Genomic DNA, 72,089 nt, shown 5'->3' with positions numbered 1-72,089 from the left:
CAGATTACTACAGATCGGGAGATATTTCCCTATTAATAATTGACTTTCGAATAATCTCTAAAAATTTAAATGTCTCTATCCTCCAAACCCTTGGCCATACATTGACGTGACTATGACATGAAGTTGACATTTGCGTTCCCTCAAAGTTACATAAGGTTTGTCTCTCAGATGCCTACAGATCGGGAGATATTTGCCTTTTAAAAATTGACTTTCGAATAATCTGTAAAAATTTAAATGTCTCTATCCTCCAAACCCTTGGACATACATTGACGAGACTTTGACATGAAGTTGACATATACGTTCCCTCAAAGTGACATAAGGTTTGTCTCTCAGATTCCTACAGATCGGGTGATGTTTGCCTTTTAAAAATTGACTTTCGAATAATCTCGTAAAATTAAAATGTCTCTATCCTCCAAACCCTTGGACATACATTGACGTGTCTATGACATGAAGTTGACATGTACGTTCCCTCAAAGTGACATAAGTTTTGTTTCTCAGATTCCTACAGATCGGGAGATATTTCCCTTTAATAATTGACTTTCGAATAATCTCGAAAAATTAAAATGACTCTCTATCCAAACCCTTGGACATACATTGACGTGACTCTGACAGGAAGTTGACATATACGTTCCCTCAAAGTGACTTAAGGTTTGTCTCTCAGATGCCTACAGATCGGGAGATATTTGCCTTTACAAAAATTGACTTTCGAATAATCTCTAAAAATTTAAATGTCTATATCCTCCAAACCCTTGGACATACATTGACGTGACTATGACATGAAGTTGACATATACGTTCCCTCATAGTGACATAAGTTTTGTCTCTCAGATTCCTACAGATCGGGAGATATTTCCCTTTAATAATTGACTTTCGAATAATCTCGAAAAATTAAAATGTCTCTATCCAAACCCTTGGACATACATTGACGTGACTCTGACATGAAGTTGACATATGCGTTCCCTCAAAGTGACATAAGGTTTGTGTCTGATATTACTACAGATCGGGAGATATTTGCCTTTTCACAAATTGACTTTCGAATAATCTCGAAAAATTTAAATGTCTGTATCCTCCAAACCCTAGGACATACATAGACGTAACTCTCACAGGAAGTTGACATATACGTTCCCTCAAAGTGACATAAGGTTTGTCTCTCAGATTCCTACAGATCGGGAGATATTTGAATCTTAAAAATAGACTTTCGAATAATCTCTAAAAATTTAAATGTCTCTATCCTCCAAACCCTTGGACATACATTGACGTGACTATGACATGAAGTTGACATATACATTCCCTCAAAGTGGCATAAGTTTTGTCTCTCAGATTCCTACAGATCGGGAGATATTTGCCTTTTAAAAATTGACTTTCGAATAATCTATAAAAATTTAAATGTCTCTACCCTCCAAACCCTTGGACATACATTGACGTGACTCTGACAGGAATTTGACATATACGTTCCCTCAAAGTGATATAAGTTTTGTCTTTCAGATTCCTACAGATCGGGAGATATTTGCCTTTAAAGTTGACTTTCGAATAATCTCTAAAAATTTAAATGTCTCTATCCTCCAAACCCTTGGACATACATTGACGTGACTCTGACAGGAAGTTGACATATGCGTTCCCTCAAAGTGACATAAGGTTTGTCTCTGATATTACTACAGATCGGGAGATATTTGCCTTTTCACAAATTGACTTTCGTATAATCTCGAAAAATTTAAATTTCTGTATCCTCCAAACCCTAGGACATACATTGACGTGACTTCGACAGCACGTTTACATATACGTTCCCTCAAAGTGACATAAGTTTATGTCTCTCAGATTCCTACAGATCGGGAGATATTTGAATCTTAAAAATTGACTTTCGAATAATCTCTAAAAATTTAAATGTCTCTATCCTCCAAACCCTTGGACACACATTGACGTGACTACGACATGAAGTTGACATATACTTTCCCTCAAAGTGGCATAAGTTTTTTCTCAGATTCCTACAGATCGGGAGATATTTGAATTTTAAAAATTGACTTTCGAATAATCTCGAAAAATTCAAATGTCTCTATCCACCAAACCTTTTGACATACATTGACATTACTCTGACAGGAAGTTGACATATACGTTCCCTCAAAGTGACATAAGGTTTGTCTCTCAGTTGCCTACAGATCGGGAGATATTTGCCTTTTAAAAATTGACTTTCGAATAATCTAAAAAAATTTAAATGTCTCTATCCTCCAAACCCTTGGACATACATTGACGTGACTCTGACAGGAAGTTGACATATACGTTCCCTCAAAGTGACATAAGTTTTGTCTCTCAGATACCTACAGATCGCGAGATATTTGCCTTTTAAAAATTGACTTTAGAATAATCTCGAAAAATTTAAATGTCTCTATCCTCCAAACCCTTGAGCATTCATTGACGTGTCTATGACATGAAGTTGACATATACGTTCCCTCAAAGTGACATAAGGTTTGTCTCTCAGATTCCTACAGATCGGGAGATATTTGCCTTTTAATATTGACTTTCGAATAATCTCTAAAAATTTAAATGTCTCTTTCCTCCAAACCCTTGGACATACATTGACGTGACTCTGGCAGGAAGTTGACATATACGGTCCCTTAAAGTAACATAAGTTTTGTATCTCAGATTCTTACACATCGTGAGATATTTGCCCTTTAAAAATTGACTTTCGAATAATCTCTAAAAATTTAAATGTCTCTATCCTCCAAACCCTTGGACATACATTGACGTGACTCTGACAGGAAGTTTACATATACGTTCCCTCAAAGTGACATAAGTTTTGTCTCTCAGATTCCTACAGATCGGGAGATATTTGCATTTTAATAATTTACTTTCGAATAATCTATATAAATTTAAATGTCTCTATCCTCCAAACCCTTGGACATACATTGACGTAACTCTGACAGGAAGTTGACATATACGTTCCCTCAAAGTGACATAATGTTTGTCTCTCAGATTCCTACAGATCGGGAGATATTTGAATCTTAAAAATTGACTTTCGAATAATCTCTAAATATTTGAATGTCTCTATCCTCAAAACCCTTGGACATACATTGACGTAACTCTGACAGGAAGTTGACGTATACGTTCCCTCAAAGTGACATAAGTTTTGTCTCTCAGATTCCTACAGATCGGGAGATATTTGAATCTTATAATAGACTTTCGAATAATCTCTAAAAATTTAAATGTCTCTATCCTCCAAACCCTTGGACATACATTGACGTGACTATGACATGAAGTTGACATATACATTCCCTCAAAGTGGCATAAGTTTTGTCTCTCAGATTCCTACAGATCGGGAGATATTTGCCTTTTAATAATTGACTTTCGAATAATCTATAAAAATTTAAATGTCTCTATCCTCCAAACCCTTGGCCATACATTGACGTGACTATGACAGGAATTTGACATATACGTTCCCTCAAAGTGATATAAGTTTTGTCTCTCGGATTCCTACAGATCGGGAGATATTTGTCTTTTAAAAATTGACTTTCGAATAATCTCTAAAAATTTAAATGTCTCTATCCTCCAAACCCTTGGACATACATTGACGTGACTCTGGCAGGAAGTTGACATATACGGTCCCTCAAAGTGACATAAGTTTTGTATCTCAGACTCTTACATATCGTGAGATATTTGCCCTTTAAAAATTGACTTTCGAATAATCTCTAAAAATTTAAATGTCTCTATCCTCCAACCCCTTGGACATACATTGACGTGACTTTGACAGGAAGTTAACATATACGTTCCCTCATAGTGACATAAGTTTTGTCTCTCAGATTCATAGAGATCGGGAGATATTTGCCTTTAAAAAATTGACTTTCGAATAATCTCCAGGAATTTAAATGTCTCTATCCTCCAAACCCTTGGAGATACATTGACGTGACTCTGACATGAAGTTGACATATGCGTTCCCTCAAAGTGACATAAGGGTTGTCTCACAGATTCCTACAGATCGATAGATATTTGTCTTTTAAAAATTGACTTTCGAATAATCTCTAATAATTTAAATGTCTCTATCCTCCAAACCCTTGGACATACATTGACGTGACTCTGGCAGGAAGTTGACATATACGGGCCCTCAAAGTGACATAAGTTTTGTATCTCAGATTCTTACATATCGTGAGATATTTGCCCTTTAAAAATTGACTTTCGAATAATCTCTAAAAATTTAAATGTCTCTATCCTCCAACCCCTTGGACATACATTGACGTGACTTTGACAGGAAGTTGACATATACGTTCCCTCAAAGTGACATAAGTTTTGTCTCTCAGATTCATACAGATCGGGAGATATTTGCCTTTAAAAAATTGACTTTCGAATAATCTCGAGAAATTTAAATGTCTCTATCCTCCAAACCCTTGGAGATACATTGACGTGACTCTGACATAAAGTTGACATATGCGTTCCCTCAAAGTGACATAAGGGTTGTTTCACAGATTCCTACAGATCGGGAGATATTTGCCTTTTAAAAATTGACTTTCGAATAATGTCAAAAAATTCAAATGTCTCTATCATCCAAACCCTTGGCCCTACATTGACGAGTCTCTGCCAGGAAGTTGATTTATGCGTTCCCTCAAAGTGACATACGTTTTGTATCTCAGATTCCTACAGATCGGGAGATATTTGCCTTTTCAAGAATTGACTTTCGAATAATCTCGAAAAATTAAAATGTCTGTATCCTCAAAACCCTTGGACATACATTGACGTGACTCTGACAGGAAGTTGACATATGCGTTCCCTCAAAGTGACATAAGGTTTGTCTCTGATATTCCTACAGATCGGGAGATATTTGAATCTAAAAATTGACTTTCGAACAATCTCTAAAAATTTAAATGTCTCTATCCTCCAATCCCTTGGACATACATTGACGTGACTACGACATGAAGTTGACATATACATTCCCTCAAAGTGGCATAAGTTTTGTCTCTCAGATTCCTACAGATCGGGAGATATTTGCCTTTTAATAATTGACTTTCGAATAACCTATAAAAATTTAAATGTCTCTATCCTCCAAACCCTTGGCCATACATTGACGTGACTATGACAGGAATTTGACATATACGTTCCCTCAAAGTGATATATGTTTTGTCTCTCAGATTCCTACAGATCGGGAGATATTTGTCTTTTAAAAATTGACTTTCGAATAATCTCTAAAAATTTATATGTCTCTATCCTCCAAACCCTTGGACATACATTGACGTGACTCTGGCAGGAAGTTGACATATACGGTCCCTCAAAGTGACATAAGTTTTGTATCTCAGATTCTTACATATCGTGAGATATTTGCCCTTTAAAAATTGACTTTCGAATAATCTCTAAAAATTTAAATGTCTTTATCCTCCAACCCCTTGGACATACATTGACGTGACTTTGACATGAAGTTGACATATGCGTTCCCTCAAAGTGACATAAGGGTTGTCTCACAGATTCCTACAGATCGGGAGATATTTGCCTTTTAAAAATTGACTTTCGAATAATGTCAAAAAATTCAAATGTCTCTATCATCCAAACCCTTGGACCTACATTGACGTGTCTCTGCCAGGAAGTTGATTTATGCGTTCCCTCAAAGTGACATACGTTTTGTATCTCAGATTCCTACAGATCGGGAGATAATTGCCTTTTAAAAATTGACTTTCGATTAATCTCTAAAAATTTAAATGTCTGTATCCTCAAACCCCTTGGACATACATTGACGTGACTCTGACAGGACGTTGACATTTGCGTTCCCTCAAAGTTACATGAGGTTTGTCTCTCAGATGCCTACAGATCGGGAGATATTTGCCTTTTAAAAATTGACTTCTGAATAATATCTAAAAATTCAAATGTCTCTATCCTGCAAACCTTTGGACATACATTGACGAGACTTTGACATGAAGTTGACATATACGTTCCCTCAAAGTGACTTAAGGTTTGTCTCTCAGATTCCTACAGATCGGGAGATATTTCCCTTTTAAAAATTGACTTTCGAATAATCTCGTAAAATTAAAATGTCTCTATCCTCCAAACCCTTGGACATACATTGACGTGACTCTGACATGAAGTTGACATATACGTTCCCTCAAAGTGACATAAGTTTTGTCTCTCAGATTCCTACAGATCGGGAGATATTTGCCCTTTAATAATTGACTTTCTTACGAGGGTCGCTCATTAAGTAATGCCCCACATTTTTTTCCTCAGAACATATTTATTCAAGATGGCTCAAATTTAGTGACAATATAAATCAATGTTTCCTTTACACATACTATTTTTCCACATAGTCCCCATCAACTTGTACGGTTTTACGCCAGCGTGGAACAAGTGCATGCATGCCTTGCCGGTACCAGCTCTTGTCCTGTGCACGTAGCCATGTCCTCACTGCTTGAATAACGCTCTCGTCATCTTCAAATCTTGTTCCGCGGATAGCATCTTTAAGTGGCCCAAAGAGATGGAGTCGGAGGGTGGATGGGGCAGCACCGTTCAACCAAATTTGGTGATTTCTTCCCGGGTTCTCAGACTTGTGTGAGGGCGTGCATTGTCGTGCAGGAGCAAAATTTCTGCTGGATGCTTGTGAGGCCGAACTCGTCAGAAACGCTTCTTGAGGGTTTTCAGGGTCCTGATGTACGCGTCTGAATTGATGGTCGCACCTCTTGGCATCACATCCACAAGAATGACCCCATCACTGTCCCAAAAGACAGTCATCATGACTTTTCCGGCGGAGGGAGTTGTCTTGAATTTCTTCTTTCTCGGTGATTGAGGATGATGCCACTCCATTGACTGCCTTTTTGTCTCTGGCTCAAAGTGGTGTATCCAGGTTTCGTCACCTGTAATGATCCGGGACAGAAAGACCTCTCCCTCAGCATCAAAACGCTCCAACAATTCAGAAGAAATCGTTTTCCTTTGAATCCTGTGGTCTGCTGTGAGACTTCGTGGAACCCATCTTGCGCACACCTTCGAATATGCGAGAGCCTGGATAATTGCAATCACACTTCCATTGCTGACTGAAAGCTGTTGGGCCAATTGTCGAGTTGTGATGCGCCGATCCTCACGAATAATGGCATCCGCGCGGTTCAACATGTCTGGAGTGGTGGCTGTGGCAGGACGCCCAGAGCGCGGCAGATCACGGAGCTCGGTTTCTTCACTTCCTGAAGCTTTAACTCTCTTAGCCCAGCGACCAACGGTGCTCCTATCGACTGCACAGCTTCCATACACAGCACACAAACGTTTATGAATGTTCACCACCGTTTCTTTTTCAGCAACAAGGAATTCAATTACAGCTCGTTGCTTGTAACGAGTGTCGTTCACAGACGCCATTTTAACAGTTCACTACAGCTCCGCTATCGGTTGGAATCATTTGAAACTCCGTACACGAACGCGGGAAACATCAAATCTCAAGCATGTAAAAGTACACTTTTCTATCTTCATTATTGGCTGAGAAAAAAAATGTGGGGCATTACTTAATGAGCGACCCTCGTATAATGTCGAAAAATTCAAATGTCTCTATCCTCCAAACCCTTGGACCTACATTGACGTGACTCTGACATGAAGTTGACATATGCGTTCCCTTAAAGTGACATAAGGGTTGTCTCACAGGTTCCAACAGATCGGGAGATATTTGGCTTTTAATAATTGACTTTCGAATAATGTCGAAAAATTCAAATGTCTCTATCATCCAAACCCTTGGACCTACATTGACGTGACTCTTCCAGGAAGTTAATTTATGCGTTCCCTCAAAGTGACATACGTTTTGTATCTCAGATTCCTACAGATCGGGAGATATTTGCATTTTCAAGAATTGACTTTCGAATAATTTCGAAAAATTAAAATGTCTGTATCCTCAAAACCCTTGGACATACATTGACGTGACTCTGCCAGGAAGTTGATTTATGCGTTCCCCCAAAGTGACATACGTTTTGTATCTCAGATTCCTACAGATCGGGAGATAATTGCCTTTTAAAAATTGACTTTCGATTAATCTCTAAAAATTTAAATATCTGTATCCTCAAAACCCTTGGACATACATTGACGTGACTCTGACAGGACGTTGACATTTGCGTTCCCTCAAAGTTACATAAGGTTTGTCTCTCAGATGCCTACAGATCGGGAGATATTTGCCTCTTAAAAATTGACTTTCGATTAATCTCTAAAAATTCAAATGTCTCTATCCTGCAAAACTTTGGACATACATTGACGAGACTTTGACATGAAGTTGACATATACGTTCCCTCAAAGTGACATAAGGTTTGTCTCTCAGATTCCTACAGATCAGGAGATATTTGCCTTTTAAAAATTGACTTTCGAATAATCTCGTAAAATTCAAATGTCTCTATCATCCAAACCCTTGGACCTACATTGACGTGTCTCTGCCAGGAGGTTGATTTATGCGTTCCCTCAAAGTGACATACGTTTTGTATCTCAGATTCCTACAGATCGGGAGATAATTGCCTTTAAAAATTGACTTTCGATTAATCTCTAAAAATTTAAATGTCTGTATCCTCAAACCCCTTGGACATACATTGACGTGACTCTGACAGGACGTTGACATTTGCGTTCCCTCAGAGTTACATGAGGTTTGTCTCTCAGATGCCTACAGATCGGGAGATATTTGCCTTTTAAAAATTGACTTCTGAATAATCTCTAAAAATTCAAATGTCTCTATCCTGCAAACCTTTGGACATACATTGACGAGACTTTGACATGAAGTTGACATATACGTTCCCTCAAAGTGACTTAAGGTTTGTCTCTCAGATTCCTACAGATCGGGAGATATTTCCCTTTTAAAAATTGACTTTCGAATAATCTCGTAGAATTAAAATGTCTCTATCCTCCAAACCCTTGGACATACATTGACGTGACTCTGACATGAAGTTGACATATACGTTCCCTCAAAGTGACATATGTTTTGTCTCTCAGATTCCTACAGATCGGGAGATATTTGCCCTTTAATAATTGACTTTCTTATAATGTCGAAAAATTCAAATGTCTCTATCCTCCAAACCCTTGGACCTACATTGAAGTGACTCTGACATGAAGTTGACATATGCGTTCCCTTAAAGTGACATAAGGGTTGTCTCACAGATTCCTACAGATCGGGAGATATTTGGCTTTTAATAATTGACTTTCGAATAATGTCGAAAAATTCAAATGTCTCTATCATCCAAACCCTTGGACCTATATTGACGTGACTCTTCCAGGAAGTTAATTTATGCGTTCCCTCAAAGTGACATACGTTTTGTATCTCAGATTCCTACAGATCGGGAGATATTTGCATTTCCAAGAATTGACTTTCGAATAATCTCGAAAAATTAAAATGTCTGTATCCTCAAAACCCTTGGACATACATTGACGTGACTCTGCCAGGAAGTTGATTTATGCTTTCCCCCAAAGTGACATACGTTTTGTATCTCAGATTCCTACAGATCGGGAGATAATTGCCTTTTAAAAATTGACTTTCGATTAAACTCTAAAAATTTAAATGTCTCTATCCTCCAAACCCTTGGACCTACATTGACGTGACTCTGACATGAAGTTGACATATGCGTTCCCTCAAAGTGACATAAGGGTTGTCTCACAGATTCCTACAGATCGGGAGATATTTGCCTTTTAATAATTGACTTTCGAATAATCTATAAAAATTTAAATGTCTCTATCCTCCAAACCCTTGGCCATACATTGACGTGACTATGACAGGAATTTGACATATACGTTCCCTCAAAGTGATATAAGTTTTGTCTCTCAGATTCCTACAGATCGGGAGATATTTGTCTTTTAAAAATTGACTTTCGAATAATCTCTAAAAATTTAAATGTCTCTATCATCCAAACCCTTGGACATACATTGACGTGACTCTTTCAGGAAGTTGACATATTCGGGCCCTCAAAGTGACATAAGTTTTGTATCTCAGATTCTTACATATCGTGAGATATTTGCCCTTTAAAAATTGACTTTCGAATAATCACTAAAAATTTAAATGTCTCTATCCTCCAACCCCTTGGACATACATTGACGTGACTTTGACAGGAAGTTGACATATACGTTCCCTCAAAGTGACATAAGTTTTGTCTCTCAGATTCATACAGATCGGGAGATATTTGCCTTTAAATAATTGACTTTCGAATAATCTCGAGAAATTTAAATGTCTCTATCTTCCAAACCCTTGGAGATACATTGACGTGACTCTGACATGAAGTTGACATATGCGTTCCCTCAAAGTGACATAAGGGTTGTCTCACAGATTCCTACAGATCGGGAGATATTTGCCTTTTAAAAATTGACTTTCGAATAATGTCAAAAAATTCAAATGTCTCTATCATCCAAACCCTTGGACCTACATTGACGTGTCTCTGCCAGGAAGTTGATTTATGCGTTCCCTCAAAGTGACATACGTTTTGTATCTCAGATTCCTACAGATCGGGAGATATTTGCCTTTTCAAGAATTGACTTTCGAATAATCTCGAAAAATTAAAATGTCTGTATCCTCAAAACCCTTGGACATACATTGACGTGACTCTGACAGGAAGCTGACATATGCGTTCCCTCAAAGTGACATAAGGTTTGTCTCTGATATTCCTACAGATCGGGAGATATTTGCCTTTTCACAAATTGACTTTCGAATAATCTTGAAAAATTTAAATTTCTGTATCCTCCAAACCCTAGGACATACATTGACGTGACTCTGACAGGACGTTTACATTTACGTTCCCTCAAAGTGACATAAGTTTTGTCTCTCAGATTCCTACAGATCGGGAGATATTTGAATCTTAAAAATTGACTTTCGAACAATCTCTAAAAATTTAAATGTCTCTATCCTCCAAACCCTTGGACATACATTGACGTGACTACGACATGAAGTTGACATATACATTCCCTCAAAGTGGCATAAGTTTTGTCTCTCAGATTCCTACAGATCGGGAGATATTTGCCTTTTAATAATTGACTTTCGAATAATCTATAAAAATTTAAATGTCTCTATCCTCCAAACCCTTGGCCATACATTGACGTGACTATGACAGGAATTTGACATATACGTTCCCTCAAAGTGACATAAGTTTTGTCTCTCAGATTCCTACAGATCGGGAGATATTTGAATCTTAAAAATTGACTTTCGAACAATCTCTAAAAATTTAAATGTCTCTATCCTCCAAAACCTTGGACATACATTGACGTGACTACGACATGAAGTTGACATATACATTCCCTCAAAGTGGCATAAGTTTTGTCTCTCAGATTCCTACAGATCGGGAGATATTTGCCTTTTAATAATTGACTTTCGAATAATCTATAAAAATTTAAATGTCTCTATCCTCCAAACCCTTGGCCATACATTGACGTGACTATGACAGGAATTTGACATATACGTTCCCTCAAAGTGACATAAGTTTTGTCTCTCAGATTCATACAGATCGGGAGTTATTTGCCTTTAAAAAATTGACTTTCTTATAATGTCGAAAAATTCAAATGTCTCTATCCTCCAAACCCTTGGACCTACATTGACGTGACTCTGACATGAAGTTGACATATGCGTTCCCTTAAAGTGACATAAGGGTTGTCTCACAGATTCCTACAGATCGGGAGATATTTGCCTTTTAATAATTGACTTTCGAATAATGTCGAAAAATTCAAATGTCTCTATCATCCAAACCCTTGTACCTACATTGATGTGACTCTGCCAGGAAGTTGATTTATGCGTTCCCTCAAAGTGACATACGTTTTGTATCTCAGATTCCTACAGATCGGGAGATATTTGCAATTTTCAAGAATTGACTTTCGAATAATCTCGAAAAATTAAAATGTCTGTATCCTCAAAACCCTTGGACATACATTGACGTGACTCTGACAGGACGTTGACATTTGCGTTCCCTCAAAGTTACATAAGGTTTGTCTCTCAGATGCCTACAGATCGGGAGATATTTGCCTTTTCAAGAATTGACTTTCGAATAATCTCGAAAAATTAAAATGTCTGTATCCTCAAAACCCTTGGACATACATTGACTTGACTCTGACAGGAAGTTGACATATGCGTTCCCTCAAAGTGACATAAGGTTTGTCTCTGATATTCCTACAGATCGGGAGATATTTGCCTTTTCACAAATTGACTTTCGAATAATCTCGAAAAATTTAAATGTCTGTATCCTCCAAACCCTAGGACATACATTGACGTGACTCTGACAGGACGTTTACATATACGTTCCCTCAAAGTGACATTAGTTTTGTTTCTCAGATTCCTACAGATCGGGAGATATTTGAATCTTAAAAATTGACTTTCGAACAATCTCTAAAAATTTAAATGTCTCAATCCTCCAAACACTTGGACATACATTGACGTGACTACGATATGAAGTTGACATATACATTCCCTCAAAGCGGCATAAGTTTTGTCTCTCAGATTCCTACAGATCGGGAGATATTTGCCTTTTAATAATTGACTTTCGAATAATCTATAGAAATTTAAATGTCTCTATCCTCCAAACCTTTGGACATACATTGACGTGACTCTGATAGGAAGTTCACATATACGTTCCCTCAAAGTGACATAAGTTTTGTCTCTCAGATTCCTACAGATCGGGGGATATTTGCCTTTAAAAAATTGACTTTCGAATAATCTCGAGAAATTTAAATGTCTCTATCCTCCAAACCCTTGGAGATACATTGAAGTGACTCTGACATGAAGTTGACATATGCGTTCCCTCACAGTGACATAAGGGATGTCTCACAGATTCCTACAGATCGGGAGATATTTGCCTTTTAAAAATTGACTTTCGAATAATGTCGAAAAATTCAAATGTCTCTATCATCCAAACCCTTGGACCTTCATTGACGTGACTCTGCCAGGAAGTTGATTTATGCGTTCCCTCAAAGTGACATACGTTTTGTATCTCAGATTCCTACAGATCGGGAGATAATTGCCTTTTAAAAATTGACTTTCGATTAATCTCTAAAAATTTAAATGTCTGTATCCTCAAAACCCTGGGACATACTTTGACGTAACTCTGACAGGACGTTAACATTTGCGTTCCCTCAAAGTTACATGAGGTTTGTCTCTCAGATGCCTACAGATCGGGAGATATTTTCCTTTTAAAAATTGACTTTCGAATAATCTCTAAAAATTCAAATGTCTCTATCCTGCAAACTTTTGGACATACATTTACGAGACTTTGACATGAAGTTGATATATACGTTTCCTCAAAGTGACATAAGGTTTGTCTCTCAGATTCCTACAGATCGGGAGATATTTCCCTTTTAAAAATTGACTTTCGAATAATCTCGTAAAATTAAAATGTCTCTATCCTCCAAACCCTAGGACATACATTGACGTGTCTATGACAAGAAGTTGACATGTACGATCCCTCAAAGTAACATAAGGTTTGTCTTTCAGATTCCTACAGATCGGGAAATATTTGTATTTTAAAAATTGACTTTCCTATAATGTCGAAAAATTCAAATGTCTCTATCCTCCAAACCCTTGGACCTACATTGACGTGACTCTGACATGAAGTTGACATATGCGTTCCCTTAAAGTGACATAAGGGTTGTCTCACAGATTCCTACAGATCGGGAGATATTTGCCTTTTAAAAATTGACTTTCGAATAATGTCGAAAAATTCAAATGTCTCTATCATCCAAACCCTTGGACCTACATTGACGTGACTCTGCCAGGAAGTTGATTTATGCGTTCCCTCAAAGTGACATACGTTTTGTATCTCAGATTCCTACAGATCGGGAGATATTTGCATTTTCAAGAATTGACTTTCGAATAATCTCGAAAAATTAAAATGTCTGTATCCTCAAAACCCTTGGACATACATTGACGTGACTCTGACAGGACGTTGACATTTGCGTTCCCTCAAAGTTACATAAGGTTTGTCTCTCAGATGCCTACAGATCGGGAGATATTTGCCTTTTCAAGAATTGACTTTCGAATAATCTCGAAAAATTAAAATGTCTGTATCCTCAAAACCCTTGGACATACATTGACGTGACTCCGACAGGAAGTTGACATATGCGTTCCCTCAAAGTGACATAAGGTTTGTCTCTGATATTCCTACAGATCGGGAGATATTTGCCTTTTCACAAATTGACTTTCGAATAATCTCGAAAAATTTAAATGTCTGTATCCTCCAAACCCTAGGACATACATTGACGTGACTCTGACAGGACGTTTACATATACGTTCCCTCAAAGTGACATAAGTTTTGTCTCTCAGATTCCTACAGATCGGGAGATATTTGAATCTTAAAAATTGACTTTCGAACAATCTCTAAAAATTTAAATGTCTCTATCCTCCAAACCCTTGGACATACATTGACGTGACTACGACATGAAGTTGACATATACATTCCCTCAAAGTGGCATAAGTTTTGTCTCTCAGATTCCTACAGATCGGGAGATATTTGCCTTTTAATAATTGACTTTCGAATAATCTATAAAAATTTAAATGTCTCTATCCTCCAAACCCTTGGACATACATTGACGTGACTCTGACAGGAAGTTGACATACACGTTCCCTCAAAGTGACATAAGTTTTGTCTCTCAGATTCCTACAGATCGGGAGATATTTGCCTTCAAAAAATTGACTTTCGAATAATCTCGAGAATTTTAAATGTCTCTATCCTCCAAACCCTTGAAGATATATTGACGTGACTCTGAAATGAAGTTGACATATGCGTTCCCTCAAAGTGACATAAGGGTTGCCTCACAGATTCCTACAGATCGGGAGATATTTGCCTTTTAAAAATTGACTTTCGAATAATGTCGAAAAATTCAAATGTCTCTATCCTCCAAACCCTTGGACCTACATTGACGTGTCTATGAGAAGAAGTTGACATGTACGATCCCTCAAAGTGACATAAGGTTTGTCTTTCAGATTCCTACAGATCGGGAAATATTTGCATTTTAAAAATTGACTTTCCTATAATGTCGAAAAATTCAAATGTCTCTATCCTCCAAACCCTTGGACCTACATTGACGTGACTCTGACATGAAGTTGACATATGCGTTCCCTTAAAGTGACATAAGGGTTGTCTCACAGATTCCTACAGATCGGGAGATATTTGCCTTTTAAAAATTGACTTTCGAATAATGTCGAAAAATTCAAATGTCTCTATCATCCAAACCCTTGGACCTACATTGACGTGACTCTGCCAGGAGGTTGATTTATGCGTTCCCTCAAAGTGACATACGTTTTGTATCTCAGATTCATACCGATCGGGAGATATTTGCCTTTTCAAAAATTACTTTCGAATAATCTCGAAAAATTAAAATGCCTATATCCTCCAAACCCTTGGACATACATTGACGTGACTCTGACATGAAGTTGACATATACGTTCCCTCAAAGTGACATAAGTGTTGTCTCTCAGATTCCTACAGATCGGAGGATATTTGCCTTTTCAGAAATTGACTTTCGAATAATCTCGCAAAATTAAAATGCCTCTGTCCTCCAAACCCTTGGACATACATTGACGTGACTCTGATATGAAGTTGACATGTACGTTCCCTCAAAGTGACATAAGTGTTGTCTCTCAGATTCCTACGGAACGGGAGATATTTGCCTTTTCAGAAATTGGGTTTCGAATAATCTCGAAAAATTAAAATATCTCTATTCTCCGAACCCTTGGACATACATTGACGTGACTCTGACATGAAGTTGACATATACGTTTCCTCAAAATGACATAAGTTATGTTTCTCAGATTCCTACAGATCGGGAGTTATTTGAATTTTCAAAAATTGACTTTCGAATAATCTCGAAAAATTAAAATGTCTCTATCCTCCAAACCCTTTGACATACATTGACGTGACTCAGACATGAAGTTGACATATACGTTCCCTCAAAGTGACATAAGTTTTGTCTCACAGATTCCTACAGATCGGGAGATATTCGCCTTTTCAAAAATTGACTTTCGAATAATCTCGAAAAATTAAAATGTCTCTATCCTCCAAACCCTTGGACATACATTGACGTGACTCTGACATGAAGTTACATATACGTCCCTCAAAGTGACATAAGTTTTGTCTCTCAGATTCCTACAGATCGGGAGATATTTGCCTTTTCAAAAATTGACTTTCAAATAATCAAGAATAATTAAAATGTTTCTATCCTCCAAACCCTTGGACATACGTTGACGTGACTCTGACATGAAGTTGACATATACGTTCCCTCAAAGTGACATAAGTGTTGTCTCTCAGATTCCTACGGATCGGAGGATATTTGCCTTTTCAGAAATTGACTTTCGAATAATCTCGAAAAGTTAAAATGTCTCTATCCTCCAAACCCTTGGACATACATTGACGTGACTCTGACATGAAGTTACATATACGTTCCCTCAAAGTGACATAAGTTTTGTCTCTCAGATTCTTACAGATCGGGAGATACTTGCCTTTTCAAAAATTGACTTTCGAATAATCAAGAATAATTAAAATGTTGCAATCCTCCAAACCCTTGGACATACGTTGACGTGACTCTGACATGAAGTTGACAAATGCGTTCCCTCAAAGTGACATAAGTGTTGTCTCTCAGATTCCTATAGATCGGGAGATATTTGCCATTTGAGAAATTGACTTTCGAATAATCTCGAAAAATTAAAATGTCTCTATCCACCAAACCCTTGGACATACCTTGACGTGACTCTGACATGAAGTTGACATATACGTTTCCTCAAAATGACATAAGTTATGTTTCTCAGATTCCTACAGTTCGGGAGATATTTGCCTTTTCAAAAATTTACTTTCGAATAATCTAGAAGAATTAAAATGTCTCTATCCTCCAAACCCTTCGACATACATTGACGTGATTCTGACATGAAGTTGACATATACGTTCCCTTAAAGTGACATAAGTTTTGTTTCTCAGATTCCTACGGATCGGGAGATATTTGCCTTTTCAGTAAATGTCTTTCGAATAATCTGGATAAATTTAAATGTCTCTATCCTCCAAACCCTTGGTCATACATTGACGAGACTCTGACATGATGTTGACATATACGTTCCCTCAAAGTGACATAAGGTTTGTCTCTCAGATTCCTACAGATCGGGAGTTATTTGCCTTTTCACAAATTTACTTTCGAATAATCTAGAAGAAATTAAATGTCTCTATCCTCCAAACCCTTGGACATACATTGACGTGACTCTGACATGAAGTTGACATATACGTTCCCTCAAAGTGACATAAGTTTTGTCTCTCACATTCCTACAAATCGGGAGATATTTGCCTTTTCAGAAATTGACTTTCGAATAATCTCGAAAAATTCAAATGTTTCTATCCTCCAAACCCTTGGACATACATTGACGTGACTCTGACATGAAGTTGACATATACGTTCCCTCAAAGTGACATAAGTTTTGTCTCTCAGATTGCTACAGATCGGGAGATATTTGCCTTTTCAGAAATTGACTTTCGAATAATCTCGAAAAATTAAAATGTCTCTATCCTCCAAACCCTTGGACATACATTGCCGTGACTCTGACATGAAGTTGACATATATGTTCCCTCAAAATAACATAAATTTTGTCTCTCAGATTCCTACAGATCGGGAGATATTTGCCTTTACAAAAATTGACTTTCGAATAATCTCGAAAAATTTAAATGTCTCTATCCTCCAAACCCTTTGACATACATTGACGTGACTCTGACATTAAGTTGACATATACGTTCCCTCAAAGTGACATAAGTTTTGTCACCCAGATTTCTATAGATCGGGAGATATTTGCCTTTTCATAAATTGACTTTCGAATTATCTCGCAAAATTAAAATTCCTCTATCCTCTAAACCCTTGGACATACCTTGACGTGACTCTGACATGAAGTTGACATACACGTTCCCTCAAAATGACATAAGTTTTGTCTCTTTGATTCATACCGATCGGGAGATATTTGCCTTTTCAGAAATTTACTTTCGAATAATCTAGAAGAATTAAAATGTCTCTATCCTCCAAACCGTTGGACATACATTGACGAGACTCTGACATGAAGTTGACATATACGTTTCCTCAAAATGACATAAGTTATGTTTCTCAGATTCCTACAGTTCGGGAGATATTTGCCTTTACAAAAATTGACTTTCGAATAATCTCGAAAAATTTAAATGTCTCTATCCTCCAAACCCTTGGACATACATTGACGTGACTCTGACAGGAAGTTGACATATACGTTCCCTCAAAGTGACATAAGTTTTGTTTCTCAGATTCCTACAGATCGGGAGATATTTGCCTTTAAAAAATTGACTTTCGAATAATCTCGAGAAATTTAAATGTCTCTATCCTCCAAACCCTTGGAGATATATTGACGTGACTCTGAAATGAAGTTGACATATGCGTTCCCTCAAAGTGACATAAGGGTTGTCTCACAGATTCCTACAGATCGGGAGATATTTGCCTTTTAAAAATTGACTTTCGAATAATGTCGAAGAATTCAAATGTCTCTATCCTCCAAACCCTTGGACCTACATTGACGTGTCTATGACAAGAAGTTGACATGTACGATCCCTCAAAGTGACATAAGGTTTGTCTTTCAGATTCCTACAGATCGGGAAATATTTGCATTTTAAAAATTGACTTTCCTATAATGTCGAAAAATTCAAATGTCTCTATCCTCCAAACCCTTGGACCTACATTGACGTGACTCTGACATGAAGTTGACATATACGTTCCCTCAAAGTGACATAAGTTTTGTCTCTCAGATTGCTACAGATCGGGAGATATTTGCCTTTTCAGAAATTGACTTTCGAATAATCTCGAAAAATTAAAATGTCTCTATCCTCCAAACCCTTGGACATACATTGACGTGACTCTGACATGAAGTTGACATATATGTTCCCTCAAAATAACATAAATTTTGTCTCTCAGATTCCTACAGATCGGGAGATATTTGCCTTTACAAAAATTGACTTTCGAATAATCTCGAAAAATTTAAATGTCTCTATCCTCCAAACCCTTTGACATACATTGACGTGACTCTGACATTAAGTTGACATATACGTTCCCTCAAAGTGACATAAGTTTTGTCACCCAGATTTCTACAGATCGGGAGATATTTGCCTTTTCAAAAATTGACTTTCGAATTATCTCGCAAAATTAAAATTCCTCTATCCTCTAAACCCTTGGACATACCTTGACGTGACTCTGACATGAAGTTGACATATACGTTCCCTCAAAATGACATAAGTTTTGTCTCTTTGATTCATACCGATCGGGAGATATTTGCCTTTTCAGAAATTTACTTTCGAATAATCTAGAAGAATTAAAATGTCTCTATCCTCCAAACCCTTGGACATACATTGACGAGACTCTGACATGAAGTTGACATATACGTTTCCTCAAAATGACATAAGTTATGTTTCTCAGATTCCTACAGTTCGGGAGATATTTGCCTTTTCATAAATTGACTTTCGAATAATCTAGAAGAATTAAAATGTCTCTATCCTCCAAACCCTTGGACATACATTGACGTGACTCTGACATGAAGTTGACATATACGTTCCCTCAAAGTGACATAAGTTTTGTCTCTCAGATTCCTACGGATCGGGAGATATTTTCCTTTTCAAAAATTGACTTTTGAATAATCTCGAAAAATTTAAATGTCTTTTTCCTCCAAACCCTTGGACATACATTGACGTGACTCTGACATGAAGTTGACATATACGTTCCCTCAAAGTGACATAAGTTTTGTCTCTCAGATTCCAACAGATCGGGAGATATTTGCCTTTTCAAAAATTGACTTTCGAATAATCTAGAAGAATTAAAATGTCTCTATCCTCCAAACCCTTGGACATACATTGGCGTGACTCTGACATGAAGTTGACATATACGTTCCTCAAAGTGACATAAGTTTTGTCTCTCAGATACCTACGGATCGGGAGATATTTTCCTTTTCAGAAATTGACTTTTGAATAATCTCGAAAAATTTAAATGTCTTTATCCTCCAAACCCTTGGACATACATTGAAGTAACTTCGACGTGAATTTGACATGTACGTTCCCTCAGGGTGACATAAGGTTTGTCTCTCAGATTCCTACAGATCGGGAGATATTAGCCTTTTAAGAATTGTCTTTCGAATAATCTCGTAAAATTTATGTCTCTATCCTCCAAACCCTTGGACATACATTGACGTGACTCTGACATGAAGTTGACATATGCGTTCCTTCAAAGTGACATAAGTTTTGTCTCTCAGATTCCTACAGATCGGGAGATATTTGCCTTTTCAAAAATTGACTTTCGAATAATCTCGAAAAATTAAAATGTCTCTATCCTCCAAACCCTTGGACATACTTTAGCGTGGGTCGGTATACAACTTTGATTGTCAACCCTTGATTTCTTGCGGGGATTGTAAGAGACCACAAAGTCTTCCAACAATAATGAATTTAATCAACTAAAACTTCTTTACAGCACAAAATAATCTCGTCTACAACACACTTCTCCTCCAAGCGATTCACACTTCAGCTCTCTTCGCAGTATTTCTTCCACAATCTCACCTACTACACTACCCTACAAGATTTTGGATGCCTCTGATCTCCAAGATGACTTCTATCTCTATCTTATTGACTGGTCTTCAGATAATGTGTTAAACGTGGGATTAGGAACTTGCGTATATCTTTTTTGTGCAAGCACAAATCAGGCTGGAAGGCTGTGTGATTTATCTGGAGATGACACCTCTGTAACTTCAGTTGCATGGAATGAACACATGAGTATTGACCAGACTGTTTTTACTGAGATAGTTGAAAAATATTTCTGTTAAATTTGAATTTGGTTGTAAGATTTGAGGTTTTCACAGCGGTGAGTATGAAGATTTCCGTTTTCTGGGTTGTTGCGCTGTGTAGTATTCATTTGCCCTGTTAATGGAGGCAGCTCGTCCTCAGAAACGTTGGTAAACTATCGACCATACTACATGGCGCATCAACCCAGAAGACAGAAATCTTGAATTTGGTTTTTGCTGTGTTTGTTGTTAAACTTGAAGTATGTGTTGTGCATAAATACATTATTAATTGTATAGGAAAATTATCACGCAGTGCATAAAGTTGAAGCAGGCTTTGGTCACCCGTCACCAGAATACTATGTGACATGATTGTTGGTTTACAGTTGACACATTTGTTTATTGGAGAGCAGGTCCTGATATTAGGTGGCCAATATTTCATAAGCTTTGCATAGCTTCTTCCCCATTAACACTCTACTACTGTGCTTTTTTATACCATATTATTGGAGTTTGTTTTCAACTGTAGCTGACATATGACTTGTAGAATTTGTGTTTGAAGTTATAGCAAAAGAAGGTCCCTTTCTTATAGAGCGACACCAGATCAGGAAGGGCTATTATGTGTCGGACTTGACTTTTCATTGCCTGTCATAAAGTAACTTTCCTCAGGCTTGTCTCATGCCCTGTAAGTCTGTGGACTTGTGTTCTGAATTCTGAAAGTTGCCAAGTTCCCCATTTTGGCATCTTGTTGTTGCTGCAATTCTGCTTCTACTCATCTTCCTTGTACCCATCTCAAATCAGTGTCAACTGCTAGCCCCATTTCTGTGGGTGCTTTCTGGTTTTCATTTTATGTTTTGTGTCCATGACAAAGGAAACACCTTGTTATTTCTGAAGTTCACTGTTGTGTGCATTAGAAGAAATCTGAAGAATTTGGATTTCTTGTTGCAAACTTCCTGGAGGAAGGTGGAGAATAATTGTGTCCTCCACCTGCCAAGTGAGGGAGACCAAGCCCAAAATTTTAGTGGTTTGTCTGTTAGAGATTGTTGTCCTGAGGTAGCCATATTTATTTCAAGATACATGCATTTGTCTGTATAACTTTGGCTTGTGGGTGAGAGCCATGTCAGTTGTTTAGTATTAACAATAATTTTTGGAAACATTGCAGTACACACATTCAAGGTGGGTATGAGATGGGGCTAGTTATGAGGGCGTTATTTACTCTCAAAGCCGATTGTCAATCGGCTTTTATACAAATACAACAATGTCTATGCAACAATGCTAAACGCAACAATGCTAAACGCAACAATGTCAATAATAATACAACAATGCATGAATACAACAATGTCTATAAACTAACAACAATGCCAACCCCAACACATCACACTACCCCCTCCTTAAAGCTGCTCGTCCCGAGCAGCACCCAAATACGGCGCCAACCTGTCCAGGTGGACTACCATCATCCGGGTCCGGGTATGCCGCTGAATCCGATAAACCACGTCGTTGATTCTGGTTACCACCCTGTAGGGGCCCTCCCAAGATGTTTGTAGCTTGGGAGACTTCCCTTTTGTCCGGGTAGGATGATACAACCACACGCGATCTCCCTCCTGGAAGCCAGCCGAGTTTGCCAGGCGATCATAGCGTGCCTTCATCCGGTCGCTGGCCATCTTCAGATGCTGGCGGGCATGGTTATGCGCGTCATGAAGTCGTTCCTCGAGATCCGCCGCATAATCGGTTGTCGACTTCTCCCTATCTGGTGGAGACCCGAACATAAGGTCGCACGGCAGGCGTAGCTCCCTCCCAAACACTAGGCTGGCCGGTGTTACCCCCGTAGTCTCGTGGGTCGAGGCTCGGTACGCCAGGAGGAAGAGAGGCAGTCTGGTGTCCCAGTCCCGCTGATGTGATGAGACGACCTTCTGTAGATGTTCTTCGGCCGTTTTCACATAGCGCTCTACCATGCCGTCCGACTGTGGGTGCAGAGGAGTGGTGCGAGTCTTGGCCACCCCCAGACGCTGCAACACTTCTTGGAGCAGTCGGGATTCAAAGTTCCGGCCCTGGTCGCTGTGCAGCTCCCTCGGAACTCCGAAGCGGCAGAAGAAATTGCTTATGAGTACATCTGCCACTGTTGATGCCTCCTGATTGGGTATGGCATAGACCTCTGGCCATTTCGTAAAATAATCCATTGCGATCAGGAGATAGCGGTTTCCTGCGTCGCTCCTCGGGAAGGGTCCCGCGATGTCTATGGCGATCCTCTCAAATGGAGCGCCCACGTTGTATTGGCGCATGAGGCCGCGACTTCTGGTCCTGGGGCCCCGGCTGGCGGCACATGTGTCACATTGCCGACACCATTGCTCCACGTCGCTCCTAGAGTGTAGCCAGTAGTAACGCCGCCTGACTTTGTCCAGGGTTTTGTTAATTCCCAGGTGTCCCCCAGAAGACCCTCCATGAACCTCGGCCAGAACCACCTTTATCTTATTTCGTGGCAGGACCAATTGAGCCGTCTTCGCTTTACCATCCGCCGACTCCCAGTCTAGGACATTTCTCACTGCAGTCCTCGTCCCATTTCTCACTGCAGTCCTCGTCCCATTTCTCACTGCAGTCCTCGTAATATTTCTCACTGCAGTCCTCGTAACATTTCTCACTGCAGTCCTCGTAACATTTCTCACTGCAGTCCTCGTCCCAGACCCCACTGCAGTGAGAACTGGAACGAGGACTGCAGTAAAAAATATTATGAGGACTGCAGTGATAAATATTACGAGGACTGCAGTGAGAAATGTTACGAGAACTGCAGTGAGAAATGTCCTAGATATTTCGCTTCCTTCTGGAACATCCGACACTTTCCGGAGTTCAGCTTAAGTCCGGCTTCCCTGAGCCTCTGGAGCACTTCCCTCAGATTATTCAAGTGCTCTCGGAATGTCCGACCAATGACGATGACATCATCCAGGTAGACCAAGCAGGATTTGTGCGTCAGGCCCCGCAGGACGGACTCCATCAGCCGCTCGAACGTTGCCGGAGCGTTGCAAAGGCCGAATGGCATTACCGTGAATTGCCACAGCCCCTGTCCAGTAGAGAATGCAGTCTTCTCTTTATCCTCGGGATGCAGGGCCACCTGCAAGTAGCCACTCTTTAGGTCTAATGTCGAGAACCATTTGGCCCCTGCCAGTGTGTCTAGGGTGTCGTCGATCCTGGGCAGTGGGAAGCAATCCTTCTTGGTGACGTTATTCAGCTTCCTGTAGTCAACGCAGAACCGCAGTTCCCCGTTCTTCTTTCGCACAAGCACGACGGGTGACGACCAAGGGCTGTCTGATGCCTCGATCATACCTTGTTCCCCCATGTCCCTTAGCATACCGTCCACCTCTTCTTGTTTTGCTAACGGAAGCCTCCGAGGAGGCTGACGGATCGGACGAGCATCGCCTGTGCTGATGCGGTAGAGCACTCTGTCCGTCCGCCCATAACCATTGTTTTCTGTTACGAAGACATCCTGAAAGTCGAGGACCAATGACTTCAACTCCCTGGCTTCCATTGTCGTTAGGTTCAGGATAGAATCGGCGACCATGCCCTGCAGTGGCTTGCACAGCTCTCTATTCTGCGACGGAGGTTCTGTATTGCCAGCCGGGCCCGCCCACGTGACCGGTTCACACAGGCCCAGGGTTGTGCCTTCCGCCAGCACTTGGTCGCCGTCCCCGACATTCACAATTCTCACAGGCACGCTGCGCTGGGTGCGGACTAGCGCCCTGGCTACGTATAGTCCTTCTCGTGGTAAAGGGTCCACACCAGGTTCTATTATTCCGCTCGCCGTTCCCACGGGGTCGTTCATCCGTGCCATCACCACCCTCTCGCACCGCGCCGGTATTATCTCCTCGCTGGCTAATGTCAGGCGTGTGGATCGGGGTCTGCTCCGAGGGCCCAACAGAGATATCTCTTCTTGGCCCAGTCGCAACACTTGGCGTCCTAGGTCCACCGTCGCATCGTAAGCTCGCAGGACGTCCAGCCCCAGGATGATCTCGTCCGTGACGTCGGCTACAAAAATCCATGTGCGGATGACACTTTGCCCCAGCGTTAGCTCAACTAACACCTCTTTCAAAACGGGGATGGTTTCACCGGACGCTGTCTGCAGCACGTACGGTCTGCTCGGCTCCCTCTCTGATTCTCCCGCTCGACGTCGGGCCTGGCGATGGTCACTGCAGCTCCGGTGTCGATGGTCACATTACAGCGTCTTCCCCGAATCCAGCCTTCGGTGATCAGACCGTCGTCACTCCTCTTGGTGACCACGCTCAGTGTAAAGCGAGGGGAAGGGGGTGGTGGGGCCGACGGTTCCCTCCATACGCCGGCCATTACTCGTTTCCCGAGACCTGGTTGGTCCTTGCGGAGACCTGCGGACACCATCTCATCAGGTGGCCGGGGGCGCCGCACTGCCAGCACACCGGTCGCTCCCATCCAGAACGTCTATCCTGGGGCGATCGCTCCTCCGTCGGGTCCTTTGACTGTATTTGACGCACCGTTAGTGTTGATCCTGCGGCTGCCTTTGCTGCCTGTAGCTTCAGGGCCTGTCCGAGTGCTTCATTGAGGGATCGGCCCCCGCCCATTAGTAGGTGTTGCTTAATCTCTCGGTCTCCCAGGCCGTCGATGAAAGCGTGAGCGGCCTCCCTCTGCAAGAAATCTGCGGGAAGCCCTACGAACGCTCGATGGGCCTGCTTATCTATTACCGCTGCGAATTCCTGCAGAGTTTCGCCCCTCCCCTGCGTCCTTGATTTCAACTGAGATCGGTAGACCGCCGCCAGCTGATGGTCCCCGTAACGGCCCTCTAATGCGTTGAGGATGTCGTCGTAGGCCGCCCCAACAGGAAGGCCATGCAGGATGTCAGCAGCCTGCCCCTGAAGTACGGCAAGGAGATGCGTTACCTTCTCCCCAGACGTCCAGCCATTGTGGTTGGCCACAGCCTCAAACTGCCGATGAAATACTGTCCAAGACGTGGATCCGTCGAACTTAGGCGGTTTCACACGGTCCGTGCCACCCACGAACGTTCCGGCCCCTCCGTGCCTTGTTCGGGCCTCCACCGCCTGCAGCCGTGTCTCGAACTCGCGACGCGTGGCCTCTAACTTTTGTCCGAGATCGTCGGTGATCCTTTCCTCTAATTCCACCTGACTGCAGCTCAGGGCGCTTATTTCTTCCGAAAAATGTGCGCCTAGATTTTCTTGTAGCTGTTCCTGGCTGACATCCATCTTGTCTTCAAGATTTTCCTGAAGCTGTTGCTGGATGCATGTAAACTGGTCTCGTAGCTGTTTCTGGCTGTCCTGAAGCTGTCTCCGGCATTCATCCAGCTTGTCTTCAAGATTGTCCTGAAGCTGTTGATGGATGCATGTGAACTGGTCTCGTAGCTGTTTCTGGCTGTCCTGAAGCTGTTTCTGGCTGGCATCCATCTTGTCTTCAAGATTGTCCTGCAGATGTTGCTGGTCGTTGCTCAGACTCTGCAATCTTTCCAGTATTTCTTGCAGTACACAATCCATGGTTGACAATCCCACTTCTGACACCAATGTAGCGTGGGTCGCTATACAACCTTGATTGTCAACCCTTGATTTCTTGCGGGGATTGTAAGAGACCACAAAGTCTTCCAACAATAATGAATTTAATCAACTAAAACGTCTTTACAGCACAAAATAATCTCGTCTACAACACACTTCTCCTACAAGCGGTTCAAACTTCAGCTCTCTTCGCAGTATTTCTTACACAATCTCACCTACTACACTACTCTCAAAGCCGATTGTCAATCGGCTTTTACACAAATACAACAATGCTAAACGCAACAATTCTAAACGCAATAATGTTAAACGCAACAATGCTAAACGCAACAATGTCAATAAGAATACAACAATGCACGAATACAACAATGTCTATAAACTAACAACAATGCCAACCCCAACACATCACAATACATTGAAGTGACTCTGACATGAAGTTGACATATACGTTCCCTCAAAGTGACATAAGTTTTGTCTCTCAGATTCCTTCGGATCGGGAGATATTTGCCTTTTCAGAAATTGACTTTCGAATAATCTTGAAAAATTAAAATGTCTCTATCCTCCAAACCCTTGGACATACATTGACGTGACTCTGACATGAAGTTGACATATACGTTCCCTCAAAAGGACATAAGTTTTGTCTCTCAGATTCCTACAGATCGGGAGATATTTGACTTTTCAAAAATTGATTTTCGAATAATCTCGAAAAATTTAAATGTCTCCATCCTCCAAACGCTTTGACATACATTGACGTGACTCTGACATGAAGTTGACATATACGTTCCCTCAAAGTGACATAATTTTTGTCTCTCAGATTCCAACAGATCGGGAGATATTTGCCTTTACATAAAAGGACTTTCGAATAATCTAGAAGAATTAAAATGTCTCTATCCTCCAAACCTTTGGAAATACATTGACGTGACTCTGACATGAAGTTGACATATACGTTTCCTCAAAATGACATAAGTTTTATCTCTCAGATTCCTACAGATCGGGAGATATTTGTCTTTTCACAAATTGACTTTCTAATAATCTCGAAAAATTTAAATGTCTCTATCCTTCAAACCCTTGGACATACATAGACGTGACTCTGACATGAAGTTGACATATACGTTCCCTCAAAGTGACATATGTGTTGTCTCTCAGATTCCTACAGATCGGGAGATATTTGCCTTTTCAAAAATAAACTTTCGAATAATCTCGAAAAATTAAAATGTCTCTATCCTCCAAACCCTTTTACATACATTGACATGACTCTGACATGAAGTTGACATATACGTTCCCTCAAAGTGACATAAGTGTAGTCTCTTAGATTCCTACTGATCGGGAGATATTTCCCTTTTCAGAAATTGACTTTGGAATAATCTCGAAAAATTTAAATGTCTCTATCCTCCAAACCCTTGGACATACATTGACGTGACTCTGACATGAAATTGACATATACGTTCCCTCATTGTGACATAAGTTTTGTCTCTTAGATTCCTACGGATCGGGAGATATTTGCCTTTTCAGAAATTAACTTTCGAATAATCTCGAAAAATTAAAATGTCTGTATCTTCCAAACCCTTGGACATACATTGACGAGACTCTTGACATGAAGTTGACATATACATTCACTCAAAGTGACATAAGTTTTGTCTCTCACATTGCTACAGATCGGGAGATATTTGCCTTCTCAAAAATTTACTTTCGAATAATCTCGAAAAATTAAAATGTCTCTATCCTCCAAACCCTTGGATATACATTGACGTGACTCTGACATGAAGTTACATATACTTTCCCCCAAAGTGACATAAGTTTAGTCTCTCAGATTCCTACAGATCGGGAGATATTTGTCTTTTCAAAAATTGACTTTCGAATAATCTCGAATAATTAAAATGTCTCTATCCTCCAAACCCTTGGTCATACGTTTACGTGACTCTGACATAAAGTTGACATATACGTTCCCTCAAAGTGACATAAGTGATATCTCTCAGATTCCTACGGATCGGAAGATATTTGCCTTTTGAGAAATTGACTTTCGAATAATCTCGAAAAATTTAAATGTCTCTATCCTCCAAACCCTTGGACATACCTTGACGTGACTCTGACATGAAGTTGACATATACGTTACCTCAAAGTGACATAAGTGTTGTCTCTCAGATTCATACCGATCGGGAGATATTTGCCTTTTCATAAATTGACTTTCGAATAATCTCGCAAAATTAAAATGCCTCTGTCCTCCAATCCCTTGGACATACATTGACGTGACACTGACATGAAGTTGACATATACGTTCCCTCAAAGTGACATAAGTGTTGTCTTTCAAATTCCTACGGATCGGGAGATATTTGCCATTTCAGAAATTGACTTTCGAATAAACTCGAAAAATTAAAATATCTCTATCGTCCGAACCCTTGGACATACATTGACGAGACTCTGACATGAAGTTGACATATACGTTCCCTCAAAGTGACATAAGGTTTGTCTCTCAGATTTCTACAGATCGGGAGATATTTTCCTTTTCAAAAATTGACTTTCGAATAATCTCGAAAAATTTAAATGTCTCTATCCTCCAAACCCTTGGACATACATTGACGTGACTCTGACATGACGTTGACATATACGTTCCCTCAAAGTGACATAAGTTTTGTCTCTCAGATTGCTACAGATCGGGAGATATTTGCCTTTTCAAAAATTGACTTTCGAATAATCTCAAAAAATTAAAATGCCTCTGTCCTCCAAACACTTGGACATATATTGACGTGACTCTGACATCAAGTTGACATATACGTTCCCTCAAAGTGACATAAGGTTTGTCTCTCAGATTCCTATAGATCGGGAGGTATTTGTCTTTTCAAAAATTGACTTTCGAATAATCTCGAAAAATTTAAATGTCTCTATCCTCCAAACCCTTGGACATACATTGACTAGACTCTGACATGAAGTTGACATATACGTTCCCTCAAAGTGACATAAGTTTTGTCTCTCAGATTCCTACAGATCGGCAGATATTTGCCTTCTCAAAAATTTACTGTCGAATAATCTAGAAGAATTTAAATGTCTCTATCCTTCAAACCCTTGGACATACATTGACGTGACTCTGACATGAAGTTGACATATACGTTCCCTCAAAGTGACATAAGTTTTGTCTCTCAGATTGCTACAGATCGGGAGATATTTGCCTTTTCAAAAATTGACTTTCGAATAATCTCAAAAAATTAAAATGCCTCTGTCCTCCAAACACTTGGACATATATTGACGTGACTCTGACATCAAGTTGACATATACGTTCCCTCAAAGTGACATAAGGTTTGTCTCTCAGATTCCTATAGATCGGGAGGTATTTGTCTTTTCAAAAATTGACTTTCGAATAATCTCGAAAAATTTAAATGTCTCTATCCTCCAAACCCTTGGACATACATTGACTAGACTCTGACATGAAGTTGACATATACGTTCCCTCAAAGTGACATAAGTTTTGTCTCTCAGATTCCTACAGATCGGCAGATATTTGCCTTCTCAAAAATTTACTGTCGAATAATCTAGAAGAATTTAAATGTCTCTATCCTTCAAACCCTTGGACATACATTGACGTGACTCTGACATGAAGTTGACATATACGTTCCCTCAAAGTGACATAAGTTTTGTCTCTCAGATTCCTACGGATCGGGAGATATTTGCTTTTTCAGAAATTGACTTTCGAATAATCTCGAAAAATTAAAATGTCTCTATCCTCCAAACCCTTAGACATACATTGACGAGACTCTGACATGAAGTTGACATATACGTTCCCTCAAAGTGACATAAGTTTTGTCTCTCAGATTCCTACGGATCGGGAGATATTTGCTTTTGCAGAAATTGACTTTCGAATAATCTCTAAAAATTTAAATGTCTCTATCCTCCAAACCCTTGGACATACATTGACGTGACTCTGACATGAAGTTAACATATATGTTCCCTCAAAGTGATATACGTTTTGTCTCTCACATTCCTTCGGATCGGGAGATATTTGCCTTTTCAGAAATTGACTTTCGAATAATCTTGATAAATTAAAATGTCTCTATCCTCCAAACCCTTGGACATACATTGACGTGACTCTGACATGAAGTTGACATATACGTTCCCTCAAAAGGACATAAGTTTTGTCTCTCAGATTCCTACAGATCGGGAGATATTTGCCTTTTAAAAATTGATTTTCGAATAATCTCAAAAAATTTATATGTCTCCATCTTCCAAACCCTTTGACACAAATTGACGTGACTCTGACATGAAGTTGACATATACGTTCCCTCAAAGTGACATAAGTTTTGTCTCTCAGATTCCTACAGATCGGGAGATATTTGCCTTTTCAAAAATTGACTTACGAATAATCTCGAGGAATTAAAATGTCTCTATCCTCCAAACCCTTGGACATACTTTTACGTGACTCTGGCATGAAGTTGACATATACGTTCCCTCAAAATGACATAAGTTTTGTCTCTCAGATTCCTATAGATCGGGAGATATTTTGCCTTTTCAAAAATTGACTTTCGAATAATCTCGAAAAATTTATGTCTCTATCCTCCAAACCCTTGGACATACATTGACTTGACTCTGACATGAAGTTGACATATACGTTTTCTCAAAGTGACATAAGTTTTGTCTCTCAGATTCCCACAGATCGGGAGATATTTGCCTTTTCAAAAATTGTCTTTCGAATTATCTCACAAAATTAAAATGCCTCTATCCTCCAAACTCTTGGACATATTTTTACGTGATCTGACATGAAGTTGACATATACGTTTTCTCAAAGTGACATAAGTTTTGTCTCTCAGATTCCTACAGATCGGGAGATATTTGCCTTTTCAATAATTGTCTTTCGAATTATCTCACAAAATTAAAATGCCTCTATCCTCCAAACTCTTGGACATATTTTTACGTGATCTGACATGAAGTTGACATATACGTTCCCTCAAAGTGACATAATTTTTGTCTCTCAGATTCCAACAGATCGGGAGATATTTGTCTTTTCATAAAAGGACTTTCGAATAATCTAGAAAATTAAAATGTCTCTATCCTCCAAACCCTTGGAAGTACATTGACGTGACTCTGACATGAAGTTGACATATACGTTTCCTCAAAATGACATAAGGTTTGTCTCTCAGATTCCTACAGATCGGGAGATGTTTGCCATTTCAAAATTGAATTTCGTATATTCTCGAAAATTTAAAATATCACTATCCTCCAAACCTTTGGACATACAATGACGTGACTCTGACATCAAGTTGACATATAAGTTCCCTCAAAGTGACATAAGGTTTGTCTCTCAGATTCCAATAGATCGGGAGATATTTCCCTTTTTAGAAATTGACTTTCGAAAAATCTCGAAAAATTAAAATGTCTCTATCCTCCAAACCTTTGGACATACATTGACGTGACTCTGACATGAAGTTGGCATATACGTTCCCTTAATGTGACATAAGTTTTGTCTCTTAGATTCCTACGGATCGGGAGATATTTGCCTTTTCAGAAATTGACTTTCGAATAATCTCGAAAGATTTAAATGTCTCTATCCTCCAAACCCTTGGACATACATTGACGAGACTCTTGACATGAAGTTGACATATACGTTCCCTCAAAGTGACATAAGATTTGTCTCTCAGATTCCTACAGATCGGCAGATATTTGCCTTCACAAAAATTTACTGTCGAATAATCTAGAAGAATTAAAATGTCTCTATCCTCCAAACCCTTGGACATACATTGACGTGACTCTGACATGAAGTTGACATATCCGTTCCCTCAAAGTGACATAAGTTTTGTCTCTCAGATTCCTACGGATCGGGAGATATTTACATTTTCACAAATTGACTTTCGAATAACCACGAAAAATTGAAATGTGTCTATCCTCCAAACCCTTGGAAATACATTGACGAGACTCCGACATGAAGTTGACATATACGTTCCCTCAAAGTGACATAAGTTTTGTCTCTCAGATTAGTACAGATCGGGAGATATTTGCCTTTTCAAAAATTTACTGTCGAATAATCTAGAAGAATTAAAATGTCTCTATCCTCCAAACCCTTGGACATACATTGACGTGAATCTGACATGAAGTTGACATATACGTTCCCTCAAAGTGACATAAGTTTTGTCTCTCAGATTCATAGAGATCGGGAGATATTTGCCTTTTCAAAAATTTACTTTCGAATAATCTAGGATAATTTAAATGTCTCTATCCTCCAAACCCTTGGACATACATTGACGGGACTCTGACATGAAGTTAACATATACGTTCCCTCAAAGTGACATACGTTTTGTCTCTCACATTCCTTCGGATCGGGAGATATTTGCCTTTTCAGAAATTGACTTTCGAATAATCTTGAAAAATTAAAATGTCTCTATCCTCCAAACCCTTGGACATACATTGACGTGACTCTGACATGAAGTTGACATATACGTTCCCTCAAAAGGACATAAGTTTTGTCTCTCAGATTCCTACAGATCGGGAGATATTTGACTTTTCAAAAATTGATTTTCGAATAATCTCGAAAAATTTAAATGTCTCCATCCTCCAAACGCTTTGACATACATTGACGTGACTCTGACATGAAGTTGACATATACGTTCCCTCAAAGTGACATAATTTTTGTCTCTCAGATTCCAACAGATCGGGAGATATTTGCCTTTACATAAAAGGACTTTCGAATAATCTAGAAGAATTTAAATGTCTCTATCCTCCAAACCTTTGGAAATACATTGACGTGACTCTGACATGAAGTTGACATATACGTTTCCTCAAAATGACATAAGTTTTATCTCTCAGATTCCTACAGATCGGGAGATATTTCCCATTTCAGAAATTGACTTTCGAATAATCTCGAAAAATTAAAATGTCTCTATCCTCCAAACCCTTGGACATACATTGACGTGACTCTGACATGAAGTTGACATATACGTTCCCTCAAAGTGACATAAGGTTTGTCTCTCAGATTCCTACAGATAGGGAGATATTTGCCTTTTCAAAAATTGACTTTCGAATAATATCGAAGAATTAAAATGTCTCTATCCTCCAAACCCTTGGACATACTTTTACGTGACTCTGACATGAAGTTGACATATTCGTTCCCTCAAAATTACATAAGTTTTGTCTCTCAGATTAAAACAGATCGGGAGATATTTTGCCTTTTCAAAAATTGACTTTCGAATAATCTCGAAAAATTTATGTCTTTATCCTCCAAACCCTTGGACATATATTGACGTGACTCTGACATGAAGTTGACATATACGTTCCCTCAAAGTGACTTAAGTTTTGTCACTCAGATTCCTACAGATCGGGAGGTAATTGCCTTTTCAAGAATTGCCTTTCGAATAATCTCAAAAAATTAAAATGCCTCTGTCCTCCAAACACTTGGACATATATTGACGTGACTCTGACATCAATTTGACATATACGTTCCCTCAAAGTGACATAAGGTTTGTCTATTCAGATTCCTATAGATCGGGAGGTATTTGTCTTTTCAAAAATTGACTTTCGAATAATCTCGAAAAATTAAAATGTCTCTATCCTCCAAACCCTTGGACATACATTGACTAGACTCTGACATGAAGTTGACATATACGTTCCCTCAAAGTGACATAAGTTTTGTCTCTCAGATTCCTACAGATCGGCAGATATTTGCCTTCTCAAAAATTTACTGTCGAATAATCTAGAAGAATTTAAATGTCTCTATCCTTCAAACCCTTGGACATACATTGACGTGACTCTGACATGAAGTTGACATATACGTTCCCTCAAAGTGACATAAGTTTTGTCTCTCAGATTCCTACGGATCGGGAGATATTTGCTTTTTCAGAAATTGACTTTCGAATAATCTCGAAAAATTCAAATGTCTCTATCCTCCAAACCCTTAGACATACATTGACGAGACTCTGACATGAAGTTGACATATACGTTCCCTCAAAGTGACATAAGTTTTGTCTCTCAGATTCCTACGGATCGGGAGATATTTGCTTTTTCAGAAATTGACTTTCGAATAATCTCTAAAAATTTAAATGTCTCTATCCTCCAAACCCTTGGACATACATTGACGTGACTCTGACATGAAGTTAACATATATGTTCCCTCAAAGTGATATACGTTTTGTCTCTCACATTCCTTCGGATCGGGAGATATTTGCCTTTTCAGAAATTGACTTTCGAATAATCTTGAAAAATTAAAATGTCTCTATCCTCCAAACCCTTTACATACATTGACGTGACTCTGACATGAAGTTGACATATACGTTCCCTCAAAAGGACATAAGTTTTGTCTCTCAGATTCCTACAGATCGGCAGATATTTGCCTTTTATAAATTGATTTTCGAATAATCTCAAAAAATTTATATGTCTCCATCTTCCAAACCCTTTGACACAAATTGACGTGACTCTGACATGAAGTTGACATATACGTTCCCTCAAAGTGACATAAGTTTTGTCTCTCAGATTCCTACAGATCGGGAGATATTTGCCTTTTCAAAAATTGACTTTCGAATAATCTCGAGGAATTAAAATGTCTCTATCCTCCAAACCCTTGGACATACTTTTACGTGACTCTGACATGAAGTTGACATATACGTTCCCTCAAAATGACATAAGTTTTGTCTCTCAGATTCCTATAGATCGGGAGATATTTTGCCTTTTCAAAAATTGACTTTCGAATAATCTCGAAAAATTTATGTCTCTATCCTCCAAACCCTTGGACATACATTGACGTGACTCTGACATGAAGTTGACATATACGTTCCCTCAAAGTGACATAAGTTTTGTGTCTCAGATTCCTACAGATCGGGAGATATTTGCCTTTTCAAAAATTGACTTTCGAATTATCTCACAAAATTAAAATGCCTCTATCCTCCAAAATCTTGGACATACTTTTACGTGACTCTGACATGAAGTTGACATATACGTTCCCTAAAAGTGACATAAGTTTTGTCTCTCAGATTCCTACTGATCGGGAGATATTTGCCTTTTCAAAAATTGACTTTCGAATTATCTCACAAAATTAAAATGCCTCTATCCTCCAAACTCTTGGACATACTTTTACGTGACTCTGACATGAAGTTGACATATACGTTCCCTCAAAATGACATAAGTTTTGTCTCTCAGATTCCTATAGATCGGGAGATATTTTGCCATTTCAAAAATTGAATTTCGTATAATCTCGAAAATTTAAAATATCACTATCCTCCAAACCTTTGGACATACATTGACGTGACTCTGACATCAAGTTGACATATACGTTCCCTCAAAGTGACATAAGGTTTGTCTCTCAGATTCCAATAGATCGGGAGATATTTCCCTTTTCAGAAATTGACTTTCGAAAAATCTCGAAAAATTAAAATGTCTCTATCCTCCAAACCTTTGGACATACATTGACGTGACTCTGACATGAAGTTGGCATATACGTTCCCTTAATGTGACATAAGTTTTGTCTCTTAGATTCCTACGGAACGGGAGATATTTGCCTTTTCAGAAATTGACTTTCGAATAATCTCGAAAGATTTAAATGTCTCTATCCTCCAAACCCTTGGACATACATTGACGAGACTCTTGACATGAAGTTGACATATACGTTCCCTCAAAGTGACATAAGTTTTGTCTCTCAGATTCCTACAGATCGGGAGATATTTGCCTTCTCAAAAATTTACTTTCGAATAATCTCGAAAAATTGAAATGTCTCTATCCTCCAAACCCTTGGACATACATTGACCAGACTCTGACATCAAGTTGACATATACGTTCCCTCAAAGTGATATAAGGTTTGTCATCCTTGCGCAGGGGCCATGCTAATCTTCTCTGTATCGTTCCAATTTTAGTATATGTACCGCCGAAGGAGTCTTACATTAGCTACGGAGGCGAGCGGACGTGTTTCTACAGCTCAAGGAACAATGGGTGTCACCTTAGAAAGTTACAGGGCCAGAGTTGGCGCTTTTGCAGCCAGGAAAGCGAGGATTCACGCAGAAGGGAGCCGGAAAGTTGAGTTGGCAGGGCAACAGACGTGGTTCCTGGGTCTGGTAGTAGCGACTCTTCTGGTGATTGGAGGAGTGGAACTAAACCCGGGGCCGCCAACCGAACAGGACAAGATCGACCAGATATTATCCCATGTTAAAAGCCAAGCTTGGGAGACGAAAGCTATCAAGGAGCTTTTGGAGAAGCACAACCAGGAAATAGGTGACTTGAGGAATGGGACGAAGGACTTAGGACCGAAATTGGAGACGCTAAGCGCGTCAATAAATGAAGTGATCAGGGATTACAAGAAGATAACCCGGGTAGTGAAAGAGTGGGAGGAACGGCAGCAGAGGATGGACGATAAAGCTAGGCAGCTGGAAGAAGGGAATCGGAAGAACAATATCCTTATATTCGGGTTGGTGGAGAAAAGAGAGGAGGGCTACTTCGACACGCTGGATACGGTATGCAAGTTCCTCAAGGAAACGATGAAACTAGAGATCCCGAGAGGGAACATCGATTACGTAGGCCGGTTGGGTCGAAGCAGAGGTGAGCGCCCGATATTGGTGAAATTTACCACGTTCGCTTCTAAGCTAGAGGTACTCCGGAACACTAAGCACCTGAGTGGCTCCACATTAAGTGTAGACGAGGATTTTGCTCCAGAAATAAGAAAGTGTAGGAGGGAGCTGATTCCCTATTTACGAGATGCTAAGAGGAGAGGGCACAGAGCTTTTTTGAAGAAGGATAAACTGGTGGTGGACGGGCGGGCCTACGCCCTGGAATACCTTTCAAGGAACATGCAATTGGAAACGCGGGACAGCGGGGTGGACACCCCTGCGGTCAGAAGGTCGGCTAGCGCCGAGGGAAGGACTCCTCGGAAAACGGGTAGCAGTGGATCGGATGCCAATACCCTGCAAAGGAGCACCGTTACACGGGAAAAACCGACCGAAACTATGCACGCTGGGTTGGGCTGCAGGGTGAGGACGGACACCGCGTCGCAAGTTATAAAGTTAACGCCGCAGGGAGGTGCAGCCTCTGCGAGGCGGGCGAGGCCAGCTGACCGCGCGGAGGACAACGGCTTGACAACGGAACCACGGAGTGAGAGGGTCTGCAGGCAATACAACCTGAGGAGCTGGCTCACGAAGCCGAGTGACGTGTCCGGCAGGGAGGGAGGAGGAGGAGGTGGAGGAGCGAGGGTTAGAAGTGGCTCAACATAGGCCCGCGTTAGTGTGGCAGGTTTGTTAAGGGTAGGATTCTGGAATGTGGAGGGGCTTAAGTGTAAAATGGGCACAAAGGATTTCTTAGATTTTCTGAGTGGCCATGATATTGTGGGGATTGCGGAGAGCTGGGCGGGAAGCGAGGTTTTTGAAATTAAAGGGTTTGTCAGCTTTTGGAAAGAAAGAAGAAGAATCGCAAGATTCGGTAGGAATCCGGGGGGACTAGTAATCTATACAAGGGAGGGAATGAGCAGAAAGGTGATTGAGATAAGGACGGGCATGAAGGAGGTAATATGGGTAGGAGTGAGAGGGCACAATGGCGTGCAGGTCCAGATATGTATGGGCTTTGTGTATAATGCGCCGCAAAGCTCAAGGTGGTTTAATCCCAATTTTACAACCGAGTTGGAGGAGGACTTGAAGATGTTGAGGGACCGGTTCGTGGAGACGGAATTTTTAATAGTGGGGGACATGAACAGTCGGGTGGGGACAAAGCAGATAAACCTGCCACACACGTGGGGCTGCTTTAATGAGGTGGACAAGGGCTATGAAGATCTGTTTTGCGGTAGATCGAGTAAAGACCGAATGTGTAATGAGGAAGGAAGGAAGCTCGTCGATTTCTGTGAAAGGAACCTTCTAGAAATGCTGAATGGAAAATACGGCGAGGACACGGAGGGGGAGTTTACTTATGTCAGCCAGCTGGGGAAGAGTGTCATAGACTATGCTCTGTTGTCGGAGGGGTTGGGGGGGGAAGTGGTGGATTTCAGAGTAGGGACGGAAATTCTTAGTAGTCATATGCCATTAACCATAATAATTAGGAGCGAAGAAGAGGGAGAGGTAGTTAAGGACACAGAGGTCGCAGGGCCGAAGCGAAAGATAGTTAGATACAAATGGAAGGAAAGCTGGAAAGATTACTTCATGGAGGCTTTGAGGGATAATAGGAGTGTTTTATGCATGCATGAAATACAGGTCATGGCTCAGGAGGGGGAGGTTAATAAGATGGTAGATATGTTGTACTCCATGGTGAAGAGAGCGGGGATCAAAATGGGGTGGACAGGGGTTAAGCATAGAGGGGGAAGTCATTGGTTCGACGAGGAGTGCAGGGAAAACAAACGACTAGCCAGATGGGCCTTGAGAGAGTTTAAGGCGAGAAACGACGAAGCGAGTAGAGCAAGGTATTGGGAAGCTAGAAAAATGTACGAGGAGATAATGAAGGAAAAGAAGCGGGTTTGGCAAGAGAAGGAGTCTGAAAGAATAAACGATTTGGTAAGGCATAAAGAGATAAAGAAAGTATGGGAGTCCATAAGGGACATAGTGGCGAAAAAAGTTTTTAGGAATGAGGTAAATCCAACTGCGTGGGTGAACCACTTCCATGATCTGTTCGCTAGGGCAGCTGAAGGGCGATTGGTTTACCCAACGCAATTGCTGGGCTCCCAATACATAGAGGAACTGGATAGGGACTTTACGGCAGAAGAAATTAGGCAAAGTATATCAAAAATGAAAAATGGGAAAGCCACTGGCGTCGATGGGATACCAGTCGAGATGTGGAAAATGTTTTGCACCGTGGAAGGAGGAACTGAAACTTTAACAACTTTGTTTAATAAAATTAAGAAGGGGAAAGATTTCCCAGCAGAGTGGGGAGTTGCAGTTATCAGTCCAATTTACAAAGGGAAGGGTAAGAAGAATGAGCCTAATAGTTACAGAGGCATTTCGCTTCTGACGGTGATAAGCAAGATATTTTCTAGCGCCTTGGCTGGTAGGCTGAGAGACTGGCTAGTAGGTAATAAGATCCTGTCAAGGTACCAAGCGGGATTCGTAAAAGGGAAAAGAACCACAGATAATATCTTTATTATCAAAACCGCAATTGACAGGTATCTAAGCGTTAAAAGAGGCCGTATATACTGGTGTTTGGTGGACCTGGAAAAAGCCTTTGACGCGATTGATAGGAAGGCCTTATGGTTTAAAATGAGACGGAAGGGAGTGAGTGGAGGAATGGTTGAATGTATCAAGAGAATGTATGAGGGAACCAAATTTTGTGTGAAGTGTGGAGAAAACGAAGTGACGGACCTGGTTGAACAAAGTAGAGGTGTTAGGCAAGGGTGCAGTCTGAGCCCCTATTTGTTTAACATTTTTATTGATGATGTTATCGACTATATCCAGGAAGGAAACATACACGCGCCTGTGATAGGGGATGAATCAATTCCGGGGTTGTTGTTTGCGGATGATTTAGCATTTGGGTCGTTTACGGTGAACGGCTTGCAGAAGGGAATCAACCAAGTGGCGAAGTACTGCAAGGAATGGAACTTGAAATGCAACTTGGAGAAGACGAAAGTGTTGGTATGCAAGAGGGGAGGGAAATTGAGAAAGGATGAGAGGTGGTTTATGAATGGCAAAATAATAGAAACAGTGAAGGAAATATGCTACCTGGGTGTGACCCTGGAAAGCACAGGAGGGTGGGCTAAACAAAAGGCTAAAGTAGTGGCGAAAGGGAAGCAGGCCTTAGTGGCGATAGATAAGTGCTTAGCCAGAATGCCACATATGAGGATAAATATTTTAGAAAATGTATACGAGATGGTATGTGAATCGAGAATGATGTATGGGGCGGAAATATGGGGATTAGAGGAGGGATGGAAAGAAGTTGATGTAATCCACGGGAGATTTTGTAAGAAGGTCCTAGGGATACCAAGGGTCGGAGCAAATGGGGTAGCCGAAGTGGAACTGGGGAGAGACAGCAGGAGGAGCAAGGTTTTAGGGTTGGTCACAAAATTTTGGTTAAGGATTTTGCAAATGGACAGGGATGATTTAGTAAGGAGATGCTACGACTGGCAGGTACTGAACTTGAAAATTGGGGGATGGGCTAAGGGGGTAAAAGAGGAATTAGATAAATTAGGGTTGGGGTATATTTGGCAGGATCCGCAAGGAAGAAGTGTGGGCAGGACGTGGGAAATTTTAAAGGAAAGGTGCAACGCCATAGAAAGACAGAACGTTTTTGCTAAAATTAGAGAAAAGAGATCTCTGGCGTTGTACGGGGAGATGAAATCAGGGTGGGGTAGACAGGGCTACATTGGTTGCTGTACGAGGGTGGAGAGAGAGGGATGGGCATGGTTCAGAGCGGGTATTTGGAAGCTGAGAGGGATGAGGGGGGGCATGGATGGGAAAATATGCCCTTTATGTGGGGCGACAGAAAGCGAGATTCACATACTATTAAAGTGTACGGAAACCGGGAGGTGGAGGGAACAGCTCCTGAGGAACAAGTGGTTCACCGTTGGCGAAGAGTTGGCCTTCAAGAAAATTTTAAGCACTACGAATGACACGGAGGTCAGGGATGTAGGGAAATTTCTGTACAAAGTAAGATGTAAAAGACAGGTCAAAATTAGGAATTTAGAACTGCCACTGAGATAGAAGGCACGAGAACAATAAGAAAGAGTTATGTAAATAGTATTAGGGATTAAGGAATAGTCATGTAGAGTAGCATTAGTGAATAGTTGTAGTAAGCAGTAGTGCTAATAGTGCTACGTATGTAAGGACTGTGGCCGTGAAAACCTGGTGTTAGGCGGCCACAGATCTCTGTATATAGTCTAAACCAAATATATTATATTATATTATGTAAAAAAAAAAAAAAAAATAAGGTTTGTCTCTCAGATTCCAACAGATCGGCAGATATTTGCCTTCACAAAAATTTACTGTCGAATAATCTAGAAGAATTAAGATGTCTCTATCCTCCAAACCCTTGGACATACATTGACGTGACTCTGACATGAAGTTGACATATCCGTTCCCTCAAAGTGACATAAGTTTTGTCTCTCAGATTCCTACGGATCGGAAGATATTTACATTTTCAAAAATTGACTTTCGAATAATCTCGAAAAATTGAAATGTGTCTATCCTCCAAACCCTTGGAAATACATTGACGAGACTCCGACATAAAGTTGACATATACGTTCCCTCAAAGTGACATAAGTTTTGTCTCTCAGATTAGTACAGATCGGGAGATATTTGCCTTTTCAAAAATTTACTTTCGAATAATCTAGGATAATTTAAATGTCTCTATCCTCCAAACCCTTGGACATACATTGACGTGACTCTGACATGAAGTTAACATATACGTTCCCTCAAAGTGACATACGTTTTGTCTCTCACATTCTTTCGGATCGGGAGATATTTGCCTTTTCAGAAATTGACTTTCGAATAATCTTGAAAAATTTTAAATGTCTCTATCCTCCAAACCCTTGGACATACATTGACGTGACTCTGACATGAAGTTGACATATACGTTCCCTCAAAAGGACATAAGTTTTGTCTCTCAGATTCCTACAGATCGGGAGATATTTGCCTTTTCAAAAATTGATTTTCGAATAATCACGAAAAATTTAAATGTCTCCATCCTCCAAACGCTTTGACATACATTGACGTGACTCTGACATGAAGTTGACATATACGTTCCCTCAAAGTGACATAATTTTTGTCTCTCAGATTCCAACAGATCGGGAGATATTTGCCTTTACATAAAAGGACTTTCGAATAATCTAGAAGAATTAAAATGTCTCTATCCTCCAAACCTTTGGAAATACATTGACGTGACTCTGACATGAAGTTGACATATACGTTTCCTCAAAATGACATAAGTTTTGTCTCTCAGATTCCTACAGATCGGGAGATATTTCCCATTTCAGAAATTGACTTTCGAATAATCTCGAAAAATTGAAATGTCTCTATCCTCCAAACCCTTTGACATACCTTGACGTGACTCTGACATGAAGTTGACATATACGTTTCCTCAAAATGACATAAGGTTTGTCTCTCAGATTCCTACAGATCGGGAGATATTTGCATTTTCAAAAATTGACTTTGAATAATCTCGAAGAATTAAAATGTCTCTATCCTCCAAACCCTTGGACATACTTTTACGTGACTCTGACATGAAGTTGACATATACGTTCCCTCAAAATTACATAAGTTTTGTCTCTCAGATTAAAACAGATCGGGAGATATTTTGCCTTTTCAAAAATTGACTTTCGAATAATCTCGAAAAATTTATGTCCTTATCCTCCAAACCCTTGGACATATATTGACGTGACTCTGACATGAAGTTGACATATACGTTCCCTCAAAGTGACATAAGTTTTGTGTCTCAGATTCCTACAGATCAGGAGATATTTGCCTTTTCAAAAATTGACTTTCGAATTATCTCACAAAATTAAAATGCCTCTATCCTCCAAACCCTTGGACATACTTTTACGTGACTCTGACATGAAGTTGACATATACGTTCCCTCAAAGTGACATAAGTTTTGTCTCTCAGATTCCAACAGATCGGGAGATATTTGCTTTTCAAAAATTGACTTTCGAATAATCTCGAAAAATTTTATTGTCTCTATCCTCCAAACCGTTGGACACACATTGACGTGACTCTGACATGAAGTTGACATATACGTTCCCACAAAGTGACATAAGTTTTGTCTCTCAGATTCCTACAGATCGGGAGATATTTGCCTTTTCATAAATTGACTTTCGAATTATCTCACAAAATTAAAATGCCTCTATCCTCCAAACTCTTGGACATACTTTTACGTGACTCTGACATGAAGTTGACATATACGTTCCCTCAAAGTGACATAATTTTTGTCTCTCAGATTCCAACAGATCGGGAAATATTTGCCTTTTCATAAAAGGACTTTCGAATAATCTAGAAGAATTTAAATGTCTCTATCCTCCAAACCCTTGGAAATACATTTACGTGACTCTGACATGAAGTTGACATATACGTTTCCTCAAAATGACATAAGTTTTGTCTCTCAGATTCCTACAGATCGGGAGATATTTGTCTTTTCAAAAATTGTCTTTCTCATAATCTCGAAAAATTTAAATGTCTCTATCCTCCAAACCCTTGGACATACATTGACGTGACTCTGACATGAAGTTGACATATACGTTCCCTCAAAGTGACATAAGTTTTGTCTCTCAGATTCCTACAGATCGGGAGATATTTGCCTTTTCAAAAATTGACTTTCGAATTTTCGCAGAAATTTAAAATGCCTCTATCCTCCAAACTCTTGGACATACTTTTGCGTGACTCTGACATGAAGTTGACATATACGTTCCCTCAAAGTGACATAATTTTTGTCTCTCAGATTCGAACAGATCGGGAGATATTTGCCTTTTCATAAAAGGACTTTCGAATAATCTAGAAAATTAAAATGTCTCTATCCTCCAAACCCTTGGAAGTACATTGACGTGACTCTGACATGAAGTTGACATATACGTTTCCTCAAAATGACATAAGGTTTGTCTCTCAGATTCCTACAGATCGGGAGATGTTTGCCATTTCAAAAATTGAATTTCGTATAATTTCGAAAATTTAAAATATCACTATCCTCCAAACCTTTGGACATACATTGACGTGACTCTGACATCAAGTTGACATATACGTTCTCTCAAAGTGACATAAGGTTTGTCTCTCAGATTCCAATAGATCGGGAGATATTTCCCTTTTCAGAAATTGACTTTCGAAAAATCTCGAAAAATTAAAATGTCTCTATCCTCCAAACCCTTGGATATACATTGACGTGACTCTGACATGAAGTTGGCATATACGTTCCCTTAATGTGACTAAGTTTTGTCTCTTAGATTCCTACGGATCGGGAGATATTTGCCTTTTCAGAAATTGACTTTCGAATAATCTCGAAAGATTTAAATGTCTCTATCCTCCAAACCCTTGGACATACATTGACGAGACTCTTGACATGAAGTTGACATATACGTTACCTCAAAGTGACATAAGTTTTGTCTCTCAGATTCCTACAGATCGGGAGATATTTGCCTTCTCAAAAATTTACTTTCGAATAATCTCGAAAAATTGAAATGTCTCTATCCTCCAAACCCTTGGATATACATTAACCAGAATCTGACATCAAGTTGACATATACATTCCCTCAAAGTGACATAAGGTTTGTCTCTCAGATTCCTACAGATCGGCAGATATTTGAATTCACAAAAATTTACTGTCGAATAATCTAGAAGAATTAAAATGTCTCTATCCTCCAAACCCTTGGATATACATTGACGTGACTCTGACATGAAGTTGACATATCCGTTCGCTCAAAGTGACATAAGTTTTGTCTCTCAGATTCCTACGGATCGGGAGATATTTACATTTTCAGAAATTGACTTTCGAATAATCTCGAAAAATTGAAATGTGTCTATCCTCGAAACTCTTGGAAATACATTGACGAGACTCCGACATGAAGTTGACATATACGTTCCCTCAAAGTGACATAAGTTTTGTCTCTCAGATTAGTACAGATCGGGAGATATTTGCCTTTTCAAAAATTTACTGTCGAATAATCTAGAAGAATTAAAATGTCTCTATCTTCCAAACCCTTGGACATACATTGACGTGACTCTGACATGAAGTTGACATATACGTTCCCTCAAAGTGACATAAGTTTTGTCTCTCAGATTCATAGAGATCGGGAGATATTTGCCTTTTCAAAAATTTACTTTCGAATAATCTAGGATAATTTAAATGTCTCTATCCTCCAAACCCTTGGACATACATTGACGTGACTCTGACATGAAGTTAACATATACGTTCCCTCAAAGTGACATACGTTTTGTCTCTCACATTCCTTCGGATCGGGAGATATTTGCCTTTTCAGAAATTGACTTTCGAATAATCTTGAAAAATTAAAATGTCTCTATCCTCCAAACCCTTGCACATACATTGACGTGACTCTGACATGAAGTTGACATATACGTTCCCTCAAAAGGACATAAGTTTTGTCTCTCAGATTCCTACAGATCGGGAGATATTTGCCTTTTCAAAAATTGATTTTCGAATAATCTCGAAAAATTAAAATGTCTCTATCCTCCAAACCCTTTGACATACATTGACGTGACTCTGACATGAAGTTGACAAATACGTTCCCTCAAAGTGACATGAATTGTGTCTCTCAGATTCCTACAGATCGGGAGATATATGCCTTTTCAAAAATTGACTTTCGAATAATCTCGAAGAATTAAAATGTCTCTATCCTCCAAACCCTTGGACATACTTTTACGTGACTCTGACATGAAGTTGACATTTACGTTCCCTCAAAATGACATAAGTTTTGTCTCTCAGATTAAAGCAGATCGGGAGATATTTTGCCTTTTCAAAAATTGACTTTCGAATAATCTCGAGAAATTTATGTCTCTATCCTCCAATTCCTTGGACATACATTGACGTGACTCTGACATGAAGTTGACATATACGTTCCCTCAAAGTGACATAAGTTTTGTGTCTCAGATTCCTACAGATCGGGAGATATTTGCCTTTTCAAAAATTGACTTTCGAATTATCTCACAAAATTGAAATGGCTCTATCCTCCAAACCCTTGGACATACTTTTACGTGACACTGACATGAAGTTGACATATACGTTTCCTCAAAATGACATAAGTTTTGTTTCTCAGGATCCTACAGATCGGGAGATATTTGCCATTTCACAAATTGAATTTCGTATAATCTCGAAAATTTAAAATATCTCTATCCTCCAAACCTTTGGACATACATTGACGTGACTCTGACATCAAGTTGACATACAGGTTCCCTCAAAGTGACATAAGGATTATCTCTCAGATTCCTATAGATCGGGAGATATTTGTCTTTTCAAAAATTGACTTTCTAATAATCTCGAAAAATTTAAATGTCTCTATCCTCCAAACCCTTGGATATACATTGACGTGACTCTGACATGAAGTTGACATATAAGTTCCCTCAAAGCGACACAAGTTTTGACTCTCAGATTCCTACAGATCGGGAGATATTTGCCTTTTCAAAAATTAACTTTCGTATAATCTCTAAAAATTTAAATGTCTCTATCCTCCAAACCCTTGGACATACATTGACATGACTCTGACATGAAGTTGACATATACGTTCCCTCAAAGTGACATAAGTGTTGTCTCTTAGATTCCTACATATCGGGAGATATTTCCCTCTTCAGAAATTGACTTTCGAAAAATCTCGAAAGATTTAAATGTCTCTATCCCCCAAACCCTTGGACATACATTGACGAGACTCTTGACATGAAGTTGACATATACGTTCCCTCAAAGTGACATCAGGTTTGTCTCTCAGATTCCTACAGATCGAGAGATATTTGCCTTCTCAAAAATTTACTTTCGAATAATCTCGAAAAATTGAAATGTCTCTATCCTCCAAACCCTTGGACATACACTGACCAGACTCTTACATCAAGTTGACATATACGTTCCCTCAAAGTATCATAAGTTTTGTGGCTCAGATTCCTACGGATCGGGAGATATTTACATTTTCAGAAATTGACTTTCGAATAATCTCGAAAAATTAAAATGTCTCTATCCTCCAAACCCTTGGACATACATTGACGAGACTCCAACATGAAGTTGACATATACGTTCCCTCAAAGTGACATAAGTTTTGTCTCTCAGATTCCTACAGATCGGGAGATATTTTCCTCTTCAAAAATTGACTTTCGAATAATCTCGAATAATTAAAATATCTCTATCCTCCAAACCCTTGGACATACATTGACGTGACTCTGACATGAAGTTGACATATACGTTCCCTCAAAGTGACATAAGTTTTGTCTCTCAGATTCCTAAAGATCGGGAGATATTTGCCTTTTCAAAAATTAACTTTGAATAATCTCGAAAAATTAAAATGTCTCTATCCTTCAACCCCTTTGACATACATTGACATGACTCTTACATGATGTTGACATATACGTTCCCTCAAAGTGACATAAGTGTTGTCTCTAAGATTCCAACTGATCGGGAGATTTTTCCCTATTCAGAAACTGACTTTCGAATAATCTCGAAAAATTAAAATGTCTCTATCCTCCAAACCCTTTGACATACATTGACGTGACTCTGACATGAAGTTGACAAAAACGTTCCCTCAAAGTGACATGAGTTTTGTCTCTGAGATTCCTACAGAATTGGAGATATTTGCCTTTTCAAGAATTGACTTTCGAATAATCTCGAAGAATTAAAATGTCTCTATCCTCCAAACCCTGTGACATACTTTTACGTGACTCTGACATGAAGTTGACATATACGTTCCCTCAAAATGACATAAATTTTGTCTCTCAGATTAAAACAGATCGGGAGATATTTGCCTTTTCAAAAATTGACTTTCGAATAATCTCGAAAAATTTTATTGTCTCTATCCTCCAAACCCTTGGACACACATTGACGTGACTCTGACATCAAGTTGACATATACGTTCCCTCAAAGTGACATAAGTTTTGTCTCTCAGATTCTTACAGATCGGGAGATATTTTCCTTTTCAAAAATTGACTTTCGTGGAACCTCGAAAAATTTCAATGTCTCTATCCTCCAAACCCTTGGACATACGTTTACGTGACTCACACATGAAGTTGACATATACGTTCCCTCAAAGGGACATAAGTATTGTTTCTCAGATTCCTACGGCTCGGGAGATATTTGCCTTTTCAGAAATTGACTTTCGAATAATCTCTAAAAATTAAAATGTCTCTAACCTCCAAACCCTTGGACATACATTGACATGACTCTGACATGGCGTTGACATATACGTTCCCTCAAAGTGACATAAGGTTTGACTTTCAGATTCCTATAGATCGGGAGATATTTGCCTTTTGAAAAATTGTCTTTCGAATAATCTCGAAAAAATTAAAATGACTCTTTCCTCCAAACCCTTGGACATACATAAACGTGACTCTGACATGTAGTTGACATATACTTTCCCTCAAAGTGACATAAGTTTTGTCAGTCAGTTTCATACAGATCGGGAGATATTTGCCTTTTCATATATTGACTTTCGAATAATCTCGAAAAATTAAAATGTCTCTATCCTCCAAACCCAATGGACATACATTGACGTGACTCTGACATGAAGTTGACATATACGTTCCCTCAAAGTGACATAAGGTTTTTCTCTCAGATTCCTACTGATCGGGAGATATTTCCCTTTTCGGAAATTGATTTTCGAAAAATCTCGAAAAATTAAAATGTCTCTATCCTCCAAACCCTTGGACATACATTGACGTGACTCTGACATGAAGTTGACATATACGTTCCCTTAAGGTGACATAAGTTTTGTCTCTTAGATTCCTACGGATCGGGAGATATTTGAATTTTCAGAAATTGACTTTCGAATAATCTCGAAAGATTTAAATGTCTCTATCCTCCAAACCCTTGGACATACATTGACGAGACTCTTGACATGAAGTTGACATATACGTTCCCTCAAAGTGACATAATTTTTGTCTCTCAGATTCCTACAGATCGGGAGATATTTGCCTTCTCAAAAATTTACTTTCGAATAATCTCCAAAAATTGAAATGTCTCTATCCTCCAAACCCTTGGACATACATTGACCAGACTCTGACATAAAGTTGACATATACGTTCCCTCAAAGTGACATAAGTTTTGTCGCTCAGATTCCTACGGATCGGGAGATATTTACATTTTCACAAATTGACTTTCGAATAATCTCGAAAAATTGAAATGTGTCTATCCTCCAAACCCTTGCACATACATTGACGAGACTCCGACATGAAGTTGACATATACGTTCCCTCAAAGTGACATAAGTTTTGTCTCTCACATTCCTACAAATCGGGAGATATTTGCCTTTTCAGAAATTGACTTTCGAATAATCTCGAAAAATTCAAATGTTTCTATCCTCCAAACCCTTGGACATACATTGACGTGACTCTGACATGAAGTTGACATATACGTTCCCTCAAAGTGACATATGTTTTGTCTCTCAGATTCCTACAGATCGGGAGATATTTGAATTCTTAGAAATTGACTTTCGCATAACCTCGAAAATTAAAATGTCTCTATCCTTCAAACCCTTGGACATACATTGACGTGACTCTGACATGAAGTTGACATATACGTTCCCTCAAAGTGACATAAGTTTTGTCTCTCAGATTCCTACAGATTGGGAGATATTTCCTTTTCAAAAATTTACTTTCGAATAATCTAGAAGAATTAAAATGTCTCTATCCTCCAAACCCTTATACATAGATTAACGTGACTCTGACATGAATTTGACATATACGTTCCCTCAAAGTGACATAAGTTTTGTCTCTCACATTCCTACAAATCGGTAGATATTTGCCTTTTCAGAAATTGACTTTCGAGTAATCTCGAAAAATTCAAATGCCTCTATCCTCCAAACCCTTGGACATACATTGACGTGACTCTGACATGAAGTTGACATATACGTTCCCTCAAAGTGACTTAAGTTTTGTCTCTCACATTCCTACGGATCGGGAGATATTTTCCTTTCCAGAAATTGACTTTCGAATAATCTCGAAACATTTAAATGTCTCTATCCTCCAAACCCTTGGAAATACATTGACGTGACTCTGACATGAAGTTGACATATACGTTCCCTCAAAGTGACATAAGTTTTGTCTCTCAGATTCCTACAGATCGGGAGATATTTGCCTTTTCAAAAATTGACTTTCGAATAATCTGGAAAAATTAAAATGTATCTATCCTCCAAACCCTTGGACATACATTGACGTGAACCTGACATGAAGTTGACATATACGTTCCCTCAAAGTATCATAAGTTTTGTCTCTCAGATTCCTACAGATCGGGAGATATTTGCCTTTTCAGAAATTGACTTTCGATTAATTTCGAAAAATTTAAATGCCTCTATCCTCCAAACCCTTGGACATACATTGACGTGACTCCGACATGACGTTGACATATATGTTCCCTCAAAGTGACATAAGTTTTGTCTCTCAGAATCCTACAGATCGGGAGATATTTGCCTTTTCATAAATTGACTTTCGCATAATCTCGAAAAATTAAAATGTCTTTATCCTCCAAACCCTTTTACATACATTGACGTGACTCTGTCGTGATGTTGACATATACGTTCCCTCAAAGTGACATAAGTGTTGTCTCTCAGATTCCTACGGATCGGGAGGCATTTGCCTTTTCATAAATTGACTTTCGAATAATCTCGAAAAACTAAAATGTCTCTATTCTCCAAACCCTTGGACATACATTGACGTGACTCTGACATGAAGTTGACGTATGCGTTCCCTCAAAGTGACATAAGTTTTGTCTCTCAGATTCCTACAGATCGGGAGATATTTGCCTTTTCAGAAATTGCTTTCGAATAATCTCGAAAAATTAAAATGCCTCTTTCCTCCAAACCCTTGGACATACATTGACGTGACTCTGACATGAAGTTACATATACGTTCCCTCAAAGTGACATAGGTTTTGTCTCTCAGATTCCTACAGATCGGGAGATATTTGCCTTTTAAAATTTGACTTTCAGATAATCAAGTATAATTAAAATGTTTCTATTCTCCAAACCCTTGGACATACGTTGACGTGACTCTGACATGAAGTTACATATACGTTCCCTCAAAGTGACATAAGTTTTGTCTCTCAGATTGCTACAGATCGGGAGATATTTGCCTTTTCAAAAATTGACTTTCGAATAATCTCGAGAAATACAAATGTTTCTATCCTCCAAACCCTTGGACATACATTGACGTGATTCTAACATGAAGTTACATATACGTTCCCTCAAAGTGACATAAGTATTGTCTCTCACATTCCTACAAATCGGGAGATATTTGCCTTTTCAGAAATTGACTTTCGAGTAATCTCGAAAAATTCAAATGCCTCTATCCTCCAAACCCTTGGACATACAATGACGTGACTCTGACATGAAGTTGACATATACGTTCGCTCAAAGTGACTTAAGTTTTGTCTCTCACATTCCTACGGATCGGGAGATATTTTCCTTTCCAAAAATTGACTTTCGAATAATCTCGAAACATTTAAATGTCTCTATCCTCCAAACCCTTGGAAATACATTGACGTGACTCTGACATGAAGTTGACATATACGTTCCCTCAAAGTGACATAAGTTTTGTCTCTCAGATTCCTACAGATCGGGAGATATTTGCCTTTTCAAAAATTGGCTTTCGAATAATCTGGAAAAATTAAAATGTATCTATCCTCCAAACCCTTGGACATACATTGACGTGACCCTGACATGAAGTTGACATATACGTTCCCTCAAAGTATCATAAGTTTTGTCTCTCAGATTCCTACAGATCGGGAGATATTTGCCTTTTCAGAAATTGACTTTCGATTAATTTCGAAAAATTAAAATGCCTCTATCCTCCAAACCCTTGGACATACATTGACGTGACTCCGACATGACGTTGACATATATGTTCCCTCAAAGTGACATAAGTTTTGTCTCTCAGAATCCTACAAATCGGGAGATATTTGCCTTTTCATAAATTGACTTTCGCATAATCTCGAAAAATTAAAATGTCTTTATCCTCCAAACCCTTTTACATACATTGACGTGACTCTGTCGTGATGTTGACATATACGTTCCCTCAAAGTGACATAAGTGTTGTCTCTCAGATTCCTACGGATCGGGAGGCATTTGCCTTTTCGTAAATTGACTTTCGAATAATCTCGAAAAACGAAAATGTCTCTATTCTCCAAACCCTTGGACATACATTGACGTGACTCTGACATGAAGTTGACATATACATTCCCTCAAAGTGACATAAGTTTTGTGTCTCAGATTCCTACAGATCGGGAGATATTTGCCTTTTCAGAAATTGCTTTCGAATAATCTCGAAAAATTAAAATGCCTCTTTCCTCCAAACCCTTGGACATACATTGACGTGACTCTGACATGAAGTTACATATACGTTCCCTCAAAGTGACATATGTTTTGTCTCTCAGATTCCTACAGATCGGGAGATATTTGCCTTTTCAAAAATTGACTTTCAAATAATCAAGAATAATTAAAATGTTTCTATTCTCCAAACCCTTGGACATACGTTGACGTGACTCTGACATGAAGTTGACATATACGTTCCCTCAAAGTGACATAAGTTTTGTCTCTCAGATTGCTACAGATCGGGAGATATTTGCCTTTTCAAAAATTGACTTTCGAATAATCTCGAGAAATACAAATGTTTCTATCCTCCAAACCCTTGGACATACATTGACGTGACTCTGACATGAAGTTACATATACGTTCCCTCAAAGTGACATAAGTTTTGTCTCTCACATTCCTACAAATCGGGAGATATTTGCCTTTTCAGAAATTGACTTTCGAGTAATCTCGAAAAATTCAAATGCCTCTATCCTCCAAACCCTTGGACATACATTGACGTGACTCTGACATGAAGTTGACATATACGTTCCCTCAAAGTGACTTAAGTTTTGTCTCTCACATTCCTACGAATCGGGAGATATTTTCCTTTCCAGAAATTGACTTTCGAATAATCTCGAAACATTTAAATGTCTCTATCCTCCAAACCCTTGGAAATACATTGACGTGACTCTGACATGAAATTGACATATACGTTCCCTCAAAGTGACATAAGTTTTGTCTCTCAGATTCCTACAGATCGGGAGATATTTGCCTTTTCAAAAATTGACTTTCGAATAATCTGGAAAAATTAAAATATATCTATCCTCCAAACCCTTGGACATACATTGACGTGAACCTGACATGAAGTTGACATATACGTTCCCTCAAAGTATCATAAGTTTTGTCTCTCAGATTCCTACAGATCGGGAGATATTTGCCTTTTCAAAAATTGACTTTCGATTAATTTCGAAAAATTTAAATGCCTCTATCCTCCAAACCCTTGGACATACATTGACGTGACTCCGACATGACGTTGACATATATGTTCCCTCAAAGTGACATAAGTTTTGTCTCTCAGAATCCTACAGATCGGGAGATATTTGCCTTTTCATAAATTGACTTTCGCATAATCTCGAAAAATTAAAATGTCTTTATCCTCCAAACCCTTTTACATACATTGACGTGACTCTGTCGTGATGTTGACATATACGTTCCCTCAAAGTGACATAAGTGTTGTCTCTCAGATTCCTACGGATCGGGAGGCATTTGCCTTTACATAAATTGACTTTCGAATAATCTCGAAAAACTAAAATGTCTCTATTCTCCAAACCCTTGGACATACATTGACGTGTCTCAAACATGAACTTACATATACGTTCCCTCAAAGTGACATAAGTTTTGTCTCTCACATTCCTACAAATCGGGAGATATTTGCCTTTTCAAAAATTGGCTTTCGAATAATCTGGAAAAATTAAAATGTATCTATCCTCCAAACCCTTGGACATACATTGACGTGACCCTGACATGAAGTTGACATATACGTTCCCTCAAAGTATCATAAGTTTTGTCTCTCAGATTCCTACAGATCGGGAGATATTTGCCTTTTCAAAAATTGACTTTCGAATAATCTCGAAAAATTAAAATGTCTCTATCCTCCAAACCCTTTGACATACATTGACGTGACTCAGACATGAAGTTGACATATACGTTCCCTCAAAGTGACATAAGTTTTGTCTCACAGATTCCTACAGATCGGGAGATATTCGCCTTTTCAAAAATTGACTTTCGAATAATCTCGAAAAATTAAAATGTCTCTATCCTCCACACCCTTGGACATACATTGACGAGACTCTGACATGAAGTTGACATATACGTTTCCTCAAAATGACATAAGTTATATTTCTCAGATTCCTACAGTTCGGGAGATATTTGCCTTTTCAGAAATTGACTTTCGAATAATCTCGAAAAATTAAAATGCCTCTATCCTCCAAACCCTTGGACATACATTGACGAGACTCTGACATGAAGTTGAGATATACGTTCCCTCAAAGTGACATAAGTTTTGTCTCTCAGATTTCTACAGATCGGGAGATATTGGCCTTTTCAAAAATTTACTTTCGAATAATCTAGAAGAATTAAAATGTCTCTATCCTCCAAACCCTTGGACATACATTGACGTGACTCTGACATGAAGTTTACATATACGTTCTCTTAAAGTGACATAAGTTTTGTTTCTCAGATTCCTACGGATCGGGAGATATTTGCCTTTTCAGTAAATGTCTTTCGAATAATCTGGATAAATTTAAATGTATCTATCCTCCAAACCCTTGGACATACATTGACGAGACTCTGACATGAAGTTGACATATACGTTCCCTCAAAGTGACATAAGGTTTGTCTCTCAGATTCCTACAGATCGGGAGTTATTTGCCTTTTCAAAAATTTACTTTCGAATAATCTAGAAGAAATTAAATGTCTCTATCCTCCAAACCCTTGGACATACATTGACGTGACTCTGACATGAAGTTGACATATACGTTCCCTCAAAGTGACATAAGTTTTGTCTCTCACATTCCTACAAATCGGGAGATATTTGCCTTTTCAGAAATTGACTTTCGAATAATCTCGAAAAATTCAAATGTTTCTATCCTCCAAACCCTTGGACATACATTGACGTGACTATGACATGAAGTTGACATATACGTTCCCTCAAAGTGACATAAGTTTTGTCACTCAGATTGCTACAGATCGGGAGATATTTGCCTTTTCAGAAATTGACTTTCGAATAATCTCGAAAAATTAAAATGTCTCTATCCTCCAAACCCTTGGACATACATTGACGTGACTCTGACATGAAGTTGACATATAAGTTCCCTCAAAATAACATAAATTTTGTCTCTCAGATTCCTACAGATCGGGAGATATTTGCCTTTACAGAAATTGACTTTCGAATAATCTCGAAAAATTTAAATGTCTCTATCCTCCAAACCCTTTGACATACATTGACGTGACTCTGACATTAAGTTGACATATACGTTCCCTCAAAGTGACAAAAGTTTTGTCACCCAGATTTCTACAGATCGGGAGATATTTGCCTTTTCAAAAATTGACTTTCGAATTATCTCGCAAAATTAAAATTCCTCTATCCTCCAAACCCTTGGACATACCTTGACGTGACTCTGACATGAAGTTGACATATACGTTCCCTCAAAATGACATAAGTTTTGTCTCTTTGATTCATACCGATCGGGAGATATTTGCCTTTTCAAAAATTTACTTTCGAATAATCTAGAAGAATTAAAATGTCTCTATCCTCCAAACCCTTGGACATACATTGACGAGACTCTGACATGAAGTTGACATATACGTTTCCTCAAAATGACATAAGTTATGTTTCTCAGATTCCTACAGTTCGGGAGATATTTGCCTTTACATAAATTGACTTTCGAATAATCTCGAAAAATTTAAATGTCTCTATCCTCCAAACCCTTTGACATACATTGACGTGACTCTGACATTAAGTTGACATATACGTTCCCTCAAAGTGACATAAGTTTTGTCTCCCAGATTTCTACAGATCGGGAGATATTTGCCTTTTCAAAAATTGACTTTCGAATTATCTCGCAAAATTAAAATTCCTCTATCCTCCAAACCCTTGGATATACATTGACGTGACTCTGACATGAAGTTGACATATGCGTTCCCTCAAAGTGACATAAGTTTTGTCTCTCAGATTCCTACAGATCGGGAGATATTTGCCTTTTCAAAAATTGACTTTCGTATAATCTAGAAGAATTAAAATGTCTCTATCCTCCAAACCCTTGGACATACATTGACGTGACTCTGACATGAAGTTGACATATACGTTCCCTCAAAGTGACATAAGTTTTGTCTCTCAGATTCCTACGGATCGGGAGATATTTTCCTTTTCAGAAATTGACTTTTGAATTATCTCGAAAAATTTAAATGTCTCTATCCTCCAAACCCTTGGACATACATTGACGTGACTCTGACATGAAGTTGACATATGCGTTCCCTCAAAGTGACATTAGTTTTGTCTCTCAGATTCCAACAGATCGGGAGATATTTGCCTTTTCAAAAATTGACTTTCGAATAATCTAGAAGAATTAAAATATCTCTATCCTCCAAACCCCCTGGACATACATTGAAGTAACTTCGACGTGAATTTGACATGTACGTTCCCTCAGGGTGACATAAGGTTTGTCTCTCAGATTCCTACAGATCGGGAGATATTAGCCTTTTAAGAATTGTCTTTCGAATAATCTCGTAAAATTTATGTCTCTATCCTCCAAACCCTTTGACATACATTGACGTGACTCTGACATGAAGTTGACATATGCGTTCCTTCAAAGTGACATAAGTTTTGTCTCTCAGATTCCTACAGATCGGGAGATATTTGCCTTTTCAAAAATTGACTTTCGAATAATCTCGAAAAATTAAAATGTCTCTATCCTACAAACCCTTGGACATACTTTAGCGTGGGTCGGTATACAACTTTTATTGTCAACCCTTGATTTCTTGCGGGGATTGTAAGAGACCACAAAGTCTTCCAACAATAATGAATTTAATCAACTAAAACTTCTTTACAGCACAAAATAATCTCGTCTACAACACACTTCTCCTTCAAGCGATTCACACTTCAGCTCTCTTCGCAGTATTTCTTCCACAATCTCACCTACTACACTACCCTACAAGATGTTGGATGCCTCTGATCTCCAAGATGACTTCTATCTCAATCTTATTGACTGGTCTTCAGATAATGTGTTAAACGTGGGATTAGGAACTTGCGTATATCTTTTTTGTGCAAGCACAAATCAGGCTGGAAGGCTGTGTGATTTATCTGGAGATGACACCTCTGTAACTTCAGTTGCATGGAATGAACACATGAGTATTGACCAGACTGTTTTTACTGAGATAGTTGAAAAATATTTCTGTTAAATTTGAATTTGGTTGTAAGATTTGAGGTTTTCACAGCGGTGAGTATGAAGATTTCCGTTTTCTGGGTTGTTGCGCTGTGTAGTATTCATTTGCCCTGTTAATGGAGGCAGCTCGTCCTCAGAAACGTTGGTAAACTATCGACCATACTACATGGCGCATCAACCCAGAAGACAGAAATCTTGAATTTGGTTTTTGCTGTGTTTGTTGTTAAACTTGAAGTATGTGTTGTGCATAATTACATTATTAATTGTATAGGAAAATTATCACGCAGTGCATAAAGTTGATGCAGGCTTTGGTCACCCGTCACCAGAATACTATGTGACATGATTGTTGGTTTACAGTTGACACATTTGTTTATTGGAGAGCAGGTCCTGATATTAGGTGGCCAATATTTCATAAGCTTTGCATAGCTTCTTCCCCATTAACACTCTACTACTGTGCTTTTTTATACCATATTATTGGAGTTTGTTTTCAACTGTAGCTGACATATGACTTGTAGAATTTGTGTTTGAAGTTATAGCAAAAGAAGGTCCCTTTCTTATAGAGCGACACCAGATCAGGAAGGGCTATTATGTGTCGGACTTGACTTTTCATTGCCTGTCATAAAGTAACTTTCCTCAGGCTTGTCTCATGCCCTGTAAGTCTGTGGACTTGTGTTCTGAATTCTGAAAGTTGCCAAGTTCCCCATTTTGGCATCTTGTTGTTGCTGCAATTCTGCTTCTACTCATCTTCCTTGTACCCATCTCAAATCAGTGTCAACTGCTAGCCCCATTTCTGTGGATGCTTTCTGGTTTTCATTTTATGTTTTGTGTCCATGACAAAGGAAACACCTTGTTATTTCTGAAGTTCACTGTTGTGTGCATTAGAAGAAATCTGAAGAATTTGGATTTCTTGTTGCAAACTTCCTGGAGGAAGGTGGAGAATAATTGTGTCCTCCACCTGCCAAGTGAGGGAGACCAAGCCCAAAATTTTAGTGGTTTGTCTGTTAGAGATTGTTGTCCTGAGGTAGCCATATTTATTTCAAGATACATGCATTTGTCTGTATAACTTTGGCTTGTGGGTGAGAGCCATGTCAGTTGTTTAGTATTAACAATAATTTTTGGAAACATTGCAGTACACACATTCAAGGTGGGTATGAGATGGGGCTAGTTATGAGGGCGTTATTTACTCTCAAAGCCGATTGTCAATCGGCTTTTATACAAATACAACAATGTCTATGCAACAATGCTAAACGCAACAATGCTAAACGCAACAATGTCAATAATAATACAACAATGCATGAATACAACAATGTCTATAAACTAACAACAATGCCAACCCCAACACATCACACTACCCCCTCCTTAAAGCTGCTCGTCCCGAGCAGCACCCAAATACGGCGCCAACCTGTCCAGGTGGACTACCATCATCCGGGTCCGGGTATGCCGCTGAATCCGATAAACCACGTCGTTGATTCTGGTTACCACCCTGTAGGGGCCCTCCCAAGATGTTTGTAGCTTGGGAGACTTCCCTTTTGTCCGGGTAGGATGATACAACCACACGCGATCTCCCTCCTGGAAGCCAGCCGAGTTTGCCAGGCGATCATAGCGTGCCTTCATCCGGTCGCTGGCCATCTTCAGATGCTGGCGGGCATGGTTATGCGCGTCATGAAGTCGTTCCTCGAGATCCGCCGCATAATCGGTTGTCGACTTCTCCCTATCTGGTGGAGACCCGAACATAAGGTCGCACGGCAGGCGTAGCTCCCTCCCAAACACTAGGCTGGCCGGTGTTACCCCCGTAGTCTCGTGGGTCGAGGCTCGGTACGCCAGGAGGAAGAGAGGCAGTCTGGTGTCCCAGTCCCGCTGATGTGATGAGACGACCTTCTGTAGATGTTCTTCGACCGTTTTCACATAGCGCTCTACCATGCCGTCCGACTGTGGGTGCAGAGGAGTGGTGCGAGTCTTGGCCACCCCCAGACGCTGCAACACTTCTTGGAGCAGTCGGGATTCAAAGTTCCGGCCCTGGTCGCTGTGCAGCTCCCTCGGAACTCCGAAGCGGCAGAAGAAATTGCTTATGAGTACATCTGCCACTGTTGATGCCTCCTGATTGGGTATGGCATAGACCTCTGGCCATTTCGTAAAATAATCCATTGCGATCAGGAGATAGCGGTTTCCTGCGTCGCTCCTCGGGAAGGGTCCCGCGATGTCTATGGCGATCCTCTCAAATGGAGCGCCCACGTTGTATTGGCGCATGAGGCCGCGACTTCTGGTCCTGGGGCCCCGGCTGGCGGCACATGTGTCACATTGCCGACACCATTGCTCCACGTCGCTCCTAGAGTGTAGCCAGTAGTAACGCCGCCTGACTTTGTCCAGGGTTTTGTTAATTCCCAGGTGTCCCCCAGAAGACCCTCCATGAACCTCGGCCAGAACCACCTTTATCTTATTTCGTGGCAGGACCAATTGAGCCGTCTTCGCTTTACCATCCGCCGACTCCCAGTCTAGGACATTTCTCACTGCAGTCCTCGTCCCATTTCTCACTGCAGTCCTCGTCCCATTTCTCACTGCAGTCCTCGTAACATTTCTCACTGCAGTCCTCGTAACATTTCTCACTGCAGTCCTCGTCCCAGACCCCACTGCAGTGAGAACTGGAACGAGGACTGCAGTAAAAAATATTATGAGGACTGCAGTGATAAATATTACGAGGACTGCAGTGAGAAATGTTACGAGGACTGCAGTGAGAAATGTCCTAGATATTTCGCTTCCTTCTGGAACATCCGACACTTTCCGGAGTTCAGCTTAAGTCCGGCTTCCCTGAGCCTCTGGAGCACTTCCCTCAGATTATTCAAGTGCTCTCGGAATGTCCGACCAATGACGATGACATCATCCAGGTAGACCAAGCAGGATTTGTGCGTCAGGCCCCGCAGGACGGACTCCATCAGCCGCTCGAACGTTGCCGGAGCGTTGCAAAGGCCGAATGGCATTACCGTGAATTGCCACAGCCCCTGTCCAGTAGAGAATGCAGTCTTCTCTTTATCCTCGGGATGCAGGGCCACCTGCCAGTAGCCACTCTTTAGGTCTAATGTCGAGAACCATTTGGCCCCTGCCAGTGTGTCTAGGGTGTCGTCGATCCTGGGCAGTGGGAAGCAATCCTTCTTGGTGACGTTATTCAGCTTCCTGTAGTCAACGCAGAACCGCAGTTCCCCGTTCTTCTTTCGCACAAGCACGACGGGTGACGACCACGGGCTGTCTGATGCCTCGATCATACCTTGTTCCCCCATGTCCCTTAGCATACCGTCCACCTCTTCTTGTTTTGCTAACGGAAGCCTCCGAGGAGGCTGACGGATCGGACGAGCATCGCCTGTGCTGATGCGGTAGAGCACTCTGTCCGTCCGCCCATAACCATTGTTTTCTGTTACGAAGACATCCTGAAAGTCGAGGACCAATGACTTCAACTCCCTGGCTTCCATTGTCGTCAGGTTCAGGATAGAATCGGCGACCATGCCCTGCAGTGGCTTGCACAGCTCTCTATTCTGCGACGGAGGTTCTGTATTGCCAGCCGGGCCCGCCCACGTGACCGGTTCACACAGGCCCAGGGTTGTGCCTTCCGCCAGCACTTGGTCGCCGTCCCCGACATTCACAATTCTCACAGGCACGCTGCGCTGGGTGCGGACTAGCGCCCTGGCTACGTATAGTCCTTCTCGTGGTAAAGGGTCCACACCAGGTTCTATTATTCCGCTCGCCGTTCCCACGGGGTCGTTCATCCGTGCCATCACCACCCTCTCGCACCGCGCCGGTATTATCTCCTCGCTGGCTAATGTCAGGCGTGTGGATCGGGGTCTGCTCCGAGGGCCCAACAGAGATATCTCTTCTTGGCCCAGTCGCAACACTTGGCGTCCTAGGTCCACCGTCGCATCGTAAGCTCGCAGGACGTCCAGCCCCAGGATGATCTCGTCCGTGACGTCGGCTACAAAAATCCATGTGCGGATGACACTTTGCCCCAGCGTTAGCTCAACTAACACCTCTTTCAAAACGGGGATGGTTTCACCGGACGCTGTCTGCAGCACGTACGGTCTGCTCGGCTCCCTCTCTGATTCTCCCGCTCGACGTCGGGCCTGGCGATGGTCACTGCAGGTCCGGTGTCGATGGTCACATTACAGCGTCTTCCCCGAATCCAGCCTTCGGTGATCAGACCGTCGTCACTCCTCTTGGTGACCACGCTCAGTGTAAAGCGAGGGGAAGGGGGTGGTGGGGCCGACGGTTCCCTCCATACGCCGGCCATTACTCGTTTCCCGAGACCTGGTTGGTCCTTGCGGAGACCTGCGGACACCATCTCATCAGGTGGCCGGGGGCGCCGCACTGCCAGCACACCGGTCGCTCCCATCCAGAACGTCTATCCTGGGGCGATCGCTCCTCCGTCGGGTCCTTTGACTGTATTTGACGCACCGTTAGTGTTGATCCTGCGGCTGCCTTTGCTGCCTGTAGCTTCAGGGCCTGTCCGAGTGCTTCATTGAGGGATCGGTCCCCGCCCATTAGTAGGTGTTGCTTAATCTCTCGGTCTCCCAGGCCGTCGATGAAAGCGTGAGCGGCCTCCCTCTGCAAGAAATCTGCGGGAAGCCCTACGAACGCTCGATGGGCCTGCTTATCTATTACCGCTGCGAATTCCTGCAGAGTTTCGCCCCTCCTCTGCGTCCTTGATTTCAACTGAGATCGGTAGACCGCCGCCAGCTGATGGTCCCCGTAACGGCCCTCTAATGCGTTGAGGATGTCGTCGTAGGCCGCCCCAACAGGAAGGCCATGCAGGATGTCAGCAGCCTGCCCCTGAAGAACGGCAAGGAGATGCGTTACCTTCTCCCCAGACGTCCAGCCATTGTGGTTGGCCACAGCCTCAAACTGCCGATGAAATACTGTCCAAGACGTGGATCCGTCGAACTTAGGCGGTTTCACACGGTCCGTGCCACCCACGAACGTTCCGGCCCCTCCGTGCCTTGTTCGGGCCTCCACCGCCTGCAGCCGTGTCTCGAACTCGCGACGCGTGGCCTCTAACTTTTGTCCGAGATCGTCGGTGATCCTTTCCTCTAATTCCACCTGACTGCAGCTCAGGGCGCTTATTTCTTCCGAAAAATGTGCGCCTAGATTTTCTTGTAGCTGTTCCTGACTGACATCCATCTTGTCTTCAAGATTTTCCTGAAGCTGTTGCTGGATGCATGTAAACTGGTCTCGTAGCTGTTTCTGACTGTCCTGAAGCTGTCTCCGGCATTCATCCAGCTTGTCTTCAAGATTGTCCTGAAGCTGTTGCTGGATGCATGTGAACTGGTCTCGTAGCTGTTTCTGGCTGTCCTGAAGCTGTTTCTGGCTGGCATCCATCTTGTCTTCAAGATTGTCCTGCAGATGTTGCTGGTCGTTGCTCAGACTCTGCAATCTTTCCAGTATTTCTTGCAGTACACAATCCATGGTTGACAATCCCACTTCTGACACCAATGTAGCGTGGGTCGCTATACAACCTTGATTGTCAACCCTTGATTTCTTGCGGGGATTGTAAGAGACCACAAAGTCTTCCAACAATAATGAATTTAATCAACTAAAACGTCTTTACAGCACAAAATAATCTCGTCTACAACACACTTCTCCTACAAGCGGTTCAAACTTCAGCTCTCTTCGCAGTATTTCTTACACAATCTCACCTACTACACTACTCTCAAAGCCGATTGTCAATCGGCTTTTACACAAATACAACAATGCTAAACGCAACAATTCTAAACGCAATAATGTTAAACGCAACAATGCTAAACGCAACAATGTCAATAAGAATACAACAATGCACGAATACAACAATGTCTATAAACTAACAACAATGCCAACCCCAACACATCACAATACATTGAAGTGACTCTGACATGAAGTTGACATATACGTTCCCTCAAAGTGACATAAGTTTTGTCTCTCAGATTCCTACGGATCGGGAGATATTTGCCTTTTCAAAAATTGAATTTCGTATAATCTCGAAAAATTTAAATGTCTCTATCCTCCAAACCCTTGGACATACCTTGACCTGACTCTGACATGAAGTTGACATATACGTTCCCTCAAAGTGACATAAGTTTTGTCTCTCAGATTCATACCGATCGGGAGATATTTGCCTTTTCAAAAATTAACTTTCGAATAATCTCGAAAAATTAAAATTCCTATATCCTCCAAACACTTGGACATACATTGACGTGACTCTGACATGAAGTTGACATATACGTTCCCACAAAGTGACATAAGTGTTGTCTCTCAGATTCCTACAGATCGGGAGATATTTGCCTTTTCAAAAATTAACTTTCGAATAATCTCGAAAAATTAAAATGTCTCTATCCTTCAAACCCTTTTACATACATTGACATGACTCTGACATGAAGTTGACATATACGTTCCCTCAAAGTGACATAAGTTTTGTCTCTCAGATTCATACCGATCGGGAGATATTTGCCTTTTCAAAAATTGACTTTCGAATAATCTCGAAAAATTAAAATTCCTATATCCTCCAAACACTTGGACATACATTGACGTGACTCTGACATCAGTTGACATATACATTCCATCAAAGTGACATAAGGTTTGTCTCTCAGATTCCTATAGATCGGGAGATATTTGTCTTTTCACAAATTGACTTTCTAATAATCTCGAAAAATTTAAATGTCTCTATCCTTCAAACCCTTGGACATACATAGACGTGACTCTGACATGAAGTTGACATATACGTTCCCTCAAAGTGACACATGTGTTGTCTCTCAGATTCCTACAGATCGGGAGATATTTGCCTTTTCAAAAATAAACTTTCGAATAATCTCGAAAAATTAAAATGTCTCTATCCTCCAAACCCTTTTACATACATTGACATGACTCTGACATGAAGTTGACATATACGTTCCCTCAAAGTGACATAAGTGTAGTCTCTTAGATTCCTACTGATCGGGAGATATTTCCCTTTTCAGAAATTGACTTTGGAATAATCTCGAAAAATTTAAATGTCTCTATCCTCCAAACCCTTGGACATACATTGACGTGACTCTGACATGAAATTGACATATACGTTCCCTCATTGTGACATAAGTTTTGTCTCTTAGATTCCTACGGATCGGGAGATATTTGCCTTTTCAGAAATTAACTTTCGAATAATCTCGAAAAATTAAAATGTCTGTATCTTCCAAACCCTTGGACATACATTGACGAGACTCTTGACATGAAGTTGACATATACATTCACTCAAAGTGACATAAGTTTTGTCTCTCACATTGCTACAGATCGGGAGATATTTGCCTTCTCAAAAATTTACTTTCGAATAATCTCGAAAAATTAAAATGTCTCTATCCTCCAAACCCTTGGATATACATTGACGTGACTCTGACATGAAGTTACATATACGTTCCCTCAAAGTGACATAAGTTTTGTCTCTCAGATTCCTACGGATCGGGAGATATTTGCCTTTTCAAAAATTGAATTTCGTATAATCTCGAAAAATTTAAATGTCTCTATCCTCCAAACCCTTGGACATACCTTGACCTGACTCTGACATGAAGTTGACATATACGTTCCCTCAAAGTGACATAAGTTTTGTCTCTCAGATTCATACCGATCGGGAGATATTTGCCTTTTCAAAAATTGACTTTCGAATAATCTCGAAAAATTAAAATTCCTATATCCTCCAAACACTTGGACATACATTGACGTGACTCTGACATGAAGTTGACATATACGTTCCCACAAAGTGACATAAGTGTTGTCTCTCAGATTCCTACAGATCGGGAGATATTTGCCTTTTCAAAAATTAACTTTCGAATAATCTCGAAAAATTAAAATGTCTCTATCCTTCAAACCCTTTTACATACATTGACATGACTCTGACATGAAGTTGACATATACGTTCCCTCAAAGTGACATAAGTTTTGTCTCTCAGATTCATACCGATCGGGAGATATTTGCCTTTTCAAAAATTGACTTTCGAATAATCTCGAAAAATTAAAATTCCTATATCCTCCAAACACTTGGACATACATTGACGTGACTCTGACATCAGTTGACATATACATTCCATCAAAGTGACATAAGGTTTGTCTCTCAGATTCCTATAGATCGGGAGATATTTGTCTTTTCACAAATTGACTTTCTAATAATCTCGAAAAATTTAAATGTCTCTATCCTTCAAACCCTTGGACATACATAGACGTGACTCTGACATGAAGTTGACATATACGTTCCCTCAAAGTGACATATGTGTTGTCTCTCAGATTCCTACAGATCGGGAGATATTTGCCTTTTCAAAAATAAACTTTCGAATAATCTCGAAAAATTAAAATGTCTCTATCCTCCAAACCCTTTTACATACATTGACATGACTCTGACATGAAGTTGACATATACGTTCCCTCAAAGTGACATAAGTGTAGTCTCTTAGATTCCTACTGATCGGGAGATATTTCCCTTTTCAGAAATTGACTTTGGAATAATCTCGAAAAATTTAAATGTCTCTATCCTCCAAACCCTTGGACATACATTGACGTGACTCTGACATGAAATTGACATATACGTTCCCTCATTGTGACATAAGTTTTGTCTCTTAGATTCCTACGGATCGGGAGATATTTGCCTTTTCAGAAATTAACTTTCGAATAATCTCGAAAAATTAAAATGTCTGTATCTTCCAAACCCTTGGACATACATTGACGAGACTCTTGACATGAAGTTGACATATACATTCACTCAAAGTGACATAAGTTTTGTCTCTCACATTGCTACAGATCGGGAGATATTTGCCTTCTCAAAAATTTACTTTCGAATAATCTCGAAAAATTAAAATGTCTCTATCCTCCAAACCCTTGGATATACATTGACGTGACTCTGACATGAAGTTACATATACTTTCCCTCAAAGTGACATAAGTTTAGTCTCTCAGATTCCTACAGATCGGGAGATATTTGTCTTTTCAAAAATTGACTTTCGAATAATCTCGAATAATTAAAATGTCTCTATCCTCCAAACCCTTGGTCATACGTTTACGTGACTCTGACATAAAGTTGACATATACGTTCCCTCAAAGTGACATAAGTGATGTCTCTCAGATTCCTACGGATCGGAAGATATTTGCCTTTTGAGAAATTGACTTTCGAATAATCTCGAAAAATTTAAATGTCTCTATCCTCCAAACCCTTGGACATACCTTGACGTGACTCTGACATGAAGTTGACATATACGTTACCTCAAAGTGACATAAGTGTTGTCTCTCAGATTCATACCGATCGGGAGATATTTGCCTTTTCATAAATTGACTTTCGAATAATCTCGCAAAATTATAATGCCTCTGTCCTCCAATCCCTTGGACATACATTGACGTGACACTGACATGAAGTTGACATATACGTTCCCTCAAAGTGACATAAGTGTTGTCTTTCAAATTCCTACGGATCGGGAGATATTTGCCATTTCAGAAATTGACTTTCGAATAAACTCGAAAAATTAAAATATCTCTATCGTCCGAACCCTTGGACATACATTGAAGAGACTCTGACATGAAGTTGACATATACGTTCCCTCAAAGTGACATAAGGTTTGTCTCTCAGATTTCTACAGATCGGGAGATATTTTCCTTTTCAAAAATTGACTTTCGAATAATCTCGAAAAATTTAAATGTCTCTATCCTCCAAACCCTTGGACATACATTGACGTGACTCTGACATGACGTTGACATATACGTTCCCTCAAAGTGACATAAGTTTTGTCTCTCAGATTGCTACAGATCGGGAGATATTTGCCTTTTCAAAAATTGACTTTCGAATAATCTCAAAAAATTAAAATGCCTCTGTCCTCCAAACACTTGGACATATATTGACGTGACTCTGACATCAAGTTGACATATACGTTCCCTCAAAGTGACATAAGGTTTGTCTCTCAGATTCCTATAGATCGGGAGGTATTTGTCTTTTCAAAAATTGACTTTCGAATAATCTCGAAAAATTTAAATGTCTCTATCCTCCAAACCCTTGGACATACATTGACTAGACTCTGACATGAAGTTGACATATACGTTCCCTCAAAGTGACATAAGTTTTGTCTCTCAGATTCCTACAGATCGGCAGATATTTGCCTTCTCAAAAATTTACTGTCGAATAATCTAGAAGAATTTAAATGTCTCTATCCTTCAAACCCTTGGACATACATTGACGTGACTCTGACATGAAGTTGACATATACGTTCCCTCAAAGTGACATAAGTTTTGTCTCTCAGATTCCTACGGATCGGGAGATATTTGCTTTTTCAGAAATTGACTTTCGAATAATCTCGAAAAATTAAAATGTCTCTATCCTCCAAACCCTTAGACATACATTGACGAGACTCTGACATGAAGTTGACATATACGTTCCCTCAAAGTGACATAAGTTTTGTCTCTCAGATTCCTACGGATCGGGAGATATTTGCTTTTTCAGAAATTGACTTTCGAATAATCTCTAAAAATTTAAATGTCTCTATCCTCCAAACCCTTGGACATACATTGACGTGACTCTGACATGAAGTTAACATATATGTTCCCTCAAAGTGATATACGTTTTGTCTCTCACATTCCTTCGGATCGGGAGATATTTGCCTTTTCAGAAATTGACTTTCGAATAATCTTGAAAAATTAAAATGTCTCTATCCTCCAAACCCTTTGACATACATTGACGTGACTCTGACATGAAGTTGACATATACGTTCCCTCAAAAGGACATAAGTTTTGTCTCTCAGATTCCTACAGATCGGGAGATATTTGCCTTTTAAAAATTGACTTACGAATAATCTCGAGGAATTAAAATGTCTCTATCCTCCAAACCCTTGGACATACTTTTACGTGACTCTGGCATGAAGTTGACATATACGATCCCTCAAAATGACATAAGTTTTGTCTCTCAGATTCCTACAGATCGGGAGATATTTTGCCTTTTCAAAAATTGACTTTCGAATAATCTCGAAAAATTTATGTCTCTATCCTCCAAACCCTTGGACATACATTGACGTGACTCTGACATGAAGTTGACATATACGTTTTCTCAAAGTGACATAAGTTTTGTCTCTCAGATTCCTACAGATCGGGAGATATTTGCCTTTTCAAAAATTGACCTTCGAATTATCTCACAAAATTAAAATGCCTCTATCCTCCAAACTCTTGGACATACTTTTACGTGACTCTGACATGAAGTTGACATATACGTTCCCTCAAAGTGACATAAGGTTTGTCTCTCAGATTTCTACAGATCGGGAGATATTTTCCTTTTCAAAAATTGACTTTCGAATAATCTCGAAAAATTTAAATGTCTCTATCCTCCAAACCCTTGGACATACATTGACGTGACTCTGACATGACGTTGACATATACGTTCCCTCAAAGTGACATAAGTTTTGTCTCTCAGATTGCTACAGATCGGGAGATATTTGCCTTTTCAAAAATTGACTTTCGAATAATCTCAAAAAATTAAAATGCCTCTGTCCTCCAAACACTTGGACATATATTGACGTGACTCTGACATCAAGTTGACATATACGTTCCCTCAAAGTGACATAAGGTTTGTCTCTCAGATTCCTATAGATCGGGAGGTATTTGTCTTTTCAAAAATTGACTTTCGAATAATCTCGAAAAATTTAAATGTCTCTATCCTCCAAACCCTTGGACATACATTGACTAGACTCTGACATGAAGTTGACATATACGTTCCCTCAAAGTGACATAAGTTTTGTCTCTCAGATTCCTACAGATCGGCAGATATTTGCCTTCTCAAAAATTTACTGTCGAATAATCTAGAAGAATTTAAATGTCTCTATCCTTCAAACCATTGGACATACATTGACGTGACTCTGACATGAAGTTGACATATACGTTCCCTCAAAGTGACATAAGTTTTGTCTCTCAGATTCCTACGGATCGGGAGATATTTGCTTTTTCAGAAATTGACTTTCGAATAATCTCGAAAAATTAAAATGTCTCTATCCTCCAAACCCTTAGACATACATTGACGAGACTCTGACATGAAGTTGACATATACGTTCCCTCAAAGTGACATAAGTTTTGTCTCTCAGATTCCTACGGATCGGGAGATATTTGCTTTTTCAGAAATTGACTTTCGAATAATCTCTAAAAATTTAAATGTCTCTATCCTCCAAACCCTTGGACATACATTGACGTGACTCTGACATGAAGTTAACATATATGTTCCCTCAAAGTGATATACGTTTTGTCTCTCACATGCCTTCGGATCGGGAGATATTTGCCTTTTCAGAAATTGAGTTTCGAATAATCTTGAAAAATTAAAATGTCTCTATCCTCCAAACCCTTGGACATACATTGACGTGACTCTGACATGAAGTTGACATATACGTTCCCTCAAAAGGACATAAGTTTTGTCTCTCAGATTCCTACAGATCGGGAGATATTTGCCTTTTAAAAATTGATTTTCGAATAATCTCAAAAAATTTATATGTCTCCATCTTCCAAACCCTTTGACACAAATTGACGTGACTCTGACATGAAGTTGACACATACGTTCCCTCAAAGTGACATAAGTTTTGTCTCACAGATTCCTACAGATCGGGAGATATTTGCCTTTTCAAAAATTGACTTACGAATAATCTCGAGGAATTAAAATGTCTCTATCCTCCAAACCCTTGGACATACTTTTACGTGACTCTGGCATGAAGTTGACATATACGTTCCCTCAAAATGACATAAGTTTTGTCTCTCAGATTCCTATAGATCGGGAGATATTTTGCCTTTTCAAAAATTGACTTTCGAATAATCTCGAAAAATTTATGTCTCTATCCTCCAAACCCTTGGACATACATTGACGTGACTCTGACATGAAGTTGACATATACGTTTTCTCAAAGTGATATAAGTTTTGTCTCTCAGATTCCTACAGATCGGGAGATATTTGCCTTTTCAAAAATTGACTTTCGAATTATCTCACAAAATTAAAATGCCTCTATCCTCCAAACTCTTGGACATACTTTTACGTGACTCTGACATGAAGTTGACATATACGTTTTCTCAAAGTGACATAAGTTTTGTCTCTCAGATTCCTACAGATCGGGAGATATTTGCCTTTTCAAAAATTGACCTTCGAATTATCTCACAAAATTAAAATGCCTCTATCCTCCAAACTCTTGGACATACTTTTACGTGACTCTGACATGAAGTTGACATATACGTTCCCTCAAAGTGACATAATTTTTGTATCTCAGATTCCAACAGATCGGGAGATATTTGTCTTTTCATAAAAGGACTTTCGAATAATCTAGAAAATTAAAATGTCTCTATCCTCCAAACCCTTGGAAGTACATTGACGTGACTCTGACATGAAGTTGACATATACGTTTCCTCAAAATGACATAAGGTTTGTCTCTCAGATTCCTACAGATCGGGAGATGTTTGCCATTTCAAAATTGAATTTCGTATATTCTCGAAAATTTAAAATATCACTATCCTCCAAACCTTTGGACATACAATGACGTGACTCTGACATCAAGTTGACATATAAGTTCCCTCAAAGTGACATAAGGTTTGTCTCTCAGATTCCAATAGATCGGGAGATATTTCCCTTTTCAGAAATTGACTTTCGAAAAATCTCGAAAAATTAAAATGTCTCTATCCTCCAAACCTTTGGACATACATTGACGTGACTCTGACATGAAGTTGGCATATACGTTCCCTTAATGTGACATAAGTTTTGTCTCTTAGATTCCTACGGATCGGGAGATATTTGCCTTTTCAGAAATTGACTTTCGAATAATCTCGAAAGATTTAAATGTCTCTATCCTCCAAACCCTTGGACATACATTGACGAGACTCTTGACATGAAGTTGACATATACGTTCCCTCAAAAGGACATAAGTTTTGTCTCTCAGATTCCTACAGATCGGGAGATATTTGCCTTTTAAAAATTGATTTTCGAATAATCTCAAAAAATTTATATGTCTCCATCTTCCAAACCCTTTGACACAAATTGACGTGACTCTGACATGAAGTTGACACATACGTTCCCTCAAAGTGACATAAGTTTTGTCTCTCAGATTCCTACAGATCGGGAGATATTTGCCTTTTCAAAAATTGACTTACGAATATTCTCGAGGAATTAAAATGTCTCTATCCTCCAAACCCTTGGACATACTTTTACGTGACTCTGGCATGAAGTTGACATATACGTTCCCTCAAAATGACATAAGTTTTGTCTCTCAGATTCCTATAGATCGGGAGATATTTTGCCTTTTCAAAAATTGACTTTCGAATAATCTCGAAAAATTTATGTCTCTTTCCTCCAAACCCTTGGACATACATTGACGTGACTCTGACATGAAGTTGACATATACGTTTTCTCAAAGTGATATAAGTTTTGTCTCTCAGATTCCTACAGATCGGGAGATATTTGCCTTTTCAAAAATTGACTTTCGAATTATCTCACAAAATTAAAATGCCTCTATCCTCCAAACTCTTGGACATACTTTTACGTGACTCTGACATGAAGTTGACATATACGTTTTCTCAAAGTGACATAAGTTTTGTCTCTCAGATTCCTACAGATCGGGAGATATTTGCCTTTTCAAAAATTGACCTTCGAATTATCTCACAAAATTGAAATGCCTCTATTCTCCAAACTCTTGGACATACTTTTACGTGACTCTGACATGAAGTTGACATATACGTTCCCTCAAAGTGACATAATTTTTGTCTCTCAGATTCCAACAGATCGGGAGATATTTGTCTTTTCATAAAAGGACTTTCGAATAATCTAGAAAATTAAAATGTCTCTATCCTCCAAACCCTTGGAAGTACATTGACGTGACTCAGACATGAAGTTGACATATACGTTTCCTCAAAATGACATAAGGTTTGTCTCTCAGATTCCTACAGATCGGGAGATGTTTGCCATTTCAAAATTGAATTTCGTATATTCTCGAAAATTTAAAATATCACTATCCTCCAAACCTTTGGACATACAATGACGTGACTCTGACATCAAGTTGACATATAAGTTCCCTCAAAGTGACATAAGGTTTGTCTCTCAGATTCCAATAGATCGGGAGATATTTCCCTTTTCAGAAATTGACTTTCGAAAAATCTCGAAAAATTAAAATGTCACTA

General features: G+C 39.7%; 1 protein-coding gene and 1 non-coding gene across 2 annotated transcripts; one reads left to right on the top strand and one right to left on the bottom strand.

The window, feature by feature from the left end:
* Positions 1-35,911: 35,911 nt before the first annotated feature.
* On the bottom strand, positions 35,912-36,023 carry LOC147871071 (U6 spliceosomal RNA). The gene has a single exon (XR_015532856.1). It is a non-coding gene; the product is annotated as a U6 spliceosomal RNA (small nuclear RNA).
* Positions 36,024-37,410: 1,387 nt separating this feature from the next.
* Positions 37,411-57,298, top strand: LOC147871070 (uncharacterized). The gene is made up of 2 exons (XM_087341321.1): positions 37,411-40,170; positions 57,227-57,298. Exons 1-2 carry the CDS (start codon positions 37,411-37,413, stop codon positions 57,296-57,298), a joined length of 2,832 nt encoding a protein of 943 aa, XP_087197447.1.
* The last annotated feature ends 14,791 nt before the right edge of the window (positions 57,299-72,089 follow it).

Source organism: Zootermopsis nevadensis, unplaced genomic scaffold (assembly GCF_977971745.1).
Source record: "Zootermopsis nevadensis isolate Lab colony 2312 unplaced genomic scaffold, Znev_1.0 Znev_ptg000068l, whole genome shotgun sequence".
Classification (NCBI taxonomy): domain Eukaryota; kingdom Metazoa; phylum Arthropoda; class Insecta; order Blattodea; family Termopsidae; genus Zootermopsis; species Zootermopsis nevadensis.
This window is presented reverse-complemented; position numbering and strand designations above follow the sequence as displayed.

What these genes read in the sequence shown, in the direction of transcription:
- LOC147871070 (XM_087341321.1), top strand. Translation starts at nt 37,411, where the DNA reads ATGGGCACAAAGGATTTCTTAGATTTTCTGAGTGGCCATGATATTGTG. An exon ending in GGAGATGCTACGACTGGCAG is followed by an intron (nt 40,171 to 57,226) that starts GTACTGAACTTG and finishes TTAATTGTATAG; the next exon opens with GAAAATTATCACGCAGTGCA.